The sequence below is a fragment of the Musa acuminata genome, chromosome BXJ3-5 (genome assembly GCF_036884655.1).
Source record: "Musa acuminata AAA Group cultivar baxijiao chromosome BXJ3-5, Cavendish_Baxijiao_AAA, whole genome shotgun sequence".
NCBI lineage: Eukaryota > Viridiplantae > Streptophyta > Magnoliopsida > Zingiberales > Musaceae > Musa > Musa acuminata.
In genome coordinates this window covers 13,347,274-13,419,362 of record NC_088353.1, presented here as the reverse complement: position 1 = coordinate 13,419,362, position 72,089 = coordinate 13,347,274, and the positions used below count along the sequence as shown (strand labels likewise).

Sequence of the window (72,089 nt, the reverse complement as noted above, 5' to 3'; positions counted from 1 at the left end):
AGTCTTGACTTGCGGACTTTGTAATAGCTTAGAAAATGTCTTTAAATTCATAGTTAGCATGTTAATTAGGGTTAGGATTAGGTGTTAATCCTATAACCCAAGTAGGGGTCAATTAGGCTCAAGTTAGGACTGGTTTGGGCCAAGTTTGGAGCCAAACCAAGTGAGCTGAAATAGTGAAAGAGGTGGCACCGCCAGGGTTGGAGGTGGCACCGCCCAGGAGAGGATCTCCCAGCGAAGCTGGGCGGTGCAACCGCCCCAGGCAGGAGGTGGCACCGCCTGGGCTCAGTCTCCGAGCGAGACTGGGCGGTGCAACCTCTCCTGACAGAGGTAGCACCGCCTGAGCTCGGTCTTCGAGCTCTGGCAGGAGAGGTGCAACCGCCTCAGTCAGGAGGTGGCACCGCTTGGGGCTCAATCTCCGAGCCAGACTCAAGCGGTGCAACCGCCCTTGACAGAGAGGTGCAACCGCCTGGGCTCAGTCTTCGAGCTCTGCCAGGCGGTGCAACCTCTCCAGTCAGGTGGTGCAACCGCCTGATCCCGGAATTCCGGGATTTGATCGTTTTGAGCTCCAAATTTGAACTAGGTTGGGGCCTATAAATACCCCACCCATTCAGCACAGAAAGAGCAACAGATCCACACCGAATTCTTGATCTTTTCTGTGATTCTAAGAGCTCAAAATTTGTGTAAAGTCCAAAAGTTCTCCTCTTTCTGTTCTTCAAGTCTTGAGTTGTAAAGAGAGGAGAGAAAGGATCTGTAAGGGTTGTCCCCTGAGCCTGTCAAAAGGAGAAGAAACTGTAAAAGGGCAATTGGCCTTCGCCTATTGAAGGAAGGCCTTTAGTTGACGACGGTAACCTCATCGGTGGAGGAGGCCAAAAGTGGAGTAGGTCAAGACTGACCGAACCACTCTAAATCTCTGGTTTGTTTTTATTTTGAGCATTTTATCATTACTGCAAACCTCCTACATAGCTACTGCTCTCTGCGCCTTTACGAACAAGTTTCTAAGTTCTAATCTTTCCGAATCTGCATTTAGACGTAAAACGGTGTTTTCGTACGATCTTCACATTGCAGCTTACATTTACGTCTTGAGTTTGTTTATAACTGCAAACTGTCTTTTGCGCTTTTACGAACGAGTTTCTATGCAATTTTCGTTTACGTCTTGATTCCATTTATAACTGCAAACTGTCTTCTGCGCTTTTACGAACGAGTTTCTTTGTAGTTTACGCTTACGCTTTGTTTCCATTCATAACTGCGAACTGTCATCTGCGCTTAGACGTAAACTGCGTTTAAGACGTAAACTGTGTTTGGACGCAAACTGTGTTTAGACGCAAACTGCGCTTATACGCAAACTGTGTTTAGACGCAAAAAGCGTTTAGACGTAAAACTACGTTTAGACGTAAACTGCGCAAACTGTGTTTAGACGTAGAACTGCGTTTAGACGTAAACTGCGTTTAGACGTAAAACTGCGTTTAGTCGTAAACTACGCAACCTGCGTTTAGATGTAAAATTATGTTTAGACGTAAAACTGCATTTAGACGTAAACTGCGCAAACAGTGTTTAGACGCAAACTGCGTTTAGACGCAAACTGCGTGCAGACGTAAACTGCGCTTAATCTTAAGTTATCTTAGAATCGGCTTTTACATCGAAATCATTTTTTATCGAACGAACACAGCTTTCATTTTTAATCGCTGAAAGATTTCCGCTACACTAATTCACCCCTCCCCTCTTAGTGCTCTCGATCCTAACAATATGCCTTAAGTATCCACTATCAAGGTACCATCTCTTGCTCCTAGTTTGTGATTGTAAACACATCTACAATAAAGGGGGTTTTCTTTTAGGTACCCATTTGACTTTGGATTCCTTATAAATAGATCTACCTATCATTGAGTAATTTATGATTACTTTAGAAACTCAAACTAATTTACGTGGACTATACCTTTTAAATGGACATTTGTAAATAAAATGACCAGATTTTTCATAAAAATTATATTTTTCAATATGTGAGACATGTAATGTAGGTCCTTTAATGAAGATAGTTGGGTTTTATTAAGTGTTACTCACAAAATCAATTCATTCTTTTCTAAGAACATGACCCTTATTAGCAAGGATAATGTTTAGAGATTTATTACCTATTTTAAAATTTTCTAATATTTCTTGTACTAACAAAATTTTCTTTTTAAATGACTCTAACTCTTCGCATTGAGTATAAGGAGTTAACATATACTTATCATACTTATTTTTTATTTTTTAAGTTAACTAGAAAGAGAAGCATAATCCTTTTTTAATAATTTATATTTTTTACCAACTAATTTACATTCATCAAACAAATCATGAAGAACACTTAATAATTCATCAAAAGATAAATAAGTTTCGATTGAGTCACTTACCTCGTCGCCAAATGTCATTAATGCATAGTTAGCAACTTCTTCTTTGTTGATTGACTCCTCGTCTTCGGATGTACTTAAATCATCCTAAGTCACCTTGAGTGCTTTTTTTTTTTTTTTTTTTGTAGTTTCTTCTTCAATTGGGGACATTCCTTTTTGAAGTGCCTTGGCTTCTTGTATTCATAGCATATTATTTGGTCCTTTTTGAGTTCACTTTTGTTCTTAATGTCTTGTTTTGTTTTGTTTTATTCCTTTTTAAGAAATTTTAAAACTTTCTTATAAGGAGTGCCAAGTAATCATCATCATCATCATCACTTGAGTTTTCACCCAAGTGGCATTCTTTGGTTCTATGTGTTATGTCCTTCTTATTATTTGGAAGGTTATTATCAAGTTTATCATATGCTATACACGTCATTTCATAGGTCATCAAAGACTTGATAAGTTCTTCAAATGGAAAGTTATTTAGGTCCTTAGCTTCTTGTATTGTCATTACTTTAGGATCCCAACTTTTTGGAAGGGATCTTAATATCTTGTTAACAAGTTCAAAATTAGAAAAACTTTTACTAAGTGCTTTTAGACCATTGACGATATCCATAAAACGAGTGTATATGTCTCCAATAGTCTCGTTTGGTTTCATACGAAATAACTCATAGCTATGAACCAAAAGATTAAATTTTGACTCTTTAACTCTACTTGTGTCTTCCTGTGCGACTTCAAATGTGTGTCAAATGTCATGTGTAGTTTCGTATATAGAAACCCGATTAAATTTATTTTTGTCAAGATCGCAAAAGAAATCGTTCATCGCTTTAGCATTCAAAGTGAAAGTCTTCTTCTCTATATCATTCCATTCATTTATTGGTTTGGAAGACTTTTCAAAATTGCTTTCAAAATGTTAAATAAATCAAAATCTATTGAAAGCAAAAAAGTTCTTATTCTAGTTTTCTAGTACGTATAGTCTGTCCCATTGAACATAGGAGGACGAGTGATAGAAAGACCCTCTTAATTTCCAGTAAAAGTCATTTCTCTTGGATGTTAAACCAAACGAGAAAAATATTGGCTCTAATACTAACTATTATGACCGAAATTAGCATTAATAGAGGGGGTGAATTAGTGCTTTTAGGTAAATGACGTCGATTCGGAAAACTTCAATGATTTGGAAAACTTGATTCAATGAAACCATATCGGAAATAATATCGAAGTGTGCTTGACTTAGAGTAAACATAATAAGTAGTTAAAATAGAAAATTAATACTAATAAAGAGCATAAAGAAGATGCACACCAAATTTATAGTGGTTCGGTCGTCATGACCTACGTCCACTCCTGATTCCTCCTCCGTTGAGGCCACTGGTGTCCACTAATGGTCTTGCTTCAATGGGCGAAGACCAACTACCCTCTTACAACTTTTTCTTCTTTTCACAAGTTTAGGAGATAACCTTGACAAGCCTCACACCTCTCTTAGAATGATCACAAAGCTAAAGAAGGAGGAAGAGGACACTTAGCACTCTTTTAATACTTTTATACTAGTCATAGGTGCCCAGCAAGCCAATCACATGAGTGATGGCACGTGTGACTTGATACAGAATCTTTTTACTTATTATATTTTGACATATATCACATTATAACTATTGCATATATGCATATATATATTGTGATGTTCTTGGATTTACGCAATGGGAATCGGATCGTGATGAGATCACGAAAATGAGATCGATTCACCTTTAAACACATATCCTAAATAATCCCGGTCATAAGTTACTCGAGAGGGACATCGTGATAACTGGACAGACTGGTGTGTTGTATGCCCGTCCATATGATGGATACAACTAGTCTCATAGCTGCTTGTGTAGGGACACTAGGGATACAGTACAGGTGCTCATTAGAGAATGAGTTCACTAATTGATCCGCTTACGGAATGCTGGATGGTTGATGATACCTTATTGTTAGACAACGATTCCGTAGTCCTAGTGGTATATCTGGTCCTTAGACTTGAGACACCAAGGATGTCTTGTATGAGTGCTCCACTCTTTGATACCAGACTTATAGGTTTGGCTATCCCAGATCTAGTACAGTTGGTCATTGGGAGTGGTAGTCGACCTTACGAGGGCTATTGAGTATCAATAGAGGATTATCCACTCTCGGCATTATGAGAGGAATATCCCATGTGTTCTTGCTCAGACAAATCCCTGGCCAAGGTCATTCGGGTTGAGAGAGAAAGAGTTCTCTGGGAGAATCCGATTAGAGCGAGACTCGAGTAGAAACCGTATGGGTCTAACAACACCATGCTCGATATACGGTCTCTAGGATATTGGATGGATGAGGGACTATAGGTACATGGTAACTAAGGACAGACAAGTCAAATGGATTGGATTCCCTTGTATCGTTTGGGGACTACGGCGGAGTGGCCTAGTACATCCGTAGTCGATGAGTCAAGTGAATTATTACAGAGATAATAATTCACTGAGTTAGAAGGAGTTCTGATAGGTATGACTCACGGCTAGCTCGATATTGCTCCTAGAGGGGCACACACATATGGTAGGCATTGCGATGAGTAGAGGTTCGGATATGAGATATCCGATGGAGTCCTTGTTTTATTGGATATCCAATAAGCCCCTGAATTATTGGATCCTATGGATGAGATCCAATAAGAGCCCATGAGAGATTATTGGATAGAGATCCACTAATCTAAAAGGCTTGGGATATTGGATGCAGATCCAATACCCATTAGGTGAGGATCCATTAAGGTTTGATAGGGGACCTCTATAAATAGGAGGGATTAAGAGCCTCATAGGCTAGAGCCTTTGCTTGCCTCTCCTATTCTCCTTCCCCTCTCCACCTCAGAGCAGGCCTGAAGTTTTGAGGAGCGTCGTCGCAGCCCTACTATATGGATCACCGCTAGAGAAGAGGACGCTTGACCTCCTTCACCCTCTCCTAAGGATCTACAAGGAAACAGGGATATACGATCTCCCTAGGTAACACAATCTATTCTATACACAGTTTTTCAGTTTTGTGAATTTTGCGCACCAATCTTTGCACGACGACGAACATCTCCTTAGGAATCGGGGATTTTGTTTTCTTGTTCTTCCGCTGCGCATGTGATGTCGCCCCCAAAGATTTTCCCAACATTTTATAACCCAAAATCTCAAGATTTTTGTTCACACTTTTATGCTCTTTCATGCAGAAAAAAGTGGAGCATTTATAGACCCCAATGGCTTCAAAAATGAAGCTAAAAAGTATCTCATCTCCGGTTTTCACCTGTAGACTGAGACTAGGCGGTACCACTGCCAAGTTTGGGTGGTATGATTGCTTGATAGAGCCTCGGAGTCTGAGCTCTGGTGGACTTGACAATGTGGTACCACTGCTTGACAATATTAATTGTTGATGGTACTATCGCCTAGACCACTTGGGAGGCCAAGCCTCAAGCGATTCCACCGCCCAGTCTGTGCGGTGCCATCGCCTAACATGGCTCCAAGTGGCCGAATGGGCCATCTAACTAGTCCAATTCAGTCCTGTTTAGCGCCCAATTTGTCCATAATTGAATTAGTAAGATTTCTTCTAAAAGTAACTCAAATTAAAGTCCTAACTACAATAGTTAAGTCTAAAACAATTACGATATAAGCAATATAAGTTATCTAGCACATCAATTGTTCAACCGAACTCTCGGTGAACTTCCAACGGACTCCCGACGAGCTTTCGACAAACTTCCGACGAACTTCTAGTGAGTTTTCGGTGAACTTCAGGTGAGATTTTAGTGAACTCCCAACGAGCTTTCACTGCATCGTCTGATCCTTCGGTGTATCCCCCCGATTCACCCGGCTCGATACCCAATCATTAAGTCCGACCCAACATTCAATTATTCTTTAATTGTTTTACCTTTTTCATGATCGTAGTTAGTCTTGTATCACTTATCTCAATACATAATTAGATCATTAATTCAGTAATTGATTTTATCATCAAAATTTGAGATTCAACACCTTTCTTGTTACCCACTGCTTGAGTAATAGCCAAGATATTTTAAGATCTTTCATGTTTTAATCTTTACTCTTCCTGAATGCACATACTAGCTAGCTAATTTAAGTTCAACTTATCCTTATTTATAATTATAGTAAATCTTAAACCAGTCAAACTAAGAATGAAAAGAGTTAAAAATGAATAATAAAAGAAAAGATAAAGATTTATCTGTATTCATTACCAATGCTTTGAGTTTGATTGTTTTGTCAGTATTAAGGATATGAAGGATACGATCTTGATTCTTCAAGTGACATCATATTGAGTTATACTTAGTTCTTTTATTAAGGTATCAATTAATAACTTATCATCAAACTTAAAGTTATCTTTAATAATATTTAAATTTTCAAGTGTGCTAGTTACAAACGATAATAAAGTCTTGAAATTACTAACAATTTTTATCCCTATAATCATAAGATTGATAGGGATAGTATAAATTGCATATGTTTTAATAATATTTAAATATTCAAGTTTGTGGGCCTTTTAATAAGTAAGGCGAAATCAAAATCTAACACGGATAGTATAAATTGCATATGCTTTAATAATATTTAAATATTCAAGTTTATGGGTCTTTTAATAAGTAAGGCCAAGTCAAAATCTAACACAGATAGTATAAATTGCATATGCTTAAATTATTCAGAATTATTTGATCCAAAGAGCATAGGAATATTAAAAGCATAAGAATGGAATGAAGGAAGAACCACTAAAATAATAAAATAAAGAAATATTAGTTTTAATTTTTTTTAAAATTATAAATTATTAATAAAATCTATATTTTTCGTTTGAGTGAAATATTGATATACCTAGTATTCAAAAAAAAGAAAAAAAAGTAATCATGAGTTGCTTTTCTGATGTTTAGTTTTTTTTTATTGAACACTAGAATTTCATCGAAGAAGAAATAAAGATAATATATATAGTTCATCATAATCTTGAAAATTTAAAAGTATTAATATTTTTTAGTTTATTATTTTAATGATTCTTCCTTTATTCCATTCTTATGTCTCAATACTCTTAGGATCAAATAGTTTTGAATGATTTGCATGTGCAATTAACATTGGTGTGTTATATCTTGACATGTCCTTACTTGCTAAAAGGCCTACAAATTTAATTGATGATAGTATTATGAAAGAATAAATAAAATAAATACTTAAGAAAGATCTAATAGGCTCAATCTTATTTTATAATGATAATAATTGTTAATAAAATTAAGACTGCCTTACCACTTATAAGTAGTGCACTAAAAAATTTAAAGGCTATTGCGGACCATTTTAAGTCTGTTAGCAAATCATTGCTAACACTTTAATAAAAGAGTAGATACAACTCAATATGATATACTCAAGAAATTAAGATCATATTCCTAATATGATTGATAAAACTATAAAATTTAAAATATTAGGCATGAATGTAGAAGTGTTCTTTCTTATGCAATACATTGTTAATTATTTCTTTCACAGTTTAACCCATTTAAGATTCTCGATATGTACTACAACACAAATAATGATAATTGAAACTTGGATGAGCTAACCACTAATTAAGGGGTTGGTAACTAAAAAAAGAAGCAAAGACATCATCCACTAAATAAATCAATTGGGTTTAGAAATGCTAAATAAACTCATGAAAAAAATTCTTCATAATAAAATATTACTTTTGTGACAAAAAAAAAAAAAACATGAAGAATGATTGTTCTAAAATAAGACTTAGTTGGAAAAGAAAAATATAAATTTTATCTTTGTATGTTTTGTCCTTGATTAGATACTTTGAGGAAAAAATCATATACTCCTCTAGTTTGTATACATCTACCTATGTTTTTTATAATTTGCATGAGCGTACATATTCAGGCTAAGTTTGTGATTGCTATGTAATTTTTAATATCTTAGTAGTTAAAAAAAAATCAACTTGAGATATTAATGATTACTATTGAGATTTTTTTTATAATTTCTTTCTTTCAAAATAATTATATTTCTAATTAGATCTATAATATATTTTATCCTAGTTAATTGAGCCAAATAAGAGCCATCTATAATTATTAAGCTGATGTGTCGCTTGGTGAAACTAAAATCACAAGGGTCTATGCTTGTAGAAGACAAATAAAAGTTCATAATCCATTAGGATCTATAAATTTCACAAAGCAAGAAACTTATACTTGTCAGGATACTTTTAGAAATGTCTATATTGAAAAGTAATACCTTAGGTGAGTAATCAAGCATAAAAATATAGACACATCTGGACATTTCTTTCTTTCAAAATATTATTATCATTAATGATATAATATATAACCAGTTATGTATATACCTCTGTTATGTAAACTTGATCTTTGGAAGAAAACGAAAACTGTGTACTTATGTTAACAAAAATTATAAAAAAAATCATAGGTACAATGTGTAACATCTTAATTTAATCTCACATTCAAAATAGACGAAACTTATATTGATTTATAAAAATTTGATAAATATATTATTATTAATTGAAGTCTAAATATCGGCATGGATATTATCCTATTATAATTGATCAAAAAATTAGTGACTTTGTATGTTTAATAGCTGATATTATAATTATCTATTATTTCGGCTGGTGGCTTTCACCACTGCCTACACCTGTAGCTGGGACAAGTCTAAGACAGTTGTTGCATGTCTGACGACACAAATCTGTGATGTTTATAATAGCTCTGATTGTTTGAAAAATCATTGCCAGTGCAGATTTAGTAGATATGTAAATTATATAGTATTAGTAATATTAAAAGAAGAATTTATAAATAAACTTTCTGGCAATTTATATCTATTATTCAATAAGAAGAAATTATTAATAAATATATTATGTATAAAATAGAAGTTATGTAATTAAAGTATAGATAAGCATTGGAAAATTTTGTGTGATCATTTGATGCCCTTAGAATCGGAAAATATGTATATATATAAATATTTATTAAGGGAAGTTATACTTTAAAAATTAAGATTTTAATTATTATAAAATAGTATATAAAAATTAGCTTAGTTTGAGATGGATGTATAGAGTTATTAGAAAGAATTTAGTAAAACAAAATTTAGTCCCAATAAAAAGATTAAAAAAATAAAATTCAACTAAAATAGTATGTGACACTACCATGGTTAACGAAGTGTTGAGGAAACAGTGTTGCGATGAGAGAGAAACAAGATCTAAAATTCGAATATTTTTCGTTTGACATACCTCGATTCATATAATCTATCTCAAATAATTAAGACGTCGAGGCTTATTCATTGGGAAAAAAAAAAAATAGATTTACTAGTAATAATAAAGATAAGTTTATGCAAAAGTATTTGATGGTCATTCAAGATCACCTCATACGTATTGATCTCGGACATAGTATTTATTGCATGACATTATTAATGTATGCAACAAAATAAGGATCTATGTCATGTACATTCAAATTTTGGCTCACGATGTATGTCACTGATTTCATCCATGGGAAGAAAAAAAAAGGAGTGCTGAAAAGGGATAAACATGTGAAAAATACAATCACATATTCAAATGTTTACACCCAGCAACCTAATAAAACCAAAGTTATACATGAACTCAGAAGTGATATATTCATCGCTTATTATATCCGTTAAGGGATCGGCACTAAGAGGGGGGGGGGTGAATTAGTGCAGTGGTAAAAATTACATCGGTTTAAAATTTTATTGCGATTAAATCCGTTTCCGACGAATACTGTTTCGTAAATGTAATAATTTTGAAAGCATACGTAAGAGAGTAGTAGATGTAAATAGCAACTAAGGAGGTTTGCAGTTAAAATAAATTGCTCAAAGAAATATAAACCAGATTTTAGAGTGGTTCGGTCATCGTGACCTATATTCACTTTGCCGATTCCTCTTCCATTGAGGCCACCGGCATCCACTATCGATCTTCATTTAATAAGCGAATATCAACCTCCTTCTTATACCCCTTTCTCCTTTTCATAGATTTAGGAGTCAACCTTTACAAGCACACACTCCTCCTAAATAAAATTCTAAACTTAGACTATAGGAGGAGATTTCTCTAGTGATTGCAATAGTGTTTTCTCACTTTTAAATACTCTATACTTGTGTGTATTAACTAGGGATGAGAGGGGTGTTTATAGGCTTCAAGTTGATTCAAACTTAGAGCCTAAAAACATCTCATCCCGGGTTTCCTAGGTCCGGGCGGTACCACTGCCTGTGCTGGGCGGTACCACCGCTAGTGTCAGTCTGACACTAATACTGCACTGGGTAGTACCACCGCCCAGTCTGACGGTACCACCTCTTGGCACACTACCAGGGGCGGTACCACTGCCTAACACAGTCTCGAAGACTATGCCACTACGATGCCATCTCTTGGGTCACTATTTGGGCCTTTTATTGGGCCCAACATAGTCCTTACATGGGCCCAATTAGCCCATAATTGGATTGGCCCAAATCTAATCTCAATTATGTACTAACTATGAAATCTAAGATATTTCCTAAGCTAAACAGGTTCGTAAGTCTAGTTTCTTCCGGCGAGCTTCCGACGATCTTCCGGCGAACTTCCGATGATCTCTCGGTAATGTCCCAACGGACTCCCGGCAAGCTCCTAGACTTCACGACGATCTTCTTGGTGAGTTTTGACAATCTTCTTGGTGAGTTCTAACGAGCTTCTCTAGCAAGCTCTGAGACTTCTCGGCTGGTTCCTACAGAACTTTTGACGAACGTCTAGACTTCCGACGAACTCTCGAACTCCTAACAAAATCATATTCTTGACTCCGGGACTTCATTTTGCTTCATGCCTTGCTATCGTAGTTAATCCTGCATATGTAAAATACACTTCGATCTAGATAATTATTACTAAGCTTGAATCATGTTGTCCGGCATGTCATTGGTCCATTGACGCTTCGTCCGATTCTTTGGCGCATCGTCCTCTCTTGCGGCCTATTGCCCAATCGGCCAGTTGACTCCACAACTCCGATATCCTTGGCTCAATATCCATTTTTCTTGGCCCGATGCTCGAATCCATGGCCTGAAGCCTTTTATCGATACGTTGACCGATCGTCCGGCCCGACGTCCAATCATCTGACATGTTTTCCTCCAGCCCAACATGATTCTTCCTACTTTAATTGTCTCATCCTGATCAAAGCATCCTGCATCATTAACAACGTAGATCAAATCATAAACACTTACCAATTGGTTTCATCATCAAAATACGAGATTCAACAATCTTCCCCTTTTTGATGATGACAACCAATTGATGACGAAGTTAACCTTAACTCCCCCTATCAATATGCCTTATTAATAGAACCTTAAATTCAAGCCGAATTCAAGTCATTGTAAATTTCATCATGCATAACGTGATCATACTGCTCCCCTTTTGTCATCAACAAAAAGGAGAAGTGTAACTTTCAAATGTTTGGACATACAAGTTCAACTCATTGCATAATAAACATAATCTCTGTTTTTATTATCATGCAAGCTAGCAAAAATTAAAGATGTTCAAGTTTAGCATGTTTGCTTTTTTTTTTAGATAACAACTGTTTGCTTCTCTTTAGATTTCAAGCTAGTAATTTTTACGATATGCAAGTTTTACAACATACAGCTAGCATATTGGTTCATCTCCTTATAACATGCATAATCACCAAATCATCATTAATTTTGAATATGTGCAAGATCGAAAATTTTTTAAGTTAGCATGTTTTGCCTCTTGAGATAGGCAAGATAGCACTTTTGCTTCTCTTGATATTGCAAGCTAGCAATTCTTAGTGATGTTCAAGATAGCAATTTCTACATCATACAAGCTAGCAAATTTTTTACATCATTAAAAAATATAAGTTAGCAATATTGAGATGTTCAAGAAAATAACTTTTGCTTCTTGAAATATATAAGTTAGCAATCTTTGCTTCTCTTTTGAGATGAGTAAGCTAGCATGTCTTTACATCTTCTTGACTTATGCAAGCTAACTAGTAAGCTAGCTAGCAAGCTAACTATCTCCCCTTTGTCATTGTCAAAAAGAAGGGAAGAATACAATGTTGTAATTCTTTTTTCCTTTACATTAATTTTCAAATCATGATAAAGTTGAAGTATCAATCCTTTTTCAATATGTTTGTGCATCATAATAGTTTCAAATTAAAACATGCACAATTTTAAAATCTTATATTTCATTCTTACTTTATGCATGATACTAACAATATATCAATCATCATATCATACTGTTGAATCTCGGGTTTTGATGATGAAGTCAATTGTCATTTGTTATCTAATCTATGTGTTGAGATAAGTGTGCAGGATTAACTACGATAAGAGTAAGACAAGCAGCAGGTGTTGCGCCGGAGTCAAGATCAGGATCACGTTGGGAGTTTGAGAGTTCGACGGAAGTTCGGACGGTCGTCGGAGGTTCAGAGAGAACAGATCCGAGAAGTCCAGAAGCTTGCCAAGCGAAGCTCGTCGGAACTCGCCAAGTGGATCGTCGCAAAGTCCAGGAGTATGCCGGATGTCCGCAGAAGGATCACTGAGGGTTCTCGGTTGATCGACGGAAGTTGGCCGGAAACTCGCTGGAAGAAGCGATTGACGCATCGGAGCAAAGCTGCAGAAGTTGTCTTAGAGTTAATCGTAGTTAGCACGATGATTAAGCATGAAAATGGGAGGTGATCCCATTAGCTTAATCTTGGGGCAATTGGGCCCCTGAAAAGATTCAAAGTGGGCCGAATGGATTGAACCATTCGGACCCAGATTGCACCAGGAGGTGCAACCGCCCCAGCCAGGAGGTGCAACCGCCTGGGCTGTGGGGTTGAGAGGTGCAACCGCCCCAGCCAGGAGGTGCAACCGCCTGGGCTGTGGGGTTGGGAGGTGCAACCGCCCCAGCCAGGAGGTGCAACCGCCTGGGCTGTGGGGTTGGGAGGTGCAACCGCCCCAGCCAAGAGGTTGCACCGCCAGAGCTCAAGTTCCGAGCTCTGCCAGGCGATGCAACCACCGAGCTCAGTCTTCGAGCTCTGGCAGAGAGGTGCATCAGCCTGAGCTAAGTCTCGAGCTCTGCCAGGTGATGGATTCACCAAGCTCAGTCTTCGAGCTCTGGCAGAGAGGTGCATCAGCCTGAGCTCAGTTTCGAGCTCTCCAAGGTGATGCAACCACCGAGCTCAGATTTCGAGCTCTGCCAGGTGATGCATCCACCAAGCTCAGTCTTCGAGCTCTGCCAGGTGATGCAACCATCGAGCTCAGTCTTCGAGCTCTGGCAGAGAAGAGCAATCGGCTGAGCTCAGTCTTCGAGCTCTGCCAGGCGGTGCCACCTCTCCAGTTGAGAGGTGCAACCGCCTGATCCCAGAATTCTGGGATTTGATCGATTTGATCATTTTGAGCTCGAATTTTGAATTGGGTTGGGGCCTATAAATACCCCACCCATTCAGCACTGAAAAGATACAGACCAATACCGAAATCTTGATCTTTTCTGTGATTCTAAGAGCTCAAAAGTGTTGTAAAGCCTTTAAGTCTCCTCCTTCTGTTCTTCAAGTTTTCAATTGTAAAGTGAGGAGAGAAAGGTCTGTAAAGGTTGTCTCCTAAGCCTGTCAAAAGGAGAGAAATTGTAAGAGGGAAGTTTGGCCTTCGCCCATTGAAGGAAGGCACCTAGTTGACGTCGGCAACCTCATCGGTGGAGGAAGCCAAAAGTGGAGTAGGTCAAGGCTGACCGAACCACTCTAAATCTCTGGTTTGCGTTTATTTTCGAGCACTTTATCATTACTGCAAACCTCCCTCATCACTACTGCTCTCTGCGCTTTCACGAACAAATTCTAAGTGCTGTTCTTCCAAATCTACACTCAGACGTAAACTCGTATTTTCATACAGTACAGTTTACGTTTACGTTTGATTCTGCAGAACTGTTTTTCGTGCTTTTACGAACGAGCCTTTTTTGCAGTTTACGCTTACATTTTAATCCTATTAATAACTGCAATCTGTCCTCTGTGATTTTACGAACGAGTTTCAACATTTAGACGCAAAACTGCATTCAGACGTAAATCGGCTTTCCTCGCTCAATCGTCAAATTTCTGTTCACGTTTACATCTTGATTTCAACTGCATACTGCCTTCTGCGAGTATACAAACGAGTTTCAAAGTTTAGACGTAAATCTGCGTTTAGACGTAAATCTGCGTTTAGACGTAAATCTGCGTTTAGACGTAAATCTGCGTTTAGACGTAAATCTGCGTTTAGACGTAAAACTGCGTTTAGACGTAAATCTGCGTTTAGACGTAAAACTGCGTTTAAACGTAAAACTGCGTTTAGACGTAAAACTGCGTTTAGACGTAAATCTGCATTTAGACGTAAATCTGAGTTTAGACGCAAAACTGCGCTTAGTCGCAAAACTGCGCTTAGACGCAAAACTGCGCTTAAACGCAATCTGCGCTTAGACGCAAACTGCACCTAGATACAAACTGCGAATTTGCTTTTGCATCATAATAGTTTTTGAACGAACGCAGCTTTTGGTTTTTAAATTAATATAAGATTTCCGCTGCACTAATTCACCCCCCCCCCTCTTAGTGCTCTCGATCCTAACAATTGGTATCAGAGCAAGGTTAACTCTCTAAAGGATTAAAACCCAAGAGAGATGGCATACGCCGGAAACCAAGAGGGGCATTCAATTACACGTCCACCCATGTTCAGTGGAACGGACTACACGTACTGGAAGACCCGAATGAGGATCTTTCTTATTTCTATGGATTTTGAACTATGGAACCTTGTTGAAAATGGATTTTCAAAATCTTCTCTTCCAATGATCGATTGGAACGATTTGGAGAAAAAGGCTTTCGCTCTTAATGCAAAGGCTATGAATGCCTTATTTTGCGCACTTGATAAAAACGAGTTTAATCGTGTTTCAACTTGCGAAACTGCTTTTGATATTTGGCACACACTTGAAGTGACCCACGAGGGCACAAGTAGAGTGAAAGAGTCAAAAATCAATCTGTTGCTGCATACTTTTGAACTTTTCCGAATGAAACCGAGTGAAACCATTGGCGACATGTTTACCCGTTTCACGGATGTCGTCAACGGTCTAAAAGGACTCGGAAAGAGTTTTTCGGATTTTGAGCTTGTTAATAAGATATTAAGATCCCTTCCTAAGAGTTGGGATCCTAAAGTCACCGCCATTCAAGAGGCAAAAGATCTGCGAAATTTCCCTCTTGAAGAACTAATCGGGTCATTAATGGCCTACGAAATGACCTGCAAAGCTCGTGAAGAGCAAGAAGACATCCTTCCAAAGAACAGGAAGGATATGGCACTTAAAACTTCTGAATGCCACTTGAGAGAAAACTCAAGTGATGAGGACTGTGATGATGACTTAGCATTTTTGACAAGAAAGTTTAAGAAGTTCTTCAAAAGAAACAAGTTTAAAAACGATGTGAAAAATAAACTTGAACCTAAGAAGGACCAAGTGATCTGCTACGAATGTAAAAAGCCGGGACATTACAAAAGTGATTGTCCCCAAGTCAAGAAAAGAACAACAAAGAAGAAGGCGCTCCAAGCAACATGGGATGATTCGAGCGCATCTGAGGAAGAAGAATCCAACACCGAGCAAGTTGCTCATTACGCCTTTATGGCTATCGAAGAGGAGGTAATGGATTTATTAGATGCTGATTTATCTTTCGATGAATTATTAAATGCCTTCCATGATTTATTTGATGAATGCAAAGTTATAAATAGAAAATACAAGTTGCTAAAAAAGGTACATGATAATCTTACTTGTGAGTTTGATAAATTAAAAGTCGAACATCATGATAGTTTAAAGTCATGTATCAAATGTCATGATTTAGAAACTATACAAAAAGAAAACTTGCTACTTAAGGACACCTTGAAGAAATTCGAGGTTGGTAGCAAGTCATTAAACATGATCCTTACAAACAAGGGTCATGCTCCCAAAAGAAGTGGGATTGGATTTGTGAGGGGTCCTCACCGAAATCCAACTACCTTTGTAAAAGGCCCCATCTTACACGTTCATCATCAAACCAAGTGCAACTTTTGTTGCAAATCTGGACACAAGACACATTGTTGTCCATTCAAGAAAATAAGTCCAAACAAATTAATTTGGGTTCCTAAAGGAACCATGATAAACTCTATGCAACATGATAGAAAATGTAGATCTATTTATGAGGCACCCAAAAGCAAATGGGTTCCTAAAGATCATCCGTTCCTATAAAAACATTAAAAGTCTAGGCCGGAGCAAGAAATAATGTTCTGCTCCTTGACTCTCAATGGTCAGAAACCAAGAATCAAAAAGGAACTCGCAACGCTTAAGTAACAAGTGAAAGCTATGAAATCACAAATACGATACAATTACAAACATATGATATCCAAATTCACATACCCCCCTGATCTTCAAAACCTGTTCATCTACGAATTAATTCTTGTAGAAACTAAATGTGTCATGATCTTAAAAGGGACACCAAACAAACATACATATGCACGTTAAAAGATCTATCTTACAAAGAGCTTCTTCCTTAAATAAAAACTCATACGAAATCATGTAACAAACATCAATTGCTCTGAAACTCTCCTCAAGGCAAAGGCTCCCTAATCAAATCATCCTAAGTACTCACCTGCTGCCGGCGGTGGCACCTCTCCAGCTGGCGGTTGCACCTCCAGCTATCACGGGTTGCCAGAGGTTGCACCGCTCCAGCCAGAGGTGCAACCGCCAGCAGCTCTGCCCTTTAAAATCACGCTAGGGCCGGCTAAGGAACCGACCCCAACTCACCCCCATTTCCTCCTCTACTCTTCCAAGTCTCCTCCATTCCCATTTCACTCCTCTAAGCCTTCCAAATACCTCCTATTTCGGAGCAAAACATCAAGAATCCTTCCTTCTCTTGAAGATTTCACAAAGGTACTCTCTAAGAAGCTCTTAAATTCTGCTTTGTTCTTCATTTACTTTAGCTCATCATCATCCCTCTAAACAGCAGTAGTAATGGGATCTAGAAGATCCTCAAGGGACAAGGGAAAGAGGAGAGTAGTAGAAGAGTTTGATCTCACTCTTTTTTATTCCAAAAACCATGCTGAAAAATTTCTCTCCTTCGAACTAAGAAGCATCAATAAGGGAAAATACGTAGATCTGAATGAACTAAGAGATGTAGAGACTATCCATTGGTTTGCAAACCTAAATCTACTTCCCATCTTGCAGATCAACGAACCCATTTATCCTAGACTAGTTAGATTGTTTTACAACAACATGCAAAAAGATGATGAAGAAAGGATATCAACCTATCTCTTAGGACAACACATCTCAATCACTGATAGATTCATTTGTGATATGATAGGTATTCCCATGAAAAGCATAGGACTTTATTTCAAAGGATCATGGGATGAAAAAAACTATTGAAACATCCTACGTTGAAGCCTTAGGAACAATCCTTGCCAATCCTAACATAGAATCTATTCCTAAAAGTTGTGAACATCTAATGCCCTTCAACACTAAGATACTTCATCATATCATGACTAGTATAATTCTTCCTAAGCAATACCATCATGATGAAGTGAGTCAATTGGAATTAAGAATTATGTACCTAATCATGAAAGAACGTGACATTTGTCTTGGCTATCTGATCCAACAAAACATGTTGGAATTATCTACGAAAGATATGATGCTCCCATATGGTGGAATTATTACAAGAATAATGAAAGCTTACGACATTCAAATACCACTAGAAGAAGAAGTAATGAAATCAGATAGATTCAGCATAATAAACAAAAATCTACTTCACCGACTAAGATGTCACTATAGAAACGGTAACTGGGTTAGAATGCCTAGAAGAACTGATCCCCCTCAACCTGAACCTGAACCAGAGCCGGAAACCCCAGTCTTTAGGAGTACCCACTCTCCTCCGATCTGTCCCTTTGAGGAAACACATCCGGTTGAGCAAACTCACACATCATCCATCGAAGATATCGGGATTCGGATGGACCGATTTGAACAAAGACAAGAAAGGCTTGAACTTCGACAAGATCAAATCCTAACCGAGCTGCAGCAAATCCATCGACAATTTGACTCTTTACTTAGGCACTTTAATCTTCCACCTCATGAATAAGCTTGTATGAACATATGATGTTTTTGATATGACATGTTGTAAACTCCTTATGATATTCATGAAAGACTTTGTCTTTATGGTTACCTGATATGCTGTACATATGTTACCCTGATATGGTTATCCTTGTTTGTGTAAGCATATTTGCAAACATCTCTTGTTGTTTATCTCGGTTTTTGCACTGAAACTAAAAAGGTTTAAAAAGCCTATGCCTTGAAAAATATGAAGCAACATACCAATGTAAGTTGTTAAGTCAGCAGTATGACATTGATATGGTTGCTATTACTAATATGATTACTATGATATCAAACAAAAATTTGCATCGTACGAGCTGATATCTCACCATGTGATGCAATGCTACAAAAATCTTGCTATGCAATATGATACAATGCTACACTTGCTGAAATAAAAATCTTGCTATGCAGTATGATACAATGCTACACTTGCTGAAATAAAAATCTTGGTAGAATACTGCACTTGAAATGATTGTGTTACTATATCAAAAGCTTAACACTCAAAAATCAAACACATTGATATTAGACCTCACTCTATACGAGATCATGTCACTAATCATGATGTAACCGTAGAGTTTATTGATACCAAACATCAACTGGCTGATATCTTCACAAAACCCCTATGTGAAGAACAATTTGATTACATAAGAAGAGAATTAGGAATGTTGATGTGTCCGAATACTTAAACTAGTTAAAATTATCTTTCGGATGTTATTACATGCCTTGACAACGCTTGATCAAATAACTTGTTGCAAAATATGTGACAAATACTTTTAACCAAATGCATGTAAGAAGTTCATTTTTCGGGTTATATGCTAAAAATGGGATGTTCCCGTACACTCTTATGAAAACTCTTTGGAAAATGACTTTCCTCCGTCAAGCAAAAACAATACAGAGATATATGTGTCATGACTTCCTTTATATGCTTGATAATGCTATCATGCTTTTTGTTGATGACAAAGGGGGAGAAACATATGAATTGATAAACACTATGTCATAACTGAACTGCCATAATCATATGTCATAGTTGCAAATACTTGAGTGATGCTATAAACAATGTTATGCCATCCTTGCATCACCAAGAGATATGTGAACATGTGCTATAGTTTGCATCATATCTTGATTTGATATTCTATAGAAAATGCAAACTTGCTAGAAAATCTCAAATGTAAGCATCATGTAAAAAGTCCTTTGTAGCTTTATATGATTACATGATGAATGGTTACAAACACTATCATACAAACTTGATGATGTATGTCATGCCTTGACATAATTCTTGAAGAGATACATCATGATGGGCATCATGATGGGAGCATTGATAAGTTTAACTGATCTAACTTATCAATACGTCACTTGAATTCTCGGTCTTGAATTCAAGGTTGACTTATCTCAACTATGGCATTTAGATAGGGGGAGTTAAGGACAACTCCTTTATCAATTGATTGTCATCATCAAAAAGGGGGAGATTGTTGAATCTCGGGTTTTGATGATGAAGTCAATTGTCATTTGTTATCTAATCTATGTGTTGAGATAAGTGTGCAGGATTAACTACGATAAGAGTAAGACAAGCAGCAGGTGTTGCGCCGGAGTCAAGATCAGGATCACGTTGGGAGTTCGAGAGTTCGACGGAAGTTCGGACGGTCGTCGGAGGTTCAGAGAGAACAGATCCGAGAAGTCCAGAAGCTTGCCAAGCGAAGCTCGTCGGAACTCGCCAAGTGGATCGTCGCAAAGTCCAGGAGTATGCCGGATGTCCGCAGAAGGATCACCGAGGGTTATCGGTTGATCGACGGAAGTTGGCCGGAAACTCGCCGGAAGAAGCGATTGACGCATCGGAGCAAAGCTGCAGAAGTTGTCTTAGAGTTAATCGTAGTTAGCACGATGATTAAGCATGAAAATGGGAGGTGATCCCATTAGCTTAATCTTGGGGCAATTGGGCCCCTGAAAAGATTCAAAGTGGGCCGAATGGAGTGAACCATTCGGACCCAGATTGCACCAGGAGGTGCAACCGCCCCAGCCAGGAGGTGCAACCGCCTGGGCTGTGGGGTTGAGAGGTGCAACCGCCCCAGCCAGGAGGTGCAACCGCCTGGGCTGTGGGGTTGGGAGGTGCAACCGCCCCAGCCAGGAGGTGCAACCGCCTGGGCTGTGGGGTTGAGAGGTGCAACCGCCCCAGCCAGGAGGTGCAACCGCCTGGGCTGTGGGGTTGGGAGGTGCAACCGCCCCAGCCAGGAGGTGCAACCGCCTGGGCTATGGGGTTGGGAGGTGCAACCGCCCCAGCCAGGAGGTGCAACCGCCTGGGCTGTGGGGTTGGGAGGTGCAACCGCCCCAGCCAAGAGGTTGCACCGCCAGAGCTCAAGTTCCGAGCTCTGCCAGGCGATGCAACCACCGAGCTCAGTCTTCGAGCTCTGGCAGAGAGGTTCATCAGCCTAAGCTAAGTCTCGAGCTCTGCCAGGTGATGGATTCACCAAGCTCAGTCTTCGAGCTCTGGCAGAGAGATGCATCAGCCTGAGCTCAGTTTCGAGCTCTCCAAGGTGATGCAACCACCGAGCTCAGATTTCGAGCTCTGCCAGGTGATGCATCCACCAAGCTCAGTCTTCGAGCTCTGCCAGGTGATGCAACCATCGAGCTCAGTCTTCGAGCTCTGGCAGAGAAGAGCAATCGGCTGAGCTCAGTCTTCGAGCTCTGCCAGGCGGTGCCACCTCTCCAGTTGAGAGGTGCAACCGCCTGATCCCAGAATTCTGGGATTTGATCGATTTGATCGTTTTGAGCTCGAATTTTGAATTGGGTTGGGGCCTATAAATACCCCACCCATTCAGCACTGAAAAGATACAGACCAATACCGAAATCTTGATCTTTTCTGTGATTCTAAGAGCTCAAAAGTGTTGTAAAGCCTTTAAGTCTCCTCCTTCTGTTCTTCAAGTTTTCAATTGTAAAGTGAGGAGAGAAAGGTCTGTAAAGGTTGTCTCCTAAGCCTGTCAAAAGGAGAGAAATTGTAAGAGGGAAGTTTGGCCTTCGCCCATTGAAGGAAGGCACCTAGTTGACGTCGGCAACCTCATCGGTGGAGGAAGCCAAAAGTGGAGTAGGTCAAGGCTGACCGAACCACTCTAAATCTCTGGTTTGCGTTTATTTTCGAGCACTTTATCATTACTGCAAACCTCCCTCATCACTACTGCTCTCTGCGCTTTCACGAACAAATTCTAAGTGCTGTTCTTCCAAATCTGCACTCAGACGTAAACTCGTATTTTCATACAGTACAGTTTACGTTTACGTTTGATTCTGCAGAACTGTTTTTCGTGCTTTTACGAACGAGCCTTTTTTGCAGTTTACGCTTACATTTTAATCCTATTAATAACTGCAATCTGTCCTCTGTGATTTTACGAACGAGTTTCAACATTTAGACGCAAAACTGCATTCAGACGTAAATCGGCTTTCCTCGCTCAATCGTCAGATTTCTGTTCACGTTTACATCTTGATTTCAACTGCATACTGCCTTCTGCGAGTATACAAACGAGTTTCAAAGTTTAGACGTAAATCTGCGTTTAGACGTAAATCTGCGTTTAGACGTAAATCTGCGTTTAGACGTAAATCTGCGTTTAGACGTAAAACTGCGTTTAGACGTAAATCTGCGTTTAGACGTAAAACTGCGTTTAAACGTAAAACTGTGTTTAGACGTAAAACTGCGTTTAGACGTAAATCTGCATTTAGACGTAAATCTGAGTTTAGACGCAAAACTGCGCTTAGTCGCAAAACTGCGCTTAGACGCAAAACTGCGCTTAAACGCAATCTGCGCTTAGACGCAAACTGCACCTAGATACAAACTGCGAATTTGCTTTTGCATCATAATAGTTTTTGAACGAACGCAGCTTTTGGTTTTTAAATTAATATAAGATTTCCGCTGCACTAATTCACCCCCCCCCCCTCTTAGTGCTCTCGATCCTAACACATACAAGATATTCAAGCATTCATAATACATTAATTTAGTAACAAATCATATCATTTTAAATTATGATGGCATCTAAATGTCAAATTACATTGCATCCTATCATGCATGATCATAACTTCTCATTTATATTTCATGCATATTTTTATTTCATCACATTCATTTCATCTCATCAAGAAAAATTAAATGGATGATGAATACAAGAAATTGCATAGAAATCATATCATGAAAGATAAGATCATGTGAATACCAAAAGGCATGATTCCTTTTGAAAAACATCCTCTTAAATAATCAAAAGAAAATCTTATGGGATCAAATAATAAAAAATATTCAAAAGAAATTTTAAGTCATGAATTTCGAAAAAGATATTATCTTTAGTAAATCGTAAAAGAAACTTAGGAGAAAAAGATTTCAATTCATGCATATAAAATCTTGATTTAAGCATAAGACATCTCAAGTTATAAATCTCAAAAAATAAAAATAAAGCTCATTCAAATTCAAATCATCAAATCAAAATTGTTTTCAAGAGATTCATAAAAAGATGATCAAATAGATTCATCAATATTTCCTTTTTAGATAAATCGATAAAGTAGAAAAAATTTTCAAGGAGAAAGCTTTCCTCTTTTTAGTTTGTTTCATACAAGCATATCTTTGTCCTTTTTATGCCAAATGAAAAAATATATATCATCAATCGTTTAGCATCGAAAAATAAATTTCATCATAAAAACCATCAAGGTCAATAAACCATAAATTACTTAAAAATCATCATGCATAATTTTGAAATTTATTAAGCGCGATCATTATGCATGACATCAAAACATAGTTTCAAAATATTTAATATTTTCATTACATAATTACATCATTATGCATCATCGAAATTGATTTCATAAAGCATTTTCCATCAAGATCATTTTGTTTGTTGTAGTCATGCATTTTTCTTTTTAGGTGAATCAATTTTTCATGCTTAGTTTTCCATACAAAAGCTATGCATCATCATTAAGCATGATATCAAAATTCTTAATATTTTCATTAAGACATCAAGTATGGTTTCAATCAAAATCGGAAATCATCAAGATACATATTATTTATTCTTAAAAAAGCATACATAGGATCATTAGATTTAAATCTAACATTTTATTCCATTAACATAAAATATGTCATTTTCATTATCATTTTTAAAACTACTAGCATGATCATTTTTGTTTTATATTTTTATTTTTAAACATGTAATTTTCATCAAAAATATTATTCTAAACTAAATTAAAAATAACTCATGAAAAGCATCATGTAATTTCGAAATAAACTAAGGGCATTTTGATTACCTTATTATCGAAAGCCGTTAAGGCATAGTTTGCCACCTTGCTTTTGTTGATTTTCTCATCATCTTCGGATGAGCTCAATTCATCCTAATTTGTATTCTTCTTCTTACGTTCATAGCAAGTAGTTGCATTCTTTTTGTTCTTTAATTTTTATTTCATGAACTTTTTAAATTTCATGAGTAGTTCCAGTTCACCATTACTTGAGCTTATGCTCGAGTAGTCTTCAATTGTTCTAAGTTCAAAATCCTTCCTATTCTTTGGAACATGATTCTCATGTTCATCAAGTGTCACATTAGTCATTTCGTAGGTCATTAAAGAGTCAATTAGTTCTTCAATTGGAAAATAGTTCAAATCTTTTGATTCTTGTATTGTCGTTACTTTCGAATTTCAATTTTTAGAAATAGATTTTAAAATCTTGTTAACGAGTTCAAAATTCGAAAAGCTTTTACCAAGAGCTTTTAAATCATTGACAACATTCGTAAAACGGGTGTACATCAACAATGGTTTTACTTGGTTTCATATGAAACAATTCGAAATCATGCATTAAAAGATTAATCTTCGAAACTTATAATCTACTAGTGCCTTCGTGTGTGGTTTCAAGAATGTGTCAAATTTCGAAAGTTGTTTCGCACAAAGAAACCCGATTGAATTCGTTTTTGTCTAAGGCACAAAATAGAGCATTCATAGCTTTAGCATTTAGAGAAAATGTCTTCTTCTCCAAATCATTCCAATTGTTCATTGGAAGAGAAGACCTTTAAAATCTGTTTTCAACCATATTCCATAAATTTAAATCAATCGAAATTAAGAAAGCTCATTTTCCAATATGTGTAGTCCGTCCCATTGAAAAAGGGAGGACGAATGAGAGAGTGACCCTTTTGAAAGCTGAAAAGAGTCATTTCTTTTTAGGTGTTAAATCAAATGAGAAAAACGAGGCTCTAATACCAACTGTTAGGAAAGGGGTCGGCACTAAGAGGAGGGGTGAATTAGTGCAGTGGCAAAAGTAAAGTTGGTTTAAAAAACCTTCGTACAATAAAATCCGTTTTCGATGAAAAATCATTTTGTAAAGGTAATAACTTTGAAAGCATATGTAAAAGAGTGATGGATGTAAAGAGCAAGTAAGGAGGTTTGTAGTTAAAGTAAATTGCTCAAAGAAATGCAAACTAGATTTTAGTGTGGTTTAGTCGTCGTGACCTATATCTACTTCGTTGATTCCTCTTCCGTCGAGACTATCAGCATCCACTATCGATCTTTCTTTAATAGGCAAAGATCAACCTCCTTCTTACACCCCTCTTCTCCTTTTCATAGGTTTAGGAGTCAACCTTTACAAGCACACACTCCTCCTAAACAAAATTCTAAACTTGGACTATAGGAGGGGATTTCTCTAATGATTGTAACAATGTTTTCTAACTTTTAAATACTTTGTTCCTGTGTGTGTTAACCAGGGATAAGAGGGGTATTTATAGGCTTCAAGTTGATTCAAACTTAGAGCCTAAAAATATCTCATCTCGGGTTTCCTAGGTCCGGATGGTACCACCACCTGTTCTGGGCGGTACCACCGCTTGTGTCAGTCTGACATTGACACTGCATTGGGCGGTACCACTGCATAGTCTGGTGGTACCACCGCCTGGCACCTTGCTAGTGGCGGTACCACCACTTGACACAGTCTCGAAGATTATGCCACGACGGTGTCATCTCTTGGGTCACTGTTTGGGCATTTCATTGGGCCCAACATAGTCCTCACATGGGCCTAACTGGCCCATAATTGGGTTGGCCCAAATCCAATCCCAATTATATGCTAACTACAAAATCTAAGACATTTCCTAAGCTAAACAAGTCCGTAAGTGTAGTTTCTTCTGGCGAGCTTTCGGTGATCTTCCAGCGAACTTCCGACGATCTCTCGGCAATGTTCCAATGGACTTCCCTCAAGCTCCTGGACTTCACGACGATCTTCTTGGCGAGTTCTGACGAGCTTCTCTAGCAAGCTCCGAGACTTCTCGGCTGGTTCCTACAGAACTTCGGACGAACATCCGGACTTCCGACGAACTCTCGAACTCCCAACGAAATCGCGTTCTTGACTCCGGGACTTCATTTTGCTTCATGCCTTGCTATCGTAGTTAATCATGTACATATAAAACACACTTCGATCTAGACAATTATTACTAAGCTTGAATCATGTTGTCTGGCATATCATTGGTCCATCGACGTTTCGTCCGATTCTTTGGCACATCATCCTCTCTTGCGGCCTATTGCCCAATCGGCCAGTTGACTCCGCAACTCCGATATCCTTGGCTCAATATCTGCTCTTCTTGGCCTGATGCCCAAATCCATGGCCCGAAGCCTTCTGTCGATACATTGACCGATCCTCTGGCCCGACATCCAATCATCTGACATGTTTTCCTCCGGCCCAACATGATTCTTCCTGCTTTAATTGTCTCATCCTGATCGAAGCATCCTACGTCACTAACAACGCAGATCAAATCATAAACACTTATCAATTGGTTTCATCATCAAAATATGAGATTCAACATATCATACTTCTCTCCCTTTGTCACCAACAAAAAGGAGAAGTTCTAACTATCAAGTGTTTGTGATATAAGTTCAAATCATTGCATAAAAAATATAATATCAAGTTTTATCATTATACAATTTATAAGCTAAAAAATTTAGTAAGTATTACATCATGCAAGCTATCAAGTTTTAGATATACAAGGTAGTAAGATAGCATGTTTACAACATATAAGCTAGCAAAAATTTCAAAAGCAAATGCAAGATAACTTTCTTGAAGTGTGTAAGCTAGCGATTCTCGCTTCATATTGCAATGTGCAACTTGCAAGTTTTGCTTCTTGAGATTGGCAAGATAGTGATGTTTAAGATAGCAATATCTTTTTTTTCTTTTGAGAAATGTCATTTTTGCTTCCTTTACAAAGTGCAAGCTAGCAAAATTTTACATTATTTTACAACATACAAGCTAAAAATTTGACAAGTGTTACTTTTCTTTGAAGTATGAAGGCTAGCAAGTTTTTGAAGAATAATACAAGATAACAAGCTAGCAAGATATAATGTTTTATATGAAGCAAGCTACATGAAGTACGTTTGCATCTTCTCTTTAGATGTGCAAGCAAGTAAGTGAGTTTTTGCATCTTCTTGACTTATGCAAGTTAGTTAGTAAGCTAACTATCTCCCCCTTTGTCATTGTCAAAAAAAAGGAAAGAATATAATGTTGTAATTCTTTTTTCTTTTACATGAATTTTCAAATCATGACAAAGTTGAAGTATCAATCATTTTTCAATATGTTTGTGCATTATAATAATTTCAAATTAAAATATGTACAATTTCAAAATCTTACATTTCATCCTTTATATATGATACCAACAATATTTCAATCATCATATCATACAAGATATTCAAGCATTCATAATACATCAATTTAGCAACAAATCATAGCATTTTAAATTATTACGGTATCTAAATGTCAAATTACATTGCATCCTATCAAGCATGATCATAACTTTTCATTTATATTTCATATATATTTTTATTTAATCACATTCATTTCATCTCATTAAGAAAAATTAATTGGGTGATGAATACAAGAAATTGCATAAAAATCATATCATGAAAGATAAGATCATGTGAATACTAAATGTCATGATTTCTTTTAAAAAATCTCCTCTTAAATAATCAAAAGAAAACCTTAGGAGATCAAATAATAAAAGATATTCAAAATAAATTTTAAGTCATGAATTTTGAAAAAGATATTATCTTTAGTAAATTGTAAAAGAAACTTAAGATAAAAAGATTTCAATTCATGCATATAAAATCTTGATTTAAGCATAAAAAATCTCAAGTTATAAATCTCAAAAAATCAAGATAAAACTTATTCATATTCAAATTGTCAAATCAAAATCATTTTCAAGAGATTCATAAAAAAATAGATAGATTCATCAATCTCTCCTTTTTAAAAAAATTGATAAAGTAGGAAAAAATAAATTTTTCAAGAAGAAACTTTTCCTCTTTTTAGTTGTTTCAATTCATGTTATTTATTTCATTTATGCCAAATAAATAAATGCATCAACGTTTAAAATCAAAAGTACAAGATTTATTACGTCAAAGATCAATAAGGCATAAATCACAAAAATCATCATGCATCATTTTTAAATCTCATGCATAGTATAAAAACAACAAGCATGGTATAAAAATTTTTAATATTTTTATTACATAATTACATCATTATGCATCATCAAAAATGATTTCATCAAACATAAAGCATTTTCAATCAAGTTCATTTTGTTTGTTATAGTCATGCATTTTTCTTTTTAGCTGAATCTAACTTTTCATGCTTAGTTTCCATACAAAAGTCATGCATCATTTTTAAAACCGAAAAAAAAAACTTTCATTATGGTAAAAATCAATAATCCATAAATTGCAAGAATCATCATGCATAATTTCAAAAGATAAACTCATTAAGCACTATCATTATGCATCATTACATCATTTCATCAAGCATGATTTCATAATTTTTATATTTTTATTTATTAAACATGTAATTTTCATAATCATTTTCAAAATTACTAGCATGATCATAATTTTTTTTGTATTTTTATTTTTAAATAAGTGATTTTTAAGAAAAATAAATATTCTAAACTAAATTAAAAATAACTTATGAAAAGCATCATATAATTTCGAAATAAATTAAAGGAGTTTCATTTGAGATGTTTACCTTGTTGACGAAAGCCGTTAAGACGTAGTTTGCTACCTCATCTTCATCGGTTTACTTGTCTTCGGATGCACTTTTTTCGTCCCATTTTGTATTCTTCTTAAGTTTGTTTTTATTTTTTGATTGTTGTTTCATGAACTTTTTAAATTTCATGAGGAGTTCAAGTTCACCATCACTTAGAGCTTATGCTCGAGTAGTCTTCAATTATTCTAAGTCCAAAATCATTTCTGTTCTTTGGAAGGTTGTTCTTGAGTTCTTCACGTGCATTGCACGTCATTTCATATGTTATCAAAAACCCTATTAGTTCTTCGAAGGGTAAATAGTTTAAGTTTTTTTATTCTTGAATAGCGGTTACTTTTGAATCTTAAGTTTTAGAAAGTGAGCATAAAACTTTATTCACAAGTTTAAGATTCGAAAAACTTTTACCAAGAGCTTTTAAACCATTGACGACATCTGTAAAATGGGTATACATGTCTCTAATGGTTTTGCTTGGTTTTATATGAAATAGTCAAAATAGTACATTAAAAAATTAACTTTAGAATCCTTAACACTACTTGTGCCTTCGTGTGTGATTTCAAAAGTGTGTCATATATCGAACGTCGTTTCACATGTAAAAACCTAATTAAATTCCCTTTTATCTAAGGCCACAAAATAAGGCATTCATAGCCTTTGTATTTAGAGAAAAAGCCTTCTTCTCCAAATTATTCCAATGGTTCATTGGAAAAGAAGACCTTTGAAAATCGGATTCGACTATATGCCATAAATCAAGATTTAATGAAAGTAAGAAAACTCTCATTCGAGTTTTCCAATAAGTGTAGTCCATCCTATTGAACAAGGGAGGACGAATGAGAGAGTTACCCTCTTAAAAGCCGAAAAGAGCAATTTCTTATTAAGTGTTAAACCAAATGAGAAAACGAGGCTCTGATACCAATTGTTAGGAAAGGGGTCAGCACTAAGAGAGGGGGTGATTTAGTATAGTGGTAAAAATTACGTCAGTTCAAAACTTCATTCCGATTAAATCCGTTTTCGACAAAAACCATCTCGTAAATATCTAAACTTGAAACATATTCGTAAATGTATTAAAGAGGTTTGCAGTAAAGATAAATTGCTCAAAGTAAAATGCAAACCAGATTTTAGAGTGGTTCGATCGTCGTGACCTACATCCACTTCGTCGATTCCTCTTCCGTCGAAGCCACCGGCATCTACTATCGATCTTCCTTTAATAGGCGAAGACCAGCCTCCTTCTTACACCCCTCTTCTTATTTTCACAGATTTAAGAGTCAACCTTTATAAGCACACACTCCTCCTAAACAGAATTTAAACTTAGACTATAGGAGGGGATGTCTCTAGTGATTGCAACAGCGTTTTCTCACTTTTAAATACTCTATGCTTGTGTATGTTAACCAAGGATGAGAGGGGTATTTATAGGCCTCAAGTTGATTCAAACTTGAAGCCTAAAAATATCTCATCCTGGGTTTCCTAGGTTCAGGCGGTACCACCGCTAGTGTCAGTCTGACACTGACACTGCATTGGGCGGTACCACCGCTCAATCTGGTGGTTCCACCACCTAGCACCCTGCTAGGGGCGGTACCACCGCCTGACATAGTCTCGAAGATTATGCCACGACGGTATCATCTCTTGGGTCACTGTTTGGGCTTTTCATTGGGCCCAACACAATCCTTACATGGGCCCAACTGGCCCCTAATTTAGTTGGCCCAAATCCAATCCCAATTATGTGCTAACTACGAATTCTAAGACATTTCCTAAGCTAAACAAGTCCGTAAATCTAGTTTCTTCCGGTGATCTTCCGGCGAATTTCCAACGATCTCTCGGTAATGTTCCAGCGGACTCCCTACAAGCTCCTGGACTTCACGACGATCTTCTTGGCAAGTTCCGACATGCTTCTCTGGCAAGCTCCGAGACTTCTCGGCTGGTTCCTGCAAAACTTCTAATGAACGTTCGGACTTCCGACGAACTCTTGAACTCCCAACGAAATCACATTCTTGACTCCGGGACTTCATTTTGCTTTATGCCTTGCTATCGTAGTTAATCCTATACATGTAAAAATACATTTCGATCTAGACAATTATTACTAAGCTTAAATCATGTTGTCCAACATGTCTTTGGTTCATCGATGCTTCATCCTATTCTTCAGTGCATCATCCTTTCTTGTGGCCTATTGCCCAATTGGCCAGTTGACTCCGTAACTCTAATATCTTTGGTGCAATATCCGCTCTTCTTAGCCCGATGCCCGAATCCATGGCCCGAAGTCTTTTATCGATACGTCGACCGATCCTCCAGCCCGACGTCCAATCTTCTGACATGTTTTCCTCCGGTCCAACATGATTTTTCCTGCTTTAATTCTCTCCTTGATCGAAACATCCTACGTCACTCAAAACGCAGATTAAATCATAAACACTTATCAATTGGTTTCATCATCAAAATACGAGATTCAACAATATTAATATAATAGCACTTATATAATTATAATATCTAAATATGACCACATATTTGTATTTATTTGTTGATTGTATTTATTTATACTTTTCAAGCCATACGTCATGTACCAAGCATTTTGTTAATTTAGCAGTAAGAACAATTCATGATTCAAGTATTGAGATAGGTTTTTTTTAAAAAAAACCCCTTTAGTATGATGAAAATAAATAATAAATAATAAAAACACAAGAATCTATCAGAACCAATTACAAAATCATATCAGATTAATTTAAAGACTCACTATATCTATTTTAGGATATTTGCATTCAGGCTATCGTTGAACAAATCTAACCGACATACCCATAACCGAGACATTGACTCGTCTTAAATTTTCGACGATCTAAATTTTGAAACATTCATTGGAGAAGAGTAGTAATAGTTTGATCTCGTAGTAAAGGATTATTTTGTTTAAAAGAAAGAAATATACGATACATATTTAAAAAATACACCGTAATTCCTTTTCTTTTTTGTTTTATAAACGAGTCTTTCCATGAACATAAATCAGACTGAGACTAAAATTATATTTTATTTAACTTGTAATAAATCTAAAAATAAATGATACTTTACAAGAAGTTGTGAGGGGTCGTTTAAAATCATTTTTTAAAAAATGGTTATTTGATTATGTTTAAATGATTTAGACAACTTAGACACAAAGAAACGTTAATTTGAAAATAATTAACCAAATTGAGATATAGGTTTAGTCAGTAATTAATCTGAAAACTATGACCATACTGGTTTCTGGCTTCGAGTCCAACTTAGAGATCTAAGAAACACAGACTCATCGAGCAACTTAACCATCATCAGATAAGTAGTATCTGACAATAAAACAAAATAATGTCGACAGAAATATTGAAAAGACTCGAAGTTCTTATTCAAACTATATATACTCTATATAATTCTTTTTTATATGTACAAATACCCACATTGGTTGACGTTCATGTACAGCATATATATACTCAGTTCTGTGATCTTGAATCAGCTACCAAAACCGATCTCTATTGACACTGAGATACCCAGCCATCACTTTTCCCCCAGTATTCCTCATGCCATCGATGAGATAGCACCATGTTGAGCCCAAAGCTCCAACAAAGAAATCTGCTTCGGTCGCCATTACAAAGTTCACAAGGGGATAGTTTGTACTGGTCTCTCTCCCAAGACTTGCCTCGTATGTGGCCATCGTCATGCTCCCCTCCTGGCGCGTAACATTCGTATAGTAGAAGGTCCAACTAGGATATCGCCTCGTTTTGTCTATGACTTCCTGCATGTAGGATTATACTGTCTCAGTGGAGTGGAAATGTAGCAATGGAATCGAGTGTCACAAGCATCCAAGGACATGCCTGCATTTCTGTGGAGAGCCATATGCTGTTCAGGTCCGGAAAATGCTTACGGATGCGGTCAGCTAGCTGCATGTAGTGTTCAAATCCGACAACCTTCATCTCACAAGCTTTGTCTCCCATCCTGACATGCATGCTTAGAAGTGGCCTCGGAATCCAGGGGTTATGAATGGACCATACAAGCCGCTCCATACCTGCTTCGGATTTGTTGATAGCTACCTGGGAACAAATAACATCTTAAATAACTTTATAACTTAAACTCTATCAAGATCGTGCAATTCATAAAGAGAAAATATTTATTATGATATCCACATATTCCTAATGAAGCATGATGAGTTTCTTTTATTAGCAATCCATAGAGTGGCATTATTAACCAAACAGAAACCTAATTTTACCACTTCAGAGAAATCTCATCTTTAGATGTACAGCAGCATAATGTCATACACAAGTTAGCAGTAGGTGAATCAAAAAATCCAACCATAACAACTGACTGAACAATCTTAAGTTAAATTGTTTGAAGCTACATGGCTTTCGTGTGCCAAAATCTTGTCAAAGGTGATGGTATTGACGTCCATTACTTTTTATATTTCCCTCAAAAAATTCAACCATCACAACTAAATGAAAAAGTTTATGGTAAATCATTTGGACCGAATGTTGAAACGAAATTTTGTCAAAGCAAATGAAACACACTGAAATGCATTAACATCTACATCATGAAAGAGCTCGATCTGGACTTATTTTGCACATGACAAGTGTGTACAAGGCTACAACTTGCAGGCATGTCTGTATCCTCTTTAAAAGAACAGTTTCACACTCTAAGGCTTGATATTTGAGGTGGAATATTGGCATGCATAGATGAATTCTGAATGTTATGCAATACATAGCGTGTAGATTTAGAATGATAGAATCATATGCTTGGAATGTGCAAGATTGTTGTAATTGGTTTTACATACGGCCCAATATGCTACAAAACAATTGGTAATGGTCTGCCAGCTGATCCGTTTCAGACAGTACGTGGTTAGGGATGGGCATACCAGTTGGTACATCTCTTGTACTGACCGATACGGTCAAAACACCTCGACCGAACTGACCGATGCAAGTCGATAACGGTCATATTTTGATTGTACCATTATCCCCCAGTCAAACCAGGTTCCAATGGTCAAATTGACTGTTTGGCCCGGTTTTGGCCCTTTAAATCATCCTCCCTCCCCCTCTTTCACTCACTCTCACTCTCATTATTACTCTTTCTCACACTCTCACTTCGTTAATCTTCCTAATCAGCAGTAAGTATAATCAACCTCTACATATGAATAAAAGAGGGATTAAAACTTGAGATCCAATGGAATTTTTCTCTGATTGAAGGTATTTAACTTCTTCCTATGTTTTATTTATCATTTCATACCATTTGAGACTTATTATTGCATACTTAGGAAAATTAAGCATGATTAAGGTCATTCTCTTATATTTAGGCCCAATTGGGTCCAGTTACCTAGAATTCTATTCATTTACGGCTTAGATACACCTTATTCTTATCTAAATATGATTCATATAAAAATAACAGAAAACCCCAAAAATAGAGATTTTTTGAATTTCAGGCCATTTTTTGCCTTTTTTCAGAATTGGTATGTATCGTACCAATACACCAACACATGGTACAGAATATCAGTATGATACCAGGGTTTAGGATTCTGCCTAAAAGGATCCTTTTAGCTTTAGGGTTTACAACTTTCATGCACTTTCATATCGCTCTGGTTGTGTTATTCTTAATAGTTGCTGCTGTGATTATACTCTATTCTTAATAGTTGCTACTGTGGTTATTCTTAAGGTAATTCTGTTATATTTAGGCCCAATTGCATCCAATTACCTAGAATTCTATTAATTTATGACTTAGATACACTTTATTGTTATCTAAATATTATTCATATAAAAATAATAGAAAACCCCAAAAATAGGGTTTTTCTGAATTTCAGGCCATTTTTTGTCTTTTTTTCAGAATATTGGGATGTATCGTACCAATACAATAACACACGGTACAGAATATTGGAATGATACCAAGGTTTAGGGTTCTACATAAAAGGATCCTTTTAGCTTAGGGTTTACAGCTTTCATTCAATTTCATATCGCTCTGGTTGTGTTATTCTTAATAGTTGCTGCTGTGGTTATACTCTATTGCATTTACGCTTTATTAGTTGCTGCATATTGTTGGCATCAGAGCAAAAATTTAAGATTGAATTTTTCAATATAGATCATTTATCTTAGTTAGATTTAGAAATAGAAAAGCAAACAAAAATAAAAAATAATTTAGAAAGAGAGCACAAATTAAACGATTGAATACTCGAAGAACTTTTTTTTGTGTAAAAGAAAAGTGACAAAGACAAGATTTGATCCCAAGATCTTGTGATAAGCTATCACGGTCTTTACTAGCCAAGCTAACTAATACCTACATACCTAAAGAATATCAAGTACATAGTCTTCAAGGTTAGCCTGTAGAAAATATGATAATAGATTGTTTTATAAATCTTTCAGAAGTCTTCGAGAACAGCAAGAAAAAACAAATAAAGAAATTTTGGAACTTATAGATTCAGCTAGAAGACTAAGTCATAATTATCGAACTTTATTAGGAAACCTAGACTACATATGAGAACAAATTAAAGAGGCATTAGAAATTATCAAACAAAGCCTGAATAAAAAAGAACTAAAAAAGGTAGTAGAAGGCTAGAAGCAATAAATATATTAGACCCTAAAACAATAGAACAAGAAACTAATGAATTGGTCATAGAATTACAAATTGAGGTAGAAAATATCAAGGAAATAATTAAAAGCCCACAAACACAAATAAAAGAGATAAATAAAATTGTGCATGAGTAAGGAAGATAGAACTTTAGCAAGAGTCATACATAAACTAAGAATAAAAAATATACCTACAACTTATTTTGATACAGTCAAATATGAGAAAAATAGTAATCAAAATCATGCAGCTACCTTAAATACAATAGTGGAATATTTAATCCAAACCAAAATAGAACTTAAAGAAAAAATAGAAAAGCTAGAGCAATTACAAATAGAAAAATTGAAAGTCCCTTTAGGCACATCAAGACTAACTAAAACCAAAAGGCTAGACTTTACACAAATAGAATTTAAAGCATCCAGTGAATCAAAAGATGGAAACCCAACTTAAAAGAAGCAGTAGTCAAAGGACGGTGGAAAAACTGTTAAGAGGGGGCTCAAGAAAAGGAAAACAATTAGCATTATATGACTTAGGAGACACACAAGCATACATTGAAAATAATCTCAGAAGACAGAAGACAGAAAAAAAAAAAAGGATGTTCACCATATAGAACAAGACTTTTTGAAGGTAAAAAGAAAATAACAAGACAAGTAAAGCAATGCAAAATAGCATGTGCCAATTAAGCAGTCATAACAAACTTCAATTCAGAAGAATTACAAAAATCATTAGTTAAATATTCAAAGTTTCATATCGGAGAATGGTTATGACGTATAGCTATGCATAAATGTAATATGAATGATAATTATGCTGTAATAGGGTGTATACCAAATTTTTCCATGAATCTAGTAGAATTTTTAAGATATATTAAGATAATATTCAAAAATAAAAATTATGACATGATTCCAGATGTAAATAATATAACACAACAAATTAAAGGAGAAGATATTGATAAAACCTTAGGGTTTTATCATGGAAGAAAGGGGAGAAAAGGGGATGATCAATTCGAGGGGATCGGCCTCCTTGATCACTTCGAGGGGATCAACCTCCTAGGGTTTGCCAAAAGACTAAATAATATTTCATTGTTTGCCAAAAAGAAACAGTTACATCCCTATTTATAGAGTTCCACCCAAAGTCCACCGGGACTTACTCTTAATAATAAATAAATATTAAATAAATGTCTATCCGACTATAACTAAACTAAACAAACTAAATAAATATTATTCAAAAGCTCAGAAAATAAAGGGATCCTAACAATTCCTCCCCCTTCAAATCAGTCTTATCCTCAAGGCTGAGCAATATCAAACTCGGGGAGTTTCTCTTTTAGCACTTCAGTCACAGGGTATCAGCGGCGTATCATAACCCGTTGATCAAATAAGTATGGTCTCCACCTCTTGATAGTGTAAGCAATAGGTCGGCCTTTCGGTGTTACAGTCTTCTAAAAAACCCTCTTCATCCGATGGCTAGTGGTAGTTGTGACCTTACTTTCACGTCTTCTCTTTAGGATCACCTGCTTTCCATTAATAAAAAGCTTCATGATTAGTTTAGAAAAGTTCCACGAAACATCACCCAAGGTTGATAGTCATTCAATTCCAAGCACCACTTCGAAGTCTTCCAAGGGTAGCAAAAAGAAGTCCACAAGCAATTTTTGGCCTTACAAAGTCAGTTAAATCTTTGAGAACTTGCTATCATGACCTATACTTCGAATTTATTATAGTCTTCAATGTGGTAGGCCAATCGATCGGTAACCTTACCATCCATAAAATTGTTAGTGCTACCAGTATCAATCAAAACTGTAACATGTTGATGTTCCAAAGTTCCTCCAACTTTCACAGTTTGTGGGTCAGAGTAGCTGACTAATGTATGCACTGTATGTATGATAGGTCCAACATCGTCATTAGAATCCATACCTTCATGATTAGTGTCCACATTGTTAGCTTCCAATTCCTCAATTGGTTCAATCATAAGATGATGCCCTTGTTTACATCGGTGCTCTCTACTCCACTTTTCATCACAGTGCCAGCACACACCCTTTTGCTGATCTTTCCTTGAGTTCTTCTTGGGTTAGTCTTCGAGTGTTAGGGTTCTAGTTGGGGATAGATAAGGCAGGTGGCTTGTTGATCATCTGTTTGTTGTCACTTTTGTTTCAACGAATTTCCTTATTGATTTTTTCCTCATGTAAGCGTGCAAATGATATTGCAAATGTCATATGTTAGGACTCTAGCTATGAGAGTCCTAATTGAGAGGGGCATTCATGTAAAACCTACCTAAACCGACCCCTTATAAAAAGGTGAAGAGGTCGGCTAGGGTTTGAAGGTTATTTCTTAAAAAAGAATTAAGAATTGTAAAGGAATAGGAGTCTTGAGTAGGAGTTCTATCAAGAGTCTTAAGTAGGAGTTTTAATTGAGTAGGAGTCCTATTAGGAGTTAGGGTTTAGAAACCCTATAAATAATCATGTATTCATCCTCTATTGATAAGCAATAGATGAATCTTTTCTGTAGCCTTTGAGTAGCATCTTAGAGGGAGGAACCCCTATAGAGTTCTAAGGAGGTCGATCCCCTAAAGAGATCAACCCCAAGTTTAGAATCTACAAGGGTTTTAACACCTGGTATCAGAGCAACGTTCTTGGCGTCTCGCTGCCCTTCCACAGCCATCCATCAGCCCTACACAGCCGCCCAAAGCAATTCCCACAATTGCTTAAAAGATCGTCGTCAAATTCCGCCGTCATCTCCACTACCGCGGATCATCCTTTGATCTCCCCGTGAATTGCAACAGGTTCTGGTTTCCTACCTTATTGCTGCTGCAATTTAGTTATCCTTAATCGAAAATCCAAAAAAAATTATTCCTATATTGTTGCATAAACTTTTCGTCGCAAAGTTTTCATCTCTACGATGAAAGATACATTGCAGAATTCCAGCCACATAGACAATCTATTTGATCTTGATACTGTGTTTTTTTCTATCCAAATCTATACAAAATTTTTATGACAACTTTGACACTTCCTAACAGCAGATTTCTCTTTGGTTTTGTCAAAAAATTCTCAATATAAACCATTGATTTTTAACATCTAAACTGCTATACTTGAAAATCTGCATTGTAAAATTCTAACAGCATAGCACAGTTTGTTTGATCTTGCTACTATGTTTTTTCTATCCAAATCTCTACAAAATTTTTATGATAGCTTTGACACTTCCTAACAATATATTTCCCTTTGGTTTTGTCAAAAAATTCTCAATCTAAACTATTGATCTTTTATGTCTAAACTACTATACTTGAAAATCTGCACTGTAAAATTCCAACCGCATACCACAGTTTGTTTGATCTTGCTATTACGTTTTTTCTGTCCAAATCTCTATGAAATTTTTATGACAGCTTTGACACTTCCTAACAGCAAATTTACCTTTGGTTTTGTCAAAAAATTCTCACTATAAACCATTGATATTTTATGTCTAAACTACTATACTTGAAAATCTGCACTGTAAAATTCCAGCCGCATAGCACAGTTTGTTTGATCTTGCTACTACGTTTTTTCTATCCAAATCTCTATGAAATTTTTATGATAGCTTTGACACTTCCTAACAGCAGATTTCCCTTTGGTTTTGTCAAAAAATTCTTAATATAAACCATTGATCTTTTACGTCTAATCTACTATACTTGAAAATCTGTACTATAAAATTCCAACCGCATAGAACAGTTTGTTTGATCGCTACTATGTTTTTTCTGTCCAAATCTCTATGAAATTTTTATAAAAGCTTTTACACTTCCTAACAGTGGATTTCCCTTTGGTTTCGTCGAAAAATTTTTAATATAAACCACTGATCTTTTACGTTCATGAAGAAGAAGATGCAAAAGAAGAGCCATAACCGACCGAAGTTACGGTACATACACTAACCGGCTACTCAAACCCACAAACAATGAAAGTTAGAGGCCTTCTCAAACAACAACCGATCACTGTTCTCATCGACATGGACAGCACTAATAACTTCCTAAACAGTAAAGTTGCTGTTCGAATGGCCTTACCTATCGAGAATTACAGCAGGTTTGACGTTAAGGTCGCCGATGGATGAATTTTGAAATATGATCGTAGGCGCCCGCGAGTGAAACTGTTGCTGCAGGACCAAAAGATAATTGCATATTTCTTCCTCCTCCCTCTTGATGATCATGTGGCCATGCTCAGAATTAAATGGTTGACGACATTAGGTGATGTTTCTTGGAATTTTATGAAACTAATTATAAAATTTTACAGTAAGGAGAAACAGGTGATACTGCACGGGAAACGTTGGGGCGACGTAATGACGATTTGCACACAACAAACGGAGAAGGTTTTGCATAAAGCATACAGCGGCTTTTTGGTACAACTTGAACAGCAAACTAAGGAAGAGCCAACAGAATTTGAAGATCCAAATCTACTTCCTTTGCTTGCTGAATTTTCAGATATATTTGACGAACTGCGCAACCTACCTCTTACCCGTCGGCATGATCATTGTATAACGATTCTTCAAGGCAAATCTCCAGCAAATACTCAGTCATATCAGTATCCACATTTCCAGAAGGATGAAATAGAAAGGATTGTAAAAGAGATGCTCGAAACTAGAATTATTCGGCCAAGTTGCAGCCCCTACTCTTCACCGGTGCTCCTCGTACGAAAGAAGGACGGAACATGGCGATTGTGTGTTCATTACCGAGATCTCAACGGCATAACCGTCAAGGACAAATACCTTATTCCAATAGTAGATGAATTGCTAGATGAAAGGGAGCACAAATCTTTACAAAGCTGGACCTTTGATCCAGGTATCATCAAATACGAGTGTGCGAAGAAGACATACCGAAAACCACCTTTTGAACACACAACGACCACTATGAATTTTTGCTTTCTTCAAAAGAAGGTGGAATATCTTGGGCATATCATATCAGAGGAAGGTGTGCCAGTGGACCCCTCCAAAATTGGAGCAATGCAGAACTGGCCGACCTCGAGGAACATAAAATTGCTAAATGGCTTTCTCGGTTTAATAGGCTACTACCGCAAGTTCGTGAAAAATGATGGAAAGATCAGTGCACCACTTACTTCTTTGCTGAAAAAAGATGCTTTCCAATGGTTGGACAAAGCGACCACCGCCTTCGACAAACTTAAAGTCACAATGACGACAATGCCCGTACTGGGGCTACTCGACTTCGGTAAGACTTTCGTTATTGAAGTCGATGCCTCCGAAGTCAGAATTGGTGTTTTACTAATGCAAGATGGCCACCCCCTCGCTTATACCAGTAAGGCATTATCTCCTTCCTATCTCAAAACGACTATTTATGATAAGGAGATGCTCGTGATTGTGCATGCGGTGGTCAAATGGAGATCGTACTTGATCGGGCGATGCTTTCAAATCAAGACCGACCATAAAAGCCTAAAATATTTCTTAAAACAGAAGATATCTTCCCCCAAGTAGCAAAAATGGATAATAAAGCTTCTTGGATATGATTATGAAATAATTTATAAAAAGGCGAAAGAGAATGTTGTTGCAGATGCGCTTTCGCGGCTACCCGAGCAAGCTGAATTTTCGACTGTTTCACTTCCGATCAGCGACTTCCTTAAGGATATTAAGATGGAATGGCAGGAAGATCTGGAGACCAGTAAAATCATAAAAAATTAGAGGAAGCATCAAGCTCCGTGGCTCATTACAGTTGTGACTCAAAAGAATTGTGCTATAAATGACGCATTGTGCTTGTGCCAAATTATACTTGCATCTTCACGAGCAGATTTTGGACAAAATTATTCTAGATGCAGGGCACTAAATTGAAAAGGAGTACAGCGTATCACCTACAAATCGACAGCCAAACGAAAGTGGTGAACAGGTGCTTAGAAACAACCCAAAGTCATCCACCAAATATGACTACCCAAGGAGAACTCCATACCCAGTCGAGTGCCATTATTGATCGACGGATCGTGACTTAACGACGACGACCCACTACTAAAGTGCTAATATAATAGGCAAACTTACCAGCAGAAGGTGCCACTTGGGATAACTATGACGACTTGAAAATCAAATTCCCAGGATTTATGGATTGTCAGCCTCGAGGATAAGGCTGATTTGAAGAGGGCGGGTCTGTTAGGACTCTAGCTAGGAGAGTCCTAATTGAGAGGGGCATTCATGTAAAACCTACCTAAGTCGACCCCTATTAAAAAGGTGAAAAGGCCGGCTAGGGTTTGAAGGTTATTTCTTAAAGAAGAATTAGAAGTTGTAAAGGAATAGGAATCTTGAGTAGGAGTCTTAATTGAATAGGAGTCTTGAGTAGGAGTCCTATTAAGAGTTAGGGTTTAGAAACCCTATAAATAGTCATGTATTCATCCTCTTTTGATAAGCAATAGATGAATCTTTTCTGCAGCCTTTAAGCAGCAACTTGGAGGGAGAAACCCCTATAGAGTTCCAAGGAGGTCGATCCCCTAAAGAGATCAACCCCAAGTTTAGAATCTATAAGGGTTCTAACATCAAAGTGCGGGGTTGGCGAGATTTGACTTCACATCGGATATCTGGATTAAGTCCTTCGATAAATGTACCCACCAGTTATTGTTCGGACCAATCTCTGGCTTGATTTGACAATCTTTCAAACTTGCTCTGATATTTCAACACTGTAAAAGTCTAACGAATTTTGACGAGCTGTCCATCAACATTCTCATATTCAGATGGTCCAAAGCGAGCAAGAAGCCCTCTCTTGAATTGCTCCCACGAGGGGACTCCATGACAAGTTTCGTACCAATCATACCAATGGATTGCATCTCCATCTAGCTGAATTGAGGCTATTTCCACCTTGGATTCTTTTGGGGTTCTATGAAAACTAAAAAAATTTTCTGCCCTAGAGATCCAACTAGTCAGATCCCCATCTTTCCATCTTGAAAATTCTACCTTAATGCGTGGGTAGTTTGTGTCATAATCTTGGGGCTCTTTTCCTGTATCTCCATATCTGTTCATCGTAGAATTTGAGCTCCCATCTTGTTGAAACCTGCTAAAATGCTCCAATAAGCTCTTTTTTAAATCATCAAGGGTTTCTTGTAGCCGATTCTCAATTTTGGTTTCCAATGCTTCAATTTGTACATTCACTGAGTTATTGGTAGCCATTGCGTAAGACTACAAATCTGTAATCCCCAGTTCTTGTTTTTGATGTCTAGTCAAGAGCATCAGCATTGTCGACGCGAAGCTACTAAGGAAGTAGGCGCCGAGGGAAGTGCTATGGTCGTTGCGAGGAGGAAAAGTTGTTGCCTTGTTTCTGTTGCTGCGTGAGGTGAGAGCACTGGGGGTTGGAAGGCGACGACGTCAGTGTGGCTGCAGCTACTGCAACCCAAGGGAGCGATCGTCGAGCAGTCGGGGTTGAGGCTACGGCGACGGCAACTGGCGGCTGTAGCAGAGGATGCAGAGCAAGGGGGAGGCAACGTTGAAGCGGTCGGGGTTGAGGCTGCGGTAGAGGATGTAGAGAAAGGGGGAGGCGGCATTGAATCGACCAGGGTTGAGGCTGCGGTGGTGGCAACCGGCGGCTACGACAGAGGATGCAAAGCAAGGGGGGAGGCGGCAGTGTTGTGAATGCCGATGAAGAGGAATCGGTCGTGGCGCGATTGGGAACAAGGGCAATCGGTGAGTTGCCCTGTTTCTGCGGCAAAGGATGCAAAGCAAGGGGAAGGCAACGTTGAAGCGGCCGGGGTTGAGGTTGCGGTCGCTGCGGATGAAAGGCAGTGTTGCCCTATCTCTGTTGCATGGAAGGAGGCATTGGCGACGCCAAGGGATCGTGGGCGGTTGAGGAAATAGCGACGGCGCGGATGGGAGGCAGCGTTGCCCTGTTTTTGTTGTACCGCGGAAGGAGGCGCTGGCGACATCGAGGGATCACGGGCGGTTGAGGAAACAGCAGCGACTGTGGCGGTTGAGGACTAGCTGCGGCGGTTGCTGTCGATGCCGGCAGCGAACAAGGGAGGAAACAACGGCGGCTGCGGCGGTCGTGGTTGCCATGTTTCGATCGCCACGAGGAGGGATGGTCGAGCGGTTGCGGTTGCGACCCAAGGGGAGACAGCGATGGTGGTGCAGCTGGGGTGGTGTCACCGATGGTAGAAGCGATGGGGGTGGTCCACTTGTCGAGAAACAACGGTCGCATTCCTTCTCGCTCGAGCAGGGTGGGGCAGCAAGGAGGGAAGGTTGCTGGCCGAGGAGCAGCAGCGATGGTGGAGGGGGGTCACCGAGGGCTGGGATCGATGAGAGGGTGGTCCGTTGACTAGGAAGCAACAGCGGCTGTGGTCACTAGCCAGCGAGCAGTGGACTCTGTTTCGCTAGCCGAGCTTCTTTCTCGCTCGAGAAGGATGCAGCTGCAGATTTTTTTTTTTATGATGATAACTACAGCATAAACGCCGAGGATCGCTGCTCTGATACCAAATGATAAGGCGCTAAGGTTTTATCATAGAAGAAAGGGGAGAAAAACGGATGATCACTTCGAGGGGATCGATCTCTTAGGGTTTGTCAAAAGACTAAATAATATTTCATTGTTTGCCGAAAAGAAATAGTTACATCCCTATTTATAGAGTTCCACCCAGAGTCCATTAGGACTTGAACTTTTAATAATAAATAAATATTAAATAAACCTCTATCCGACTCTAACTAAACTAAACAGACTCAATAAACATTATTTAAAAGCTAAAAAAAAAGGATCCTAACAGATGTAGATAAAGCCATTAAAAATGTCAGAAAATTTCATAATTTATAAAATGGATGACGAAACAAGTGACCATACAAAAATATATCAAGAACCACAAGGAATAAGTATAATTATACAAGAAGGTGAAAAAGAAGAATTTGAAGAAGAGCTAGATAATATAAATCTAGATACATACGTAGGGAGAAAAATGCTCCAAGTTTAAATCTAGATAATATACCTATACAATACTGGGAAGAAGAGCTAGAAGATTGGGCACAAAGATTAACATCTTCATTTTACAATTAGAAGTAGATGACTTTGGTACTTAGAGATTTTGTATGTAGCTCCTTAAGAGCATCACTACAGGATATATTTCATGTATATTATGTGAATAAACAGATATCCTACTTAGAAGTCGTTGAAAAGAAAAATATGCAATTATGGATTCAGTTTCTAAAAGTTGTATCAATTGGTGAATGTATAGTAAAAGATACCAAAAAACAAAAGCAAAATACTTGGGATAATTAAAAAAAAAGATATTGTAACCTAAGTGCATTAGAGGACTACTCTTAAGGCATTTTTAAAATATTTAAGTAAATCAGGACAAGTATCTAACCCATATTATATAGCAAAATACATAACTGGAATTCAAGAAAATTTAGTGGGAAGATTACAAGAATGGTTGTAACATACAAAAATCTAAGGGGTTTTCAGTATGGGACAAGCCATAAAATTTGTAAGAAATTTTCATGCCCAGATATATGTGAGGAAGTAAGGTTGTTAAAAGAAGGAAGAAATCTCTCTAGAAATGATAAAAGAGGCTTAGGAATAAGAGTATGCAAAACATTTGCATATCATGAACCCTATGAATTTGAGTGTCCGAGATAGCAAGAAGAAGAGATCTCTTTAGAAGTGATAAAAGAGGATTAGGACTAGGAGCAGGGTTTGTCGTGCAACGGTATACTGCCCAGTACGAGCAATACATACTAGTCCAATAGGAGACTAGTACGCGAACCACCCTGTACCGGATGGTATATGTTAAATGACCTCGTGTCGTCCAATACGGGATCTGTACCAATCAAAAGGGTCAAAATCCGACCATTGCCAACCTATACCAATCGGTAATGATAGGACCGCTACCGACAAATGGCTCCGATCTAACCCGTTCCAATGGTCAAATTCATTTGAAAGGGTTTCTAAACCTTTTTCTCCTCTTTCACCCCCTTTCACTCTAGCAAACTCTCATACTCTCTCAATCTCTTTCTTACTCACTTTTTTTTCTCTCTCACATTTGCACTCTCTTAAAACTTTACAAGGCTGCGGTTTGTAGTTTGAATCAAGCTTGGAAGGCTAATTAAGGAGGATTAACACCTAAGTTAGAGGAAGAACTCTCTCATTAAAGATTTTTTTATTTTTGATGATTTACCATATGATTAAGCCTATTCTATGTTTTCAATGCCTAACATGTTGTTTAAGATCTTTATGATGGTATAATAGTGTTAATAAGGGAGTAATTAAGGTTTGTAAGATTGTGATTACTATGTTTAATGCTATTTTTTTTGAAGTTAGTCACTTAATGGGTCAAATCTTTGTATTTCATGTATATTAAGATGATTTACATATTTGTGATGGTATAATAGGTTTAATTAGGTTTTCATGAAGTTTTTTAATGTTGTAATTAGTGATTTTAATGATGATTTAATCGAAATTTGACCCATATTAAGTCAATTCAACATCTTTAATACATATTAGGATGTTTAACATGTTTATAATAGTGAAAGAGGACTAATTAGGGATTAATTAACTATGTTAATACTAAATATTAGTATATTTAATATTGGGTTAATCAAAGTTCTGAACCATATTGGGTCAATTTTTGACATGTTTATAGTGATTAAAGAGGAATAATTAGGGAGTGATTAACTATATTAATGTTGTGATTAGTGTATTTAATGATGTTTCATCACAATTTGACATATATTGGATCTAATTTATCTATTTAACAAGGATTTTAATTTCGAATAATACCGCTCGTACTAGGCAGTATGTATCGGTCCACCAACAAACCGAAATGCGGATCGCCAACTACTGAGCGGTACTGTCGATTGGGGTTGTTTACGCCCTGTTACCAACCGAAATCGATCGGTAACGGTCAATTTTGACCGTCGTTGCCCGCTACTAGGTAGTATTAGCCAAGGGAGGAAGGAGAAGAAAAGGGAGAACCAGAAGATCCGGTGCTGCTCTTCCTTAAAAATCCCGATCCGTCGTCGCCCTCCCTCGTCGGACGCCGCATATGTGATGTTGCCTCCTCCTCGTCTGAGGTGACGAGGCCTCGGCATCATCAGTGACTTCTCATCCACGCGGGGAGAAGAAGCCTCGGCGTCGTCGCCGAGGCTTCGCGAGGAGATCGCTCGGTTTCTTCTCCCTGCGTGGGGTGATGAAATCGGAGAAGAAACCTCTTCTCCTTGGTTTTTTATTATTTTTTAATCTTTATATATATATATATATATATATATATATATATATATATATATATATATATATATATATATATATACCGATTCTCTTCCTCGGTTTCTTCTTCCTGCGTAGGGAGAAGAAACAAGGTGATGTCACCTCGACAACTTTGCCTTTTCTATTATTTTTAACTTTTCTTTATATTATAGTATATTATATTATATTATATATATATATATATAGGGCAGGGGTGCCTTAGCGAGCAGAGCGCCGAGTTGCACTGAATTAGCGGCAACTCCCCCACGACCTCCACTCCAATCTTATTCCTATATCCGACCTCCAATCTTATTCCTGTACTAAGCAGTACGCCGAAGCATACCACTCGGTACACTCATACCGTACTATACCGAGCTAAGATCGAAACTCCAGTATGGTACAAAATAACAAAACTTGCTATTTAATACCTCATAGGGTGTTTGACATATTTATAGTGGTAAACTAAGACTAATTAGGGTTTAATTAAGTTTTTTAATACTGTAATTAGTGTATTTAATGATAAATTCATCATTATTTGATCCTTTATTGGGTTAATTTTATATTTAATAATTATTAGTGTTTGTCATGTTTATTATGGTAAAAAAGGGCTAATTAGTGAGTAATTAATGTTTTAATGCTATAATTAGTATATTTAATTATAAATTCATGGTAATTTGACCTATATTGAGTCAATTCTATGTATTTAATGCCGCATAGGTTGATTAATATGTTTATAATGGCAAAGTAAGGTACGTGATGTATAATCACACTTATTATTTCAAATAGAGCTAATCGTAGCTTATTATTTGATTCAATTTTGATAGAAACATTGCACCAAAGAAACAAACATATGATGATACTTGAAATCATGCCCGAAAGATAGACGGGAACCGTCATAATTGACAATGCATTTATTGTGAAGGTGGAGGAATCATCGAGATGAAGATGGATTTCGCCGACAGGTATCCCGATGTTGCAAAATGCAAGAAGGTTCCAACTTAGGTCCATAAATTATTTTAAGATAAGTTACAATAGGCAAAGGAAGATACAATTATAAAGGAGGCAAGAGTTGAGAAAGAATACTACAAGTCTATATAGGAACTGATTTATGATGAATATGAGAGTCACGGTGATGATATCGATCCAGATCTCAGAGTTGATATTTGTACATCACTAGAGCATCAGTATATATATGAGGAGGCAATGAGGCATCAACGACCTAACTCAGAGTGGGAGCATGGCGATGGTAGATTTATACTTGGAGCATTTTTCTCCCTTGGGTTACTCTACTAGAACTGACTTCTCCATCGTTCATGAATACTTCTTCATCATTCATCATTACTCCGTCAAGACTTCCTTCTTCACTTCCGAATTCAAGTTGATATATCTCATTATCTTCTTTCTCAGACTCCTCTATTTTAAAATTTTTATTTCCTCTCTCTAAATTTTCTAAACTTAAGACTTTCATATTCTTCCTTCCATTTTTCGTTCAACTAATATATCTGAACATATTTCTATTGGGACGATTTCCTCTAATAAGTCATTAAAATTCTTCTTTTTATCTTCTTCTACAATTCTACTTATTCTTTGTGGTTCTTGATATATTTTTGTATGGTCACTTGTTTCATTGTTGATTTTATAAATTATGAAATTTTCTATGACATTTTTAACGGCTTTATCTATATCTTCTCCTTCAATTTGTTCTATTATATTATTTGTTTCTTCTTCTCCTCTCTCAGTCTTGAAGATGACTTCTTCCAATGTCCTATATTCTAGACTATTTCCGTTGTATTTCTTTGGTCTTTTCTTCCCTCTATATAAATATCCTAAATTCCTAATCGATGGCGGTTATTTCTTAAATCTTCATTTAGTTGTTTGGCAAAGTAAATAAAGTCTATTTCATTATTATTTTTTGGTTTTATTCCACTTAACATATTTATTTTAATAATATTTTCTTCTTCTTCTTCCTCTAGGTACGTTATTTTTTCCCTATAATTTGAAAATCTAGTTAGGTGTATATGTGGCCTGAGGTTGCTTCTAGTTTTCTATCTCACCTCTTGGTATGTCTCCTAATTCCTACTCCATTTTTAAAGTGTCAATCTTTTTTGCTAGGATCATATTTACATCTCTACTAGTAAAACTTTCTACTAATTTTTATGTTTGTAATAAAAATCCTAATGTAGCTTTCCAATACACCTTATGGTAATTGCAATATTATTTGCATCTAGAATCATATCATAATTTTTTACTTTTGAATATTATCTTAATATATGTTAAAAATTCTACCAGATTCATGGAAAAATTTGATATACACCCTATTACAGCATAATTATCAATCATATTATATTCGTGCATAACTAATTGGGCTTGGTTATGGTTATTAAATTGATCATCAAAAACATACTTCATAATCATCCCAGCTACTCCCCTTTTCTAAGTTTGCAATTCCTATTACTATTAGTCCGATATGAAACTTTGAATATTTTGCTAATGATTTTTGTAATTCTTCTTAGTTGAAGTCTGTTGTGACTGCTTTATCAACATATGCTATGTCATATTGCTTTACTTGTCTTTTTTTTTTTTTGAACTTCAAAAATCTTGTTCTATATGGTGAAACATCCTTTTTATTTGTCTTTTGAGATTATTTTCAATGTATGCTTATGTGTATCCTAAGTCATATAATGCTAATTCTTTTCCATTTTTTGAGCTCCCCTTGACAGTTCTTCCACCATCTTTTGACTACTACTTCCTTTAAGTTTGGGTTTCCATCTTTAGATTCACTGGATTCTTTAAATTCTATTTGCGTAAATTCTAGTTTTTTGTTTTTAATCTAATTTTTCGTTTTTAGTTAGTCTTGATGTGTCTAGAGAGACTTTTAATTTTTCTATATACACAATACCGATAAGTATAATAAGGTCAATCAGCATGAGACGGCATTTCTTAGTTGTAACCGACTCCTTTGTCAATCAACGGATATCTTTGTATATTCAGAAATAACAAAATAATGATGTCTTTGTTTTCTTGCAATATACACTAAACTAAAGGACAATATATTCATAAAACAAGGTACCAGTTAAGGATGCAATGGAATCTTACGTGGTCATCATGCAAATTTCAATCTCTAGAAATAGGCAAATTGCCAAAAGTTGCATAGAAAATACTAGCCTCTGGGTCTTCCCTTTTCTTTAAATGAAAGTTGGAAAACTAATCACTACAAACACAATTTTACAACATAATTTTGAGCCTTAATGATATTAGATAAGCAAAGGTGAGAAGAGAGATTGGAACCACATAATGATATCACACGCTCCTGCTTGGTAAAGATGTCCACTTCAGAAAACATAAGATCTTGAAATTTATGATGCCATGCTAAAGTATATAAAAATGGCTTTTGGTTGAGGATTCAGATGAGACAAGATAGAAATTAAGTCTATGAATGATTGAAAACTGTCTAAGAGGCATGAAGAGCAATGAAAAAATCCAATAAGATGAGAAACTGCAAATTAGTCAGTATGTTTACCTCTCAGGAGTAAGGTTTGTTGTTAGATGTCCATGATATCTGATGAGTGATATTCTTTTTGCATAATTAATTGAATAGGTCTATGTAGTCATCTAAAATAAGAAACTGATCCATTTATTTTAACACAAGCGGGTAAACACATCATATTGCAATTAACCATTAGTTGCTTACTTTTCTAGTACCAAATAAAAGGGGGAAAGAAAACCCAAACCTAGTAGAACACTTGGTCTTATGATCAAGAATTTACATGCTCAGTACTAGACCCTGAACCATCAGTTCGGAATGTTAGTACTGAGTAAAAAATAAAAGAAAAAGAAGGGAAACCAAAAACAAAAAAAATTGAGAACAGAGAAAGAAACACCTAAGAGTAGACGAGTGAGCTTACAATTGGCTCCTCTTCCAATTGTTCCCTTTCCAATGAGGGCACAAGAGAGGAACAGGGAAAGATAGAATTTTGCCATTACGGATCACAGAGAGAGAGAGAGAGAGAGAGAGAGAGAGAGAAAGGTCACCATCATCATCGATATTTAGGCCTTCTAAAAATTTATTTTAATTAGTGGTAGTCAAAACTCAAAACCAGTCTGCATTTTGATGGAGACATAATATATGAATGGTCTGCAACTGACTTTTACTATCACTACAAGAGGATGATCGATGGCTGGTTTTACCCAATGCTTGACAAGAATTTTGATTTCACTGGCAAAACGAACGAAAAATGCTGGCTTGCAGCAAACCCCAACAAATATAATAATGACTAGTGTATGCTTCATGTTCTGCAAGTCAACTGAAACCTCCTATGTTATTAAATTATGTGGAACAGTAAAGTAAAATTCTAGTGCTTGCTGACCTTTGGCCAAGCTGCAGAAAGACTTGTAATGACCATCTTTGCAGCTTGCAATCCAAATGCTTTGTGACGAGCGACATTTAGTAGGTGACACATATATTCACTTTTAAACCTCATCAAGTATCTTATAGCCTGCAAAACAGTTTGGTTGACAAATCATACATGGACTCAGTAATGCAGAAACTAAAGCAACAAAAATAAATCACTAAAGATCATGCTGTATCAGAAAGCTTTATGGCAGATGATATGATTGCCAATTAATGGGGAAAAGAAAATAAAGTCAAGATTAACTAGAGCGAAGACCTGTGCTCGCCACCACCTCCTATCCATCTTTCGGTGGCTTCGAAGTAAACTCCCATCTACCTCTGTTGTTGGTTGCAGAAAACTCCATGGTCTACCCCATGCTCTAAATAACAGTTATTACAAATGTAAGGTGATATAAACAATCTCTAAACTACAAGAGAAATGAGTAAATGATGAGGAATTGTATACCTAGGTACCTTTCCAGCCCATATTTCCTTTGAGGTATAGTTGTCCTTGACTGTTATGATCCGTTTTTGCCAAGCTTCTTGACTCTTCATGAGACTAAAAGCTTGTTTCTGACACTCGGTGGATGTCTCGGCAAAGAAGTAGCAAGACCAGTGAGATCGTGAAGAACCTGTAAAATGGAAACTAGGATCAATGTGTACACCCATTTTGTAGAAAATAGAAAATTTTGTGTAGCTTGGGTAGAGACGAATGAGATCTTCAGATGTATTCTGCTCTAACGTGATGCCATAGAGACATCTTTAGATGATTAAACAGAGAACAGAACATAATCATCACTGCGAAGAAATATTACACCTTGGCAGCCACCATGATCTGCTCTGTTGTAGTAGTTTGTGACAAGAATTCGTTTCTCGTTTAACGCAATAGCCAGAAGCCCTGACATTCCAGCTAGTTGGGCCCCAATACCAAATCCTGGAAGCCTCTCCCAGTCAGCAAGTAGAAACCGCAGGTTAGGATCATTGCAGTTCTTGGGGTGCTGACAAACCCATATATCCCTCTGTACTAATCTAGTAAGAGGAAAATTGTCCTCATCTGATCCTACAACCTGGAAATAAACTTTCATCAAATATCAAGTAATAATTCATGAACGATAAATAATTCAGGTGAACAAAACAGATAGCAGATCACATATACCAAGTTTGAATACGGGTATAAAGGCAATGCTCATAAGTTCCAAAGTAATGTATTTTTGGAAAAGTCTATCTCACAGTATGATGCTTTTCCCGGGTATGTATCAATTTTATACTCGACATTTCAGCAATTTATTTCAAAATTTTTACTGTAAATTATTCTTTTTTTTATTTCTGTCATCAAATGTGTCTAACAAAATAATAATCTATACGCAGTCCACAAAATTATAACCCTACGAAAGTACAACAAAAGAATGCATATGTAAAAGTATTTGACGAACTCCTGCATGTACCTCTGTTTCCCATAGAAGAGGAAGGAGATACAGAAGGCGAAACTTATTTGACAAAAAGGAAAATAAGTATGATGAAATTTCAGAGTTCTCATATCAGCTCAGAATCAGTGTGTAGATTAACTTCAACTATATTGTAACAAGCCAGTTTACTCCTGCAAATTCACATACCCAAGGAGGATAAGCATCTCCAAATTTTGCTTCATGATGATAATGAGTTTTCTCTGGATCTTTTGATGAGGAGGGATGAAGTAACTCCATTCCTAAAAATCCTCTCCACAAAGTCCAAGGAGGATAGCTTCCATTTTCACCATGGCTGTCAAACTGCTTGTACATTTGAGCATTCAGACTGCAGTTTTCAAAATGAGGAGCATCAGGAACATCAGCTCTAGCAAATTGATGCTCATCATCTCCATTCAGCAGAGCCCAAGCATTATACAGCATCATGACTCTCTCTTCATCACTTGGCTCTAGACCCGCCGAATGATCCTCTGAGACCTCTACTTTCTCTGTTATAGAGCTGTACATGCCTGATCTGCTAATACCTGCAATAACAAGAAAAGACTTGATTGTTTCTGGTTCACAATGTAAGACCAACTTGCAAAACTATCTCATCATAAGCAGCACAAATACTCTGCAACAAATTTCCTCGATCTGGAAAATGATTCATGATGTAACTTGAGAAGCAAGTGATCAAGAGCCACTTAAAACGAAAACAACATGTTATTTCATATTGTTCGCAGTCGATATTGAAAATCAACATTTTCCAAACTATCCAGGAAAAAGGAAAAAGAAGGAAACTTTTTTGGCTGAAGATGGTGAACTCAGAATCTGCTCAGTCACATCCACCATCCAGAAAACAATTTTTACATCATCATCTAAATCAGCTATGCATTTAATTGTCAAAATTTGGCAATTGAAAACCTCAAACATCAGTCATCAAATTGTCCTTTTAGCTAGAATTCCTTGAAGAAAGCATCTTTAGTTGAAAAGAAATCAAGAACAAGGATTTTCATAAGCATATGCATGAAAAAGGACAAGGAAACAAAAATAAATTGAAAAGAATATGCATGTAACTTTCTTTAGTTGGAAGTGCTTTAGTTGTACAGCGTAAAAGCAGAAGGGACTAATTTTGAAGCCCAACATTTAGGAATCTGCTTCTGAATAAGAGAAGAATTGATTGAGTAGAAACGATTCACATGAGAAGAATAGAATCAACCAAAAGTACCGAGTGAGAATGCCCTACTGGTTAATATGTTGGATAAATACTGGTACCATAAAATAAAACCACCGAAATCCGTGAAATTGATATGCTTTTTATCCAACAATTGTTACAGTAGTGTCTATGAAAGTAGTCAAGCAAGAATAGTAATAAGGAATAATTTCATTCTTCTGAAAGATTGAACTAACCAGAAGTCCAAAAGCTTGAATTCTGCGAAACGGCTCCGGCGGTCCTTGAATACACCAATCCAACCTCTGTAGACCTGAGTGGAGCAACGGCAACCAGGAAGAGGTAGGTGATGCAGACACCACAGAAGAAACCCAGAACCCATATTTTGCATGGGGTGGAGTTGCCCATCTGCAAAGCCTTCTGAGAGAGAGCTCTCTCAAGACCCTTTTGAGCTGTTGGTTCCATTATCCACCTATCTTCCTTTTACTCCTGCCACCATTCAAACTCACTTAAACAGGCGCTTCTCCTACCGTTCCGTTCTTCATCCAAAGCACATGGAACTTCAATATCAACACCAATCTGCTTCCAGACCTAAATGTCAGACCAGACTGTTTCATTAATTTCCTCTACCACTACAACTACCATTACGAGTCTGAGCAATTGTAGTCTAGCTTTCTGGGCATTGTGTTGTCTCCTACACAACCATTCAGGACAGACAAAAAGGCCCTCACCTAAAGTATCTTCACCTGACTCTCATCAATGAGTGTTAAGCGCCTCCCTTCCAACTGCATTACCACACGATCATTTCTTTCTTTCAGTTCCACGCCACACCGCACAGGATAGAAGACGATAAAAGTAAAACCAAGGATGCCCATTTAAATGAAATGTGTCAAAAAGACATCTTATTTCTATGACACATGGCATGTTATCCTATCCTGCTACGCATGCAGAAAAAAATAAAAAAACACAAGAGGAACGGACTTGGGAGATCCACCAAATCAAGGAGAGGTCAGCTCTTTTCAGACATCACGCGCACATATTCCATGGCAAATTTTGACACCAAGAGGTTCTTCCGAAGGCATGACACGAGAGGCAAAAGGAAGGCAATAACCTGGTGTGAGACCTGACAGGAGGACCGAGTGAGCAGGGGGTCACAAGATCATCCACAAGCTTCTGCTCCCTGTTTCCTCGGGCAATTCATGTCGGGCGCTGCTGCTGCTACTGCTACTGTAAACCTTGGCCACGGCGCCCTGCACTACTTACCTGTGCGGGAAGCAGACATAGGGAGGAGGAGCAGGAACAGCAGCGACACGGCTGGCGCAAGGACAACGTACCATCGGCATCCGCTGCAGCACATGAAGCTGGTTTCCTTCCCCGGTGGGTCCCGCTCATCATGTATCTGTAGAATGAGAATAATGTCGACCGCCTGCATTATGAACGATCATGATGATGATCTCGGAAGAGGACGGGGTAAGCGGGCCATGACTGCTGCATCCACAGAAGGTTGGTGGAGGTTCGAGGACCGAAGTGGAGGAGAAGGCAAGCAAAGTGAGGCATCATCACAGGACCATCTGGGGGACCAGAGAAGCTTAGTCACAAAGTTGAGTAGTTTTTCCGTGTTCACCGAAGCTTTATCTCGTTCCTGCCGTAGATAATAATAATAATAACAATTATTATTATTATATTATTATTGTCATGTACGGTTGTTGATAATAATCTCGTTAATATTTAAAAAAAAGCGAGAGACACGAGGGCGGGGAGCAAGCCGAGGATGACGGCTGCACAAATGGACGGCGGATGATGAAGAGTATCTCGATCACCAAAAATATCGCCATCGACTAGAATGGCTGGCAGTGATGTGACTGTGACAGCTGGGAGAATCTGGCTGCGGATTTCAATTTCTTCGCAAGCAAATTGGAAAGCATAGGAACATTATTTGGAGCCCGTTGAGTGCTTCTTCTCTCTCTCTCTCTCTCTTCAAATATATTGCATATTGTATGAGTTTTAGGAAATGAAAAATAATTTGTAGGAAATAACTCTTTTCGTCACAAGGGAAAAGAATTGTGACCTATCAAAAACATGATTACTCCTCGCCTATCATCTACGTTAGCCATGCAGCAAGTTGGGCAAATATTATTATTATTATTATCATTTATTTTATCCTCTCGATATTTTATTATATGGTAGTATGAATTTGAGGCCTTTGTTGAGACATTGGAGATCGTCCGAGGATTTTGTGGATCGCAATTACATTAAGAATAGAGACATTGACCATTCATGTATATTAGTAAATAAAAAATATTCATTTAGATACTTCGATTGCTATACCCGCGAAGTAACATGTACTACAAGACTTTTTGAGGGGCAACTACAGAATCAACATTGTCATTTACAAGCCAACTCTGATTCCTGTCCATTTAAGTTCCGTATACTATAACATAACAACTATTCACTGAGTACCTGTTTCTTCTTCTTCCTACGATCGAAATGTATCTTATGTAAAACTCCTTTGTCCTCTATCCTCGCACGGTAATTTTATCTAATTTTAGATTTTATATATATATATTTTTTTTTTAGTCAAGTAGACGAACATCATTTTATTCATCATTTATAAATATTTATTATAATTCATTTATTCATTAAATCACAAGTAGAAAAATAAACATAGTGATGTTAACTTCAATAATTATCCAAGTGACTCTACCTAACGGTAGAGGAAGGTCCGCTCTCCACTAGAATCCGATTTAGTACTAGAGGAAGACCACTCTGAAAATCAAAAACAAAGAAAATTCAGCAACGCTGAGTAGGAATCTCAAAAGTCAACTTAAAATGAATACATGATTAAAATTTAATCATCTCATTGGCATATATCAAATACTTGAAGGAGTACTCTCCCAATAGTGGATGGAGAAGCTTTATCCTACGGGATGAGTTTGTGTTCTCCCAACAACGGATGAAAGCAAACTCATATCGTACTCCCAACAACGGATGAAGACAAACTCATATCGTACTCGCAACAGCGGATGTAATGGTATCCCTCACCTGCCAAAGTGGGGACACGTTCCTCACATTAGCAGATGGAATAACCATCCAGCCATCACGTCTGACGACCCACTAATCCCCCAAGGGAATCGCTATACCTGCTCTCGGTAGGAAAATAACATAATCTCACACTGGTTATGTCTATATCGGGATGAAATAACACATTTAAAACATCTCTTTCAAATATCATCAATATAAAATAATACAAATTAGCCCTCAATTGACTTGAACCCTAGTTCAATCGATCCAATTGAACTCAATTTACTAGAACCTAACTGAACCGATCTCTAATCCTCATTTAACTGGTCTGGAACCACCCTAGACTAGTATAAATTGAACTAGATTAGGTTTAATTTAGGTTAAACTTACTTGAATAAGTTAATCAATTCGAAATTACCCTGAATCGATCTAGACTAATCAAGCCTAATTTAGTTTAATCAATATTTGGACTCAAATCCAACAACAATATTGGGCTAGATTGGGGTCAACTCATCTACTGGTCATATGCATTATACATAACTGAGCATGCATCATATAAAAATGGTCCAACCCTGACCCATAGACTAGTCATATGCGTCGTATGTGACCGCCCATGATGGTTGGGTTGGGTTAGCTTACGGGCCAAGGCCTGACCCATGGGTTGGGCCTAGCCTACGGGCTAGGCCCATGATTGGGCCTGGCCAGTATACTATGGCCTGACCTATGAGTTGGGCTTAGCCTATGAGCAATTTCAATCCAATTCATATCCAATTTCATACCACAACATGTATTCACTAACAATTATATAAACAAATATATAATAACACATTAAAAGATAGATTGGGAGTTAAGCTTTAATAAAAGAAAATAACCTTCTAAATTCAAATAGAAATCATACTTTCAAAACATGTATAATTTCAACATATTCTAGTCAAATAAATTTTAAATCATTCAGAATAGCACATTTTAAATTTCAAATCAAAGAATATCAAAAATTTTAGATAACATATTTTAATCTAATAAAAATTTTAATCCAGATAAGATTAAAGATAAGTTGTAATACTAGGAAATATCATATATTCAATACATAGAACATGTAAATTTTTAACATGTTTAAATCTAAAAATAAAAACCTTAAGTAGGGGTCAAAGAACATTATATAAACTTCAACTGAAAGATTTTAAGACAATAATAAATTTTTTGACATTTAAAGAATTGATAAATATTTTTAAATGGTAAAACTTTCAACATTTAAAGAATCAAAATAAAAACTAAAACTTTTATTTTCAAGAAAGGTAGGAAAACCTACCTCTTGTCAATAGGGTGTAACTCCTCATTCCTCCCACTGTTGGGCTCGGCTAAATGAGGAACGAATGAGAGAAATCCCTCTTCTTAAATAGGAGGAGGTGAGCCTCCATTAAAAAAAAATTATTTTAATTTTTATATTTATTTAATATGAATTATTTCTATTTAATATACTAACAAATATGATATCACCCTATTTGAAATACTTAATAGTTATTTCCTAATTCGTAATAGCAAACAAGGAAATAGATAAAAATTTTCTAAATTACAATGGCAAGTAAAGATAAAATTAATTCCTAACTTAATTATTTGATTTGATTACATTTCTCCCCTCCTATAGGGAATTTAGTCCCCAAATTTAGCTCACCTTAATATAATAGATGAGGATACTGCTTTCGCATATCTTCTTCCCTTTCCCACATTGCCTCTTGGTCTGAATGGTGTTGCCAACAAATCTTTACCAAATGTATAATTTTATTCCTTAGAACATGTTCTTTCCTTTCTAAGATCTAGGTTGGTTATTCTTCAAAAGTGACATCATCTCTTAGTTATAGAGGTTGGTAAGATATGACATGTGATCGATCCTTAATATATCTCTGAAGCATAGACACGTGGAATACATTATGGATGCTAGCCAAAGCCGGGGGCAATGCCAATCTGTACGCCATAGGCCTGACCTTTTATAAGATCTTAAACAGGCTAATGAATCTCGGGGATAACTTCCCTTTTTGATTAAACCTCATAACTCTCTTGGTTGGCGACACTTTTAAGAAGACGTGCTCACCAACTTCAAACTCTAGATATCTTCGCCTTCGATCTGCATAACTTTTCTGATGACTTTGAGCTATTAATAATTTTTGGCGTATAATTCGAACATTATCAATATCTTTTTGAATTAATTGAGGCCCCAAAAGTTTCTGTTCTCCTACCTCATCCCAATATACAGGTGATCTGCACTTTCTTCCATAAAAAGCTTCAAATAGAGCCATCTGTATACTAGAGTGATAACTATTATTATACGAAAACTCAATTAGGTGTAAGTGCATATCCTAACTCCCACCAAAGTCCAAAGCACATGCTCTTAAGAGATCTTCAAGAATTTGTATTGTCCTTTTAGATTGGCTATCAATTTGGGGGTGAAAAGTTATACTAAACTTTAACTATGTGCCCAAATATTTTTGTAGACTTCCCCAATATTAGGAATAGAGTCGGCACTAAGAGGAGGGGAGGGGGGGGGGTGGGGGTGGGGGTGGTGAATTAGTGCAATGGTAAAATATGTCGGTTCCGAAAACTTTTCATACGATAAAAGCCGAACTCGGAAATGCTTAACTTGAAAGCGTGTTCGTAAATATATTGAAGGCAGTAAGCAAGTAAAATGGTTTGCAGTAAAGTAAATTGCTTAAGACGAAATGCAAACCAGAGTTTAGAGTGGTTTGATCGTCATGACCTACATCCACTTTGCCGATTCCTCTTTCGTCGAGGCCACCGACATCCACTATCGGTCTTCCTTCAATAGGCGAAGACCAACCACATTTTACACTCTTCTTCTCCTTTTCACAGGTTTAGGAGATAACCTTTACAAGCACACACACTCCTCCTAAATAGAATTCTAGACTTAAACTAGAGGAGGGGATTTCTCAAGTTTTTGCAATAGCATTTATTCACTTTTAAACTCTTTGTGCTTGTGTGTGTTAACCAAGGATGAGAGGGGTATTTATAGGCCTCAAGTTGATTCAAACTTGGAGCCTAAAAATATCTCATCCCGGGTTTCCTGGGTTCGGGCGGTACCATCGCCAGTGTCAGTCTAACACTAACACTACACTGGGCGGTACCATTGCCCAGTCTGACGGTACCACCGCTTGGCACTGGGCCACTAGGTGATACCACCGTCCAGACTAGCAGTACCACCGCCTGACACGGTCTAGAAAACTATGCCACGACGGTGCCACTTCTTGGGTCACTATTTGGGCCTTTCATTGGGTCCAACACAGTCCTTACATGGGCCCAACTAGCCCCTAATTTGGTTGGCCCAAATCTAATCCCAATTACGTGCTAACTATGAATTCTAAGACATTTCCTAAGCTAAACAAGTCCGTAAGTCTAGTTTCTTCCGACAAGCTTCTGACAATCTTTCGGCGAACTTCTGACGATCTCTCGGCAATATTCCAACGGACTCCCGGTAAGCTTCTGGACTTCACGATGATCTTCTTCGCGAGTTCCGATGAACTTCTCTGGCAAGCTCCGAGAGTTCTCGGTTGGTTCCTGCAGAACTTATGATGAACGTCCGGACTTCCGACGAACTCTCGAACTCCCAACGAAATCGAGTTCTTGACTCCGAGACTTCATTTTGCTTTATGCCTTACTATCGTAGTTAATCTTATACATGTAAAAACACACTTCGATCTAGACAATTATTACTAAGCTTGAATCATATTGTCCGACATGTCATTGGTCCATCGACGCTTCGTCCGATTCTTCGGCGCATCGTCCTCTCTTACGGCCTATTGCCCAATCGGTCAGTTGACTCCGCAACTCCAATATCCTTGGCGTAATATCCGCTCTTCTTGGCCTGATGCTCGAATCCATGGCCAAAAGCCTTCTGTTGATACGTCGACCGATCCTCCGACCCGACGTCTAATCTTCTGACAAGTTTTACTCCGGCCCAATATGATTTTTTCTGCTTTAATTGTCTCTCCCTGATCGAAGCATCCTGCATCACTCAAAATCCAAATTAAATCATAAACACTTATCAATTGGTTTCATCATCAAAATATGAGATTCAACAATCTCCCCCTTTTTGATGATGACAACCAATTGATGACGGAGTTAAAACAAACTCCCGGAGTTTAAACAAACTTCCCCTATCAATATGTCATATTTGTTGGGAAATCATGGGGGGGGCGACATCATATGCGCAGCGGAAGAACAAGAAAACAAAAATCCCCGATTCCCAAAAAGATGTTCGTCGTCGTGCGAAGATTGGTGCGCAAAAAATCCGCAAAACACAAAACTGCGTATAGAGATTGTGTTATCTAGGGAGATCGTATATCCCTGTTTCCTTGCAGATCCTTAGGAGAGGGTGAAGGAGGTCCAGTGTCCTCCTCTCTAGCGGTGATCCACACAGCAGGGTTGCGACGACGCTCCTCAAAACTCCAGGCCTACTTTGAGGTGGAGAGGGAGAGGAGAATAGGAAAGGCAAGCAAAGACTCTAGCCTATGAGGCTGTGAATCCCTCCTATTTATAGAGATCCCGTGTCAAACCCTAATGGGTCCTTCCCTAGTGGGTATTGGATCTGCATCCAATAAGACAAGGGCTCCGTCGGATATCTCATATCCGAACCTCTACTCATCGCAATGCCTACCATATGTGTGTGACCCTCTAGGCCCAATATCGAGCTGGCCGTGAGTCATACCTGTCAGAACTCCTTCTAACTCAGTGAATCATTATCTCTGTAATAATTCACTTGACTCATCGACTACGGACGTACTAGGCCACTACGCCGTAGTCCCCAGACGATACAGGGGAATCCAATCCATTGGACCTGTCTGTCCTCAGTTACCATGTACCTATAGTCCCTCATCCATCTAATATCCCAGAGACCATATATCGAGCATGGTGCTGTCAGACCCATACGGTTTCTACTCAAGTCTCGCTCTAATCGGATTCTCCCGGAGAACTCTTTCTCTCTCAACCCGAATGACCCTGGCTAGGGATTTGTCTGAGCAAGAACACATGGGATATTCCTCTCATGACGCCGAGAGTGGATGATCCTCTATCGACACTCAATAGCCCTCGTAAGGTCGACTACCACTCCCAATGACCAGCTGTACTAGATCTGGGACAGCCAAACCTATAAGTCTAGTATCAAAGAGTGGAGCACTCATACAGGACATCCTTGGTGTCTCAAGTCTAAGGACCAGATACACCACTAGGACTACGGAATCGCCGTCTGACAATAAGGCATCATCAACCATCCAGCATTCCGTAAGCGGATCAATCAGTGAACTCATTCTCCAATGAGCACCTGTACTGTATCCCTAGTGTCCCTACACGAGCAGCTATGAGACCAGCTGCATCCATCATATGGACGGGTATACAGCACACCAGTCTATCTGGTTATCACGATGTCCCTCTCGAGTAACCTATGACCGGGATTATTTAGGATATGTGTTTAAAGGTGAATCGATCTCATTATCGTGATCTCATCACGATCCGATTCCCATTGCACAAATCCAAGAATATCACAATATATATATGCATTTATGCAATAGTTATAAAGTGATATACGCCAAAATATAATAAGCAAAAAGATTCTGTATCAAGTCACACGTGCCATCACTCACGTGATTGGCTTGCTGGGCACCTATGACTAGCAATCTCCCACTTGACCTAAAGCCAATCACCTATGCATTTTGTTGGGAAATCATAGGGGGGGCGACATCATATGCGCAGCGGAAGAACAAGAAAACAAAAATCCCCGATTCCCAAAAAGATGTTCATTGTCGTGCGAAGATTGGTGCGCAAAATCCGCAAAAACACAAAACTGCGTATAGAGATTGTGTTACCTAGGGAGATCGTATATCCCTGTTTCCTTGCAGATCCTTAGGAGAGGGTGAAGGAGGTCAAGCGTCCTCCTCTCTAGCGGTGATCCACACAGCAGGGTTGCGACGACGCTCCTCAAAACTCCAGGCCTACTCTGAGGTGGAGAGGGAGAGGAGAATAGGAAGGGCAAGCAAAGACTCTAGCCTATGAGGCTGTGAATCCCTCCTATTTATAGAGATCCCGTGTCAAAACCCTAATGGGTCCTTTCCCTAGTGGGTATTGGATCTGCATCCAATAAGACAAGGGCTCCGTCGGATATCTCATATCCGAACCTCTACTCATCGCAATGCCTACCATATGTGTGTGACCCTCTAGGCCCAATATCGAGCTGGCCGTGAGTCATACCTGTCAGAACTCCTTCTAACTCAGTGAATTATTATCTCTGTAATAATTCACTCGACTCATCGACTACGGAAGTACTAGGCCACTACGCCGTAGTCCCCAGACGATACAGGGGAATCCAATCCATTGGACCTGTCTGTCCTCAGTTACCATGTACCTATAGTCCCTCATCCATCTAATATCCCAGAGACCGTATATCGAGCATGGTGCTGTCAGACCCATACGGTTTCTACTCGAGTCTCGCTCTAATCGGATTCTCCCGGAGAACTCTTTCTCTCTCAACCCGAATGACCCTGGCCAGGGATTTGTCTGAGCAAGAACACATGGGATATTCCTCTCATGATACCGAGAGTGGATGATCCTCTATCGACACTCAATAGCCCTCGTAAGGTCGACTACCACTCCCAATGACCAGCTGTACTAGATCTGGGAACAGCCAAACCTATAAGTCTGGTATCAAAGAGTGGAGCACTCATACAGGACATCCTTGGTGTCTCAAGTCTAAGAACCAGATACACCACTAGGACTACGGAATCGTTGTCTGACAATAAGGCATCATCAACCATCCAGCATTCCGTAAGCGGATCAATCAGTGAACTCATTCTCCAATGAGCACCTGTACTGTATCCCTAGTGTCCCTACACGAGCAGCTATGAGACCAGCTGCATCCATCATATGGACGGGTATACAGCACACCAGTCTATCCGGTTATCACGATGTCCCTCTCGAGTAACCTATGACCGGGATTATTTAGAATATGCGTTTAAAGGTGAATCGATCTCATTATCGTGATCTCATCACGATCCGATTCCCATTGCACAAATCCAAGGACATCACAATATATATGCATTTATGCAATAGTTATAAAGTGATATACGCCAAAATATAATAAGCAAAAAGATTCTGTATCAAGTCACACGTGCCATCACTCACGTGATTGGCTTGCTGGGCACTTATGACTAGCAATCTCCCACTTGACCTAAAGCCAATCACCTATGTGTCTGATCCCCATCAGACTCCTGTGACGCTCATAGGCAATCTGAGACAACGGCTTTGTCAGTGGATCTGCAATGTTATCTTCGGATGGAACTCTTTCCACTACTACATCTCCTCGGGTCACGATCTCTCTGATAAGGTGGAACCTCCTCAGAACATGCTTAGATTTCTGATGAGACCTAGGTTCCTTCGCTTGAGCAATTGCCCCGTTGTTGTCGCAATATAGGGAGATCGGCTCCTCACTATCCGGCACGACTCCCAAATCTGTGATGAACTTCTTCAACCAGACTCCCTCCTTTGCTGCATCTGATGCAGCAATGTACTCCGCCTCTGTGGTCGAGTCAGTAGTGGTATCTTGCTTGGAACTCTTCCAGCACACTGCTCCTCCATTCAAGATGTACACATACCCTGAATTCGACTTGCTATCATCGACATCAGACTGAAAACTTGAGTCAGTGTAGCCTTCAACCTTAAGGCTATTACCTCCATATACTAGTAAAAGATCCTTAGTCCTTCTCAAGTACTTAAGGATACACTTTACTGCTTTCCAGTGCTCCAAGCCTGGATCCGCCTGATACCTGCTCGTGACACTCAGAGCATGCGCTATATCAGGCCTAGTACATAGCATGGCATACATGATAGACCCTATTGCTGAGGCATAAGGTATCATATCCATGTTCGCCCTTTCTTCTGGAGTCTTTGGGGACATACTCGTAGAAAGCGATATCCCATGTCTCATCGGTATGAGACCTCTCTTGGAATTTTCCATGTCAAACCTTTTGACAATAGTTTCTATGTACCTGGACTGGGACAAGCCAAGCATCCTTTTGGATCTATCTCTATAGATTCTAATCCCCAAGATATAAGATGCTTCTCCTAAGTCCTTCATGGAGAAGTGTCTAGATAACTAAGCCTTTATTGTGGATAGCATTCCTATGTCATTCCCAATGATGAGGATGTCATCCACATATAACACCAAAAAGCTAATAGCGCTCCCACTTACCTTTCTGTATACACAAGGCTCATCTTCGTTCTTAACGAAGTCATAAGATCTGATTGCCTCATCAAATCTTATGTTCCAACTTCGGGAAGCTTGCTTTAGTCCATAAATGGATCTAAGCAACCTACACACCTTATCTGGGCAGTTCTTGGACACGAATCCCTCAGGTTGCATCATATACACCTCCTCCTCCAGGTTCCCGTTGAGGAATGCAGTTTTCACATCCATCTGCCAGATCTCATAATCATAGTGTGCTGCAATAGCCAATAGAATTCTGATGGATTTTAGCATTGCTACGGGTGAGAAAGTTTCGTCGTAGTCAACACATTGCCTTTGACGATACCCCTTAGCCACTAGCCTTGCTTTATAGGTCTCTACCTTTCCATCTACTCCGATCTTTTTCTTAAAGATCCACTTGCAACCGATGGGTACAATACCTTCGGGTGCATCAACTAGGTTCCAAACCTTATTGGAGTACATAGAATCCATCTCAGAATTCATGGCTTCTTTCCACTTCCCGGAGTCTATACTCATAATAGCCTCCTCGTAGGTCTGAGGATCAATATCCTCTATATCCTCTGCTCTAATATGTCCCACATATCTCTCAGGAGGATGGGATACTCTATCAGACCTGCGTAAAGTTGAAACTTGTGTATTAGATACCTGAACAGACTCGGGCTGTAGAGTGGTGCTTGAGCTTGGTTCTCCAACCTCTCTCAATTCTATCATTCTCCCACTGTCTCCGTCAAGAATGTGTTCCTTCTCAAGGAACACTGCTCTCTTAGCTACAAAGACCTTTTGGTCCTCGAGATGATAGAAGTAATACCCACAAGTTTCCTTGGGGTATCCCATAAATTTACATCGCCCTGTCCTTGATTCTAACTTATCGGGGTTGTGTCTTTTAACATGGGCAGAGCAGCCCCAAATCTTAACAACCTTAAGATCAGGCTTCTTCTCTTTCCATATCTCATATGGTGTAGACACCACCGACTTAGTTGGAACTCTGTTCAGAAGGTAAGCTGCGGTTTCTAGGGCATATCCCCAGAATGAGATGGGTAGGTCAGCGAAACTCATCATGGACCGTACCATATCTAATAATGTACGATTTCTCCTTTCAGAGACACCATTGAGCTGAGGTGTATAAGGAGGTGTCCATTGGGATAATATCCCATGGTCCTTGAGGAAGTGAGTAAACTCTGTACTTAAGTACTCACCTCCTCGATCTGATCGAAGAGTTTTGATACTCTTTCCAGTCTGGTTCTCCACCTCATTCTTATACTCTCTGAATTTCTCAAAGGCCTCGGACTTGTACTTCATTAAGTACACATATCCATACCTTGAGAAATCATCAGTAAATGTAATGAAGTAGGAGTAACCTCCAATGGCATGAGTTGACATGGGTCCACATACATCACTATGTATGAGTTCCAACAACTCAGTGGCTCTCTCTCCAGTTCCACTAAATGGAGAGTTGGTCAGTTTTCCACGAATGCAAGGCTCACAAGTTGCATATGACACATAGTCGAATGGATCTAGATATCCATCATTTAGCAGCTTTTGAATCCTTCTTTCATGGATGTGACCTAGCCTACAATGCCACAGGTATGCACTGTTCAACTCATCTCGTTTCCTTTTGGACACATTTATATTCATGATATGTGGAGTGGTGTCTAACATAAATAAACCATTATGCAATGTTCCTTTCGTGATGATCTTATCATCTAATAATATCGAACAACCATTGTTCTCAAAAACAAATTTATATCCACTAACTGTTAAACATGAAATGGAGATAATGTTTTTGATAATAGAAGGAACAAAATAACATGCATCTAATGCAATAAAAGCTCCACTAGGCAGATGTAGGGCGACCTCGCCAACAGCTAATACAGCAACTTTTGCTCTATTACCCATCTTGAGGTCCATCTCGCCTCTCTCTAGTCTCCTAGGCCTTGCCAGAACCTGCATCGAATTGCATATATGATAAGCACTACCGGTATCTAATACCCATGTGTTATCATAAGAGTCTGACAAATGGAGACTGATCATGAATGTACCTGAAGCTTCATCAAGCTTTTGTTTCGCCCTTTCTGCAAGGTACTCTTTGCAGTTTCTCTTCCAGTGCCCATCTTTACCACAGTGGAAGCACTGGCCTTTGTCCTTTGTTGGGTCTTTCTTAGCAACCTTTGCTTTACCTTGTTTGCCCTTGCCCTTTCCCTTCTTAAGGGACCTTTCTGCTTTCCTTTTCTTTCTGGTCTCACCAGTGTAAAGAACTGGCTTGTCTTTCTTAATAGTACTCTCTGCCTCCCTCAACATATTGAGGAGCTCTGGGAGAGTCACCTCAAGCTTGTTCATATTAAAATTCATTATGAACTGTGAAAAGGAATCTGGTAGGGACTGAAGCACAATGTCCACACGCAAGTTATCCTCTAGGACCATTCCTAGACCTGTGAGTTTCTCTATCCACTCAATCATCTTTAGGACATGGTTCTGAACCGGTGTCCCCTCAGTCATCCTAGCGCGGAAAAGGCTCTTGGATATCTCATATCGTTGAGTCCTTCCCTGTTCCTCAAACAATTTACGGACATGTAGGAGAATGGATCTGGCATCCATCTTTTCATGTTGTCTCTGTAACTCTGGAGTCATAGAGCCCAACATATAGCACTGAGCAAGAGTGGAGTCATCAATGTACTTCACGTAGCGAGCGATCTCATCCTCGCTTGCCCCTTCTTCGGGCGTAGGCATCACTGTATCAAGGACGTACACGATTTTCTCCGCTGTGAGAACAATTCTCAAGTTACGGAGCCAATCCGTATAATTTGGACCAGTGAGGCGGTTGACATCAAGTATGCCACGTAAGGGATTTGAAAGCGACATTTTCTGAAAATAAAGATGTAGCAAAAATGAATAACATGCAGATTTTGCAAGAAATAAACTATCAAGATATGGACTTCTATCTTAATATGCTCCCACTATTTTACTAACGAGTCACGCGACACCCTCAGCACGTGAAACGGAAGTCTCCGGCAGACTTCTAGTGGGGATCAGGATCCAATCAGCGTCTTAGTGTAACCTCGAGGGACTCGACCAATCACACTAAGCCTAAAAGGTAGACAACTCTTGCCGATCACAACTCCTTGTGATTCCCGTCCTGTTCGGCCTCCGAATCACCATGGCCTCGAGGGACTCGACCAACCATGATGCTCGGTTAAGTCAACACCTTCGTTACAAGATGAGTCTGATTTGATGATATACCCTCGAGGGACTCGACCAAGCATATCATGCCCTCAGGTCACCGGTGACATCTCTATGTCGTAAGCAAGATAGCGAATCGCGATATAGGTGAGTCTCGAGGGACTCGACCAACTCAACCTACACCGGGATTCGGTTCCTACTCATAACGATGGAAGGCCACGTGGGTCAATCTAATTGCCTCACGTTTACCGACTTAATATTATCGAGAGATGTTTCTATGATTAGGTCTCCTAATATGACATGTCACACATATGCATATTTAATATATATCTACATCGCATGCAAATATATATACATATCTAGTATGTGTATAAGCAATCACACCAGATGATCATGGACCACAACCTAATATGATTAGGCCCGAGCCAGTAGGCCTAATCACTCACATCAAGATCTATGTGTGCAACGGTGCATCTCCATGCCTTGTGATCGTCCATCTCGTCCTCGTCGGTTCCGTCGACATCTTGATGCATCTCCATGCATCACGATCGTCCGTCTCGTGGGTCCCGCTATGGCATCCACGCTCCCGCTGTGCCTCCTCATGTGATTACAACTTAATCATAGGCACGCAGGCCCGACAATAAACGAGAAATATAATGGAGGTTCGTAGACCTCAATAATAATAATCACAAGTACACACATCACACGGTCCATGATCATCCGTCCACACATCATACATCACATGTATAAATAATCATCATCATGTAGGACTACTAGATAATAATAAAAATAATAATCAACTAAACCTTTTAATTAATTAATATTTTCTGAAATCAGGGATATATAGGGAATTTCTCAATTCCTAAGGGTATTTTCGTAATTTGGACAAAAGACAGAAACTGGAATTTCTCAAATTCCGAGGGGCAAAACTGTCTTTTGCCCAGAAAACCCTAATACCCTTTGCCCTTTTTGCTGCTGCCGCCGCCGCCACCCTGCCGGCGGCGGCCTGTGCGGCGGGGCGAGGGCACTGCCCTCGCCTGCAGGCGGCACGCCCGCTGGCGGCGATGCCGCTGCGGGTGGGCGCCCCCTTCGGGCGCCGCTGCCACCGCGGGCAGTTCTGCCGGCGAGGCAGCGCCCGCAGGCGCTGCTGCCTCGCTGGCGGCCGCCCCTGCGGGGTTTTTGCCCGTGGGAGCAGCGGCCACAGGCGCCTCTGCCTTGCGGTGCCTCAGCCCGCGCTGCTGCCCCGCGGCGCCTCTGCCCGCGGCGCTGCCCTGCGGTGCCTCAGCCCGCGCTGCCAGCCCCGCCGGCCGCAAGCCTGCTGCAAGCGGGCCGCCGACCGGCTGCTGCAGGCACAGCGCTTGCGCATGCGCCGGCGCTGTGCTGCCTGGCTGCGGCTGCGGATGCCGCTGCAGGTGGCTGCAGGCATGCAGATCGAGGGCAGCAACTGTTGCTGCCCTTCCTCGCTTTTGCGTCAACGATTTTGACGTCAATATTCTTCCTAAACACAACACACGCAGTTCAAAACCAATCATTCGCACGAACAACCTGGCTCTGATACCACTATTGGGAAATCATAGGGGGGGCGACATCATATGCGCAGCGGAAGAACAAGAAAACAAAAATCCCCGATTCCCAAAAAGATGTTCATCGTCGTGCAAAGATTGGTGCGCAAAATCCGCAAAAACACAAAACTGCGTATAGAGATTGTGTTACCTAGGGAGATCGTATATCCCTGTTTCCTTGCAGATCCTTAGGAGAGGGTGAAGGAGGTCAAGCGTCCTCCTCTCTAGCAGTGATCCACACAGCAGGGTTGCGACGACGCTCCTCAAAACTCCAGGCCTACTCTGAGGTGGAGAGGGAGAGGAGAATAGGAAGGGCAAGCAAAGACTCTAGCCTATGAGGCTGTGAATCCCTCCTATTTATAGAGATCCCGTGTCAAAACCCTAATGGGTCCTTTCCCTAGTGGGTATTGGATCTGCATCCAATAAGACAAGGGCTCCGTCGGATATCTCATATCCGAACCTCTACTCATCGCAATGCCTACCATATGTGTGTGACCCTCTAGGCCCAATATCGAGCTGGCCGTGAGTCATACCTGTCACGTTTGATCCCCATCAGACTCCTGTGACGCTCATAGACAATCTGAGACAACGGCTTTGTCAGTGGATCTGCAATGTTATCTTCGGATGGAACTCTTTCCACTGCTATATCTCCTCTGGTTACGATCTCTCTAATAAGCTGGAACCTCCTCAGAACACTTCTGATGAGACCCGGGTTCCCTTATTTGAGTAATCGCCCCATAGTTATCGCAATATAAGGAAGTCAACTTCTCCCTATTCGGAACGACTCCCAAATCTGTGATGGACATCTTCACCCAGACTCCCTCTTTTGCTGCATCTGATGCAACAATATACTCCATCTCTGTGGTCGAGTCAGCAGTAGTATCTTGCTTGGAACTCTTTCAGCACACTGCTCCTCCATTCAAAGTGTACACATACCTTGAATTCGACTTGCTATCATCGACATTAGACTGAAAACTTGAGTCAATGTAGCCTTCTACCTTAAGGCTATTACCTCCATATACTAGTAAAAGATCCTTAGTCCTTCTCAAGTACTTAAGGATACACTTTACTGCTTTCTAGTGCTCCAAGCCTGGATCCGCTTGATACCTGCTCGTGACACTCAGAGCATGCGCTATATCAGGCCTAGTACATAGCATGGCATACATGATAGACCCTATTGCTGAGGCATAAGGTATCATATCCATGTTTGCCCTTTCTTTTGGAGTTTTTAATGCCAAACCTTTTGACAATGGTTTCTATGCACTTGGACTGGGACAAGCCAAGCATCCTCTTGGATCTATCTCTATAGATTCTAATCCCCAAGATATAGGATGCTTCCCCTAAGTCCTTTATGGAGAAGTGTCTAGATAACCAAGTCTTTACTGTGGATAGCATTCCTATGTTATTCCCAATGATGAGGATGTCATCCACATATAACACCAAAAAGGTGATAGCGCTCCCACTTACCTTCCTATATACACAAGGCTCATCTTCGTTCTTAACGAAGTCATAAGATCTGATTGACTCATCAAATCTTATGTTCCAACTTCGGGAAGCTTGCTTTAGTCCATAAATAGATTTAAGCAACCTACACACCTTATCTGGGCAGTTCTTGGACACGAATCCCCTAGGTTGCATCATATACACCTCCTCCTCGAGGTTCCCATTGAGGAATGCGGTTTTCACATCCATCTGCCAAATCTCATAATCATAGTGTGCTGCAATAGCCAATAGAATTCTGATGGATTTTAGCATTGCTACGGGTGAGAAAGTTTCGTCGTAGTCAACACCTTGCCTTTGACGATACCCCTTAGCCACTAGTCTTGCTTTATAGGTTTCTACCTTTCCATCTACTCCGATCTTTTTCTTAAAGATCCTCTTGCAACCGATGGGTACAATACCTTCGGGCGCATCAACTAGGTTCCAAACCTTATTGGAGTACATAGAATCCATCTCAGAATTCATGGCTTCTTTCTACTTCCCGGAGTCTATACTTATAATAGCCTCCTCGTAGGTCTGAGGATCAATATCCTCTACATCCTCTGCTCTAATATGTCCCACATATCTCTCAGGAGGATGGGATACTCTATCAGACCTGCGTAAAGTTGATACTTGTGTATTAGGTACCTGAACAGACTCGGGCTGTAGAGTGGTGCTTGAGCTTGGTTCTCCAACCTCGCTCAATTCTATCATTCTCCCACTGTCTCCGTCAAGAATGTGTTCCTTCTCAAGGAACACTGCTCTCTTAGCTACAAAGACCTTTTGGTCCTCGAGATGATAGAAATAATACCCATAAGTTTCCTTGGGGTATCCCACAAATTTGCATCGCTCTGTCCTTGATTCTAACTTATCGGGGTTGTGTCTTCTAACATGGGCAGGGCAGCCCCAAATCTTAACAACCTTAAGATCAGGCTTCTTCCCTTTCCATATCTCATATGGTGTAGACACTACCGACTTAGTTGGAACTCTGTTCAGAAGGTAAGCTGCGATTTCTAGGGCATATCCCCAGAATGAGATGGGTAGGTCAGCGAAACTCATCATGGACCGTACCATATATAATAATGTACGATTTCTCCTTTCAGAGACACCATTGAGCTGAGGTGTATAAGGAGGTGTCCATTGGGATAATATCCCATGGTCCTTGAGGAACTGAGTAAACTCTGTACTTAAGTATTCACCTCCTCGATTTGATCGAAGAGTTTTGATACTCTTTCCAGTCTGGTTCTCCACCTCATTCTTATACTCTCTGAATTTCTCAAAGGCCTCGGACTTGTACTTAATTAAGTACACATATCTATACCTTGAGAAATCATCAGTAAATGTAATGAAGTAGGAGTAACCTCCAATGGCATGAGTTGACATGGGTCCACATACATCACTATGTATGAGTTCCAACAACTCATTGGCTCTCTCTCCAATTCTACTAAATGGAGATTTGGTTAGTTTTCCACGAATGCAAGGCTCACAGGTTGCA

The 72,089-nt window shown here is 38.5% G+C and overlaps 1 protein-coding gene across 4 annotated transcripts; it reads right to left on the bottom strand.

Annotated features, from left to right (window-relative positions):
- Positions 1 to 31,723: 31,723 nt before the first annotated feature.
- LOC135638853 (uncharacterized) lies at positions 31,724 to 54,642 on the bottom strand. Of its 4 annotated transcripts, none has more exons than XM_065152344.1 (10): positions 54,074 to 54,642; positions 53,824 to 53,877; positions 53,332 to 53,683; positions 52,093 to 52,466; positions 51,297 to 51,546; positions 50,946 to 51,111; positions 50,757 to 50,859; positions 50,457 to 50,585; positions 32,210 to 32,429; positions 31,724 to 32,130 (listed from the first exon to the last, which is right to left on the bottom strand). In XM_065152344.1, exons 3-10 carry the CDS (start codon positions 53,555 to 53,557, stop codon positions 31,856 to 31,858), a joined length of 1,743 nt encoding a protein of 580 aa, XP_065008416.1. In that variant the 5' UTR covers positions 53,558 to 53,683; positions 53,824 to 53,877; positions 54,074 to 54,642; the 3' UTR covers positions 31,724 to 31,855. The 4 variants fall into 4 exon arrangements, with proteins under 4 accessions (XP_065008416.1, XP_065008418.1, XP_065008414.1 ...); XM_065152346.1 differs by having other exon boundaries at positions 53,332 to 53,671; XM_065152342.1 differs by having other exon boundaries at positions 54,204 to 54,642.
- Between the last annotated feature and the right edge of the window lie 17,447 nt (positions 54,643 to 72,089).

Coding starts and splice junctions, on each gene's coding strand:
- LOC135638853 (XM_065152344.1), bottom strand. CDS start 53,557: ATGGAACCAACAGCTCAAAAGGGTCTTGAGAGAGCTCTCTCTCAGAAG. Junction 51,547..52,092: donor GAGATGCTTATCCTCCTTGG/GTATGTGAATTT, acceptor GTTTATTTCCAG/GTTGTAGGATCAGATGAGGA. Junction 50,586..50,756: donor GGAGGTGGTGGCGAGCACAG/GTCTTCGCTCTA, acceptor ACTGTTTTGCAG/GCTATAAGATACTTGATGAG.